Here is a 62,218-nt window from a genome sequence, read left to right on the forward strand (position 1 = left end):
CCTCTTATTTTACTTTGTCTTGAGTTCTTTACGTTAGTTTGGTAAAGAAAATAGTGTTTTGGCCCGGTTTGTGTATTCTTATCATTATACCACCAATTGGTATGTCATGCCAACTAATTCTTCACTTATCTATTAAATTAGAGTGCCATCCCAATCTTTAAATTAAATAGTGATGCCTGATAAACATAAATACCTAATAAAATTATATTAAATAGTTTGCTTAAGACTTAAAATATCTTATAGTATTTATAGTAGATTTAAATAAAATATAATGTGTAAAATTTAAGAATAACGTAAGAAGTGATTGTAGGATAATATGTCAAATTTGAAAACCAACATGAAATATATGTTTGATGAGAAATAGAACAGTATTAAAAGGTGTAAAATTATGTTATGATTAGGTTATTTGAATTATAATTAATTCCAAATCCAAATAAAGAAAGCAAGAAGCAATCACATTTTCAATGCAGGAAAATGAATAAAACCATTAAAAATAAAAGAAACACAATTGAGGTTGTCGCACTCAAAGGAAGACTAAGCAATAGTGTTTTCATTTTGAAAACCTTTGACTTGGTCTCATGCTCTTCCCACGTGCCACATGCTTTCTAATGTGAAAATTATATATATATATAATACTACTAATAATTAATCCACACATAATTAATTATGGACCCGCCCACTTTTTCAGAACATTTTGTCATTATAAACTATTCTTATTCTTATTATTAATTTTGTTGTTATTTTATTTTGGGTTTTTCTTATTTATTTAAATACCAAAATAGAATTGACTTGTAAAGACTCTGCATTTATGGAGTAGCTGAGAACTCACCTCCACAAAAGTTTATTTGAAAATTTTGCTATGTGGTTGGTCTTCCACCACATCTCAACAACTATACTCACATTTATTTATTATCAGTGGACCATCGTCACTTTGAAGTCGAATCAATTTGCGATTAATTGACCTATAGTCTATATCAATTGATTTTTTATTATTTAAAATTTACGTCACATCAAACATGAATTTTGAGAGTTTAACTTTTTTGTTAATGAATTTTAAAGTTATTTTAGTCATGTGAGTATGGATAAAATTTTGTAATGAATACATCCTCTCTAACAACCCATAGAAAGAAGAATAGTATAGGGATGATAAAAATAAGATGTTGGAAAAAGTTAGCATATTAATTCTAGAAATAAAATAAAACAAATGGATAGAGGTGGTTGTGAATATCAGAAAAGAGAGGTTTACCAAAATAATAATTAAAAAATAAAAAGAGAGAGGAAATATATTGGTGAAATGAAATATGGATACGAAATTCACACAAATTTTCCAATTTTGCGGCGGAGAAGAACAAAAGAGATGGATGAAATTTCACAATGGAGTTTTCATTTATATATATGTATGTTTGTATACACAAGTAAGCATGCATACGTATTATATTTATCAATTTCGTTTTTTTACTTTTAAATATTTAAATATGTGTTATCCAAAGCAGAATAAAACTTAAAAAATATTGTATTCTTGAGAAGAACGATAATTTAAATTTAATATAATAATATAATATATATATACACACATTATTTTTATCCTTAACATCCATCCCCTTACAATAATATGTGTGGACAAATCAAATAGTATAAAAAGGGGTTTAAAAAAAGATACTTACAATTCATATAAAAATATCACTAGAACATAAAATCTATTAAAATTGATTTTTTATATCAATTATTTATTTTTGACAATTTTTCTATAAAATGAGTTTTATTGTTGAGTTATAACCGAAGAAAAATTCAAATATTCTAAACTTTCTTTAGTTGCGCAAATAAAAGATAAAATTTTGAAGATGAATCTAATTATTGTTGAGGTGACAATAAAAATTATTGTCATACACATCAACGTGGCATTTGTATGAATATTGTGAGTATTGGGATTGATAAATTAAATTACGTGGATGATAATTAACAAAAAGAAAAAGAAAAAAAGACAAGACACATCACATAAGGAACGAAAAATATAATTTTAGTTTATAAAATTAAATTTGCAATTTGTGTGGAATGAATAAGACTTAAGATTTTAAATATTGATATAATTAGTATTATATATGTAGGAAAATAAAGTATAATAAATTGACTTTCAATTAAAATTTAATATATTCTATTCAGTGTCCTTATATGGGTTAGTATGATCAAAACAATAATTTACAACGCCTATCAACTTCATGTTTGCATAAAAATTTGAATAAGCTTCATTTGGATTAGACTGAAAATTAAAATTTATTAATATACATTTAATTAAATTAAATAGAAAAACCCAATTTAATTAAAATTAGAAAAGGCTAAATAGAAAGGACGAAATTTGTGTTTTAAAATAATTGAAGTTGAAGATAAATTTGTAGTTGCTTTCCATCTTGGGTCAGATGATTAGATAATGAGGTGGAAATTGGAACTTTTTACAATATTTTAAAATATTTTAATTATTTTTAAATTTCCATTTGTCTCAGGTGGCATAACACTTTAACCTAATTTGGATTTTTTTAGTTCCATGCAAAATCCATTTTTTAATATTTAAATTATTTTCTTATATTTCTTTACTGATCTATGCTTTATTTTATGATTAAATTATACGAAATAGTCTTTCAGTGTTAAATGGAGATGAATGTTAAGGAAATTGATGGTGTCAAGTTCAAAAAACTGTGCTCCACAAATTGATTATAATGTGATTAATGCTTTAATTGTCGTGTTAATTGATGCTTAAATTAGATTGTTGATGTAAATATATTTATAATGATATATTTGAAATGAAATAAAGGGTAACAAAATGTGATTTAAATCTTCAATAGAATTGCAAATATAGTATATACGTCTCCAAAGAGTTTTTGCACATTAATATCCATCATTTATGTAGGGAAAGTTATGTATATGGACACAAAGAAAGCAGCTCTTTGCATGTCACACTAGGTTCTCTCTCCACTGTCTTTTCATTTCCCTTTTTTCTCTTTGAGTGTAAATATAGATTATGATTAAAGAAAAACTCTCCAACCTTTCTTCTTTTCTCTGTGTTTTATTTCTCTTAGTGATGGCTTTTAATGCCTTAAAAGATGGTGAAATGTGAGAAGATAAAGAGAAGGAGAAGGGGAAGACAAATACACACCAAATCTACGTTTATCATGCTTGGAAGCAAGATGTTATTTATATTCTATGTGTATTTTGAAAATGATACGAGGTATTTATATTATTCTTTCCTAAGACTCCAGCTAATTAATTTTTAACTATATTTCTTCTACACAGTGATAACTAATTTGTTAGGATTTCTACAATTTATTTTAATAAAAATGTCAAAAATATATATTTATTTTAAGTAACTTCTAGACCAAATTTCAAAATTAAAGGGTAATTACTAAAGTCTACAAGCATGTAGTAATTAAAATATGCTGTTGTTTTTGTATAATTTATCCATACTTTTACTATAACTTTAATATTAAAGTGTCTTGATTTAATCATGTTCTTAATAAAGACATCAAACCTTCTAAGACGCTATTTTTGTATCGAATATGTTTTTTGTTCAATTTGAAGACACATTATTAGGGTTATGCTTTATAGAGATATTTGTCTTTACTTATATATCTATAATATCACTTTCTTCGCTCACACCCATACAAGATTTTATTAGCCACATTTCCTTATGTTTTCTTAAGTTGTTATTCTTTTTCGGTTAGACTTTTTAATAATCCACAAATTTTTAATACTTATAAACGCTTTTAAATTTCTAGAAATAAATTATATGTATATATATATAAAAAATAAATTCTCATGATTTTATTAGTTAAAAGATATAGTTGTTCTCATTTATGTACCTACAACCGTCATTTTCCCTAACCTAATCGTGTAAAAGTTAAGATTGTATCTTATTGACCGGTTGACACTAAGACGTATTTGATGATGCATTCAAAATTTAATTTTTTATAATGATCGTTAAAAAAACAAAAATAGATGAACAAAGAAACATAAAATTTTGAAGAGAAGGAAGTATTTAATCTTTCCTTTAATCATTTTTTCTTCAAATGGTTGGCAGACAATAAGATGACAAAACTGAATCAAACAGTTGGAATAAAATGCCATAAAAAAATTAATTAACGCTGTTTTACGCCAAGATAAAAAAACTTTTTCCTTTTTTTTTTAAAAAAAAAATTAGTTATTAATTTATTTTACTATTATTTTTTACTTTCAAAGAACGTTCTATGGAAATTACAAGTAAATTGAAAGATCTGGATCCCACATATGAAAATATAATAATATAAAGTTTCAAAAATTTCCACAACAACCTTATATATTAAATGTTATATTAAAAAACTACATGTCCCACTAAAATCTATCTTATGGTTAGAGTTAAGATGTTATGTGTCACACTTCACATGTTTAAAATTTATGTGTAGTTTTAGGTTATACCATAAAATAGATATGAACTCACATTTTAATTAAATTAGATTTTCATCCATTAAATGAATAGATAGAATTTGTAATATTTTATGTGGAAAGTTATAGATAGATTGTAAATTGACAAATTGCCAAAAATTATATACGGAAAGATGTTCAAAATAAAATAAAATAAAAACTTATTGAATATACAAAATGTACATGTGTTTTAAGAATTAATCTAATTTTTCTTAATTTAATCCTAAACTAAATTAAAAAGCATAGAAAATAATCAATGTTTTTTCTAAATAATAGACTCATAATAGATTCAAGATACTTGTACCTAACTAAATAGCTCTCAATTGAAAGAGTTCGACAAAAGTTAATCGTAAGAGGTCGAAATAACATCTAAAATAAACGACCTACCAAATAACTTTCTCTTCAAATTGTTATCATACTTTTTCTTTAACAATGAACATTAAAGGACAAACAAATGCATGTATTATCTCAACAATGTAAAACATAAGAACCAAACTTTTCCAACAAAAGTTCTAACACAAGAAATTTAATGGAACTTTCATATAACCATACAAAATTTGTAAAGCAAAACTCTTTTCTAAAAAGTAATAAAAAGTAAAATAAAAAAGTCTTTCGATAAATAGATATTTGTTTCATTACCAATTGCCTTCTCAAATTTTCAAAAAGATTGGTACATATATCTATAAGTATAGATTCCACATTCTCATTAATATATAATTAAGGTTTCTAGAAATAAAAAAGGGCTCTTTTTTTTTTCTTTTATGGAGAGAACCTCTTGCTGTAGATAAGGTTATTTGTGAATTATTTTAAATTTGCTATTAGAACTGTCAAATATCTATTAAATTTACCATTCCCATGTTGTGATGTATTTTCAAAGAGAAAAAAAAAAAAAGGTTATAAGTAGCAAAACTTGAATATCCAAATGGTAATATAAAGGTATTTCTAGAAAATTTGCTCTTCTATAGTACTCTTTTTTCTAAAAGGAAAAAAAATATATCTATACTATTATAAGTCAAATTTTATTTAGATACATGTATATTAGAAAAAGTATCACAAATAATGAAGCTCATGATCGTTTTGTGTACGCATCCTTTTAAGAAAGATCAATATTACTCAAAATTTCTATGTCACGTACAAATCAACGATTTAAATATACTTATTAACTATAGATTATTAAATCAATCTAATAATAGTATAAATTTATTTTTCAACCACAACTTTTAAGGCACTTTTTAAACCACTCATTAAACACTAAATTTTGCTACTTTTATATAACAAGAATTATTCTTGGTTTGGGAATACTTACGTAAGGATGATTTTAACAAATTTTATCTCTAAAATTAAAATATGATATTACTTAGGAGTCAAGTCAAGCAAACTTAGATGTATCTAGAAATGATGGGCATATGAGAAATAATAAATGTAGATGTCACACCTAAGTCTTTTAACTTGTAGCCAAGTGATAACATGTGAAAACGTTTAGAATAAAACGGTCCATTTGTATTTCAACACTTGGCAGTTTTCTTGCCGTTATTTTGTGTACTACACTAATAGAATCTTCTTTCAATTGCCCAAAGAAAAAGAAAAGGGAGATCAGCCTACAGAACTTCATGTGTTCATATTCAACTATATCTATATAAACCTTTTTACATTCTTTTTCATTAAAATTGAACGTACTAAAATTCCCCATGTTCATATTGCTGACACTTCATTCATTTATATATTACATACTTCAGTTGTGTATACCTAACTCAATTTCGTTATTATTGGTAAGAAAAATGCCTTATATCTTATTAACTGTATTATATTTGACGTGAACATAACTTATGTTCTCCAAGTGGTTAGCTAGGGTGGCGTGTGGTTTGAGGTTGTTTATTGTTTTCAATGGGCTCGGGACTTCTACTTGGGATTCTCAAGGCAAGTTCTTCTCCTTGGGATGTTTTTCTTTGAGGTGGGTATGCATTTTTTCTTCTTCTTGGTTTGTTTTGGTTGTGTATGACATTGAGTTGTAAAGTCTTTGCTTTCACTTTATTATAAGTTCAATACCTTTGAAAAAAAACGAACCCTAAATAAGTGCTATTTTCAACCTAAAAAACGGAATCCTTTATTTTCCATCCTTTATTATATTTACAAACGTGAAAATATTTGTATCCATAAATGGATGAAAATAAGAGTACCAAATTATTCAAATGGAGATTGTTTAAATTTTAAATCAAATTGTATTTAAAAATAAATTAATTCGGAAGAAAAAAATCAATGATTTATGGCATTACATTTTGGATATAATGTATCAATCAATACTACTAAACTATAATTAGGACAATTTTAAAAAGAAAATAATATATAAAAGACTAAAGGGTAGCATGGAAAAAAGCTACCCTTTGGAGTTTTATGTAATAAACTAAAGAAAATAATTGGATCAGATATTTAGAGTAATTTATTGAATTATATTCACAATAAAATCATTTGATCACTTCCTATACTAATATTCACAGAAGAAATACCCTAAAATTCCTAATGGGCTGGATTTTCACAGGCCCATAGCAGTACAGCTCTAAAAGCCCATTAAACATGGGACACTGAGATTTTCAAATTCATAACTGAAAATATAAAATAATTAAATATATAATAATAATTTTTAAAAAAAATCAGTATAGAAAAATATGTTAAAGTCTATCGATAATAAAAATCTATCATTAATAGATCATGTTGCAAATATTAATATAAACCATAACAGTTTATCAACTATAGAAATCTATCATCACCAATAGATTTTGTTATATTTACAATTTTTTAAAATATTACTATATATTTAATTATTATTACTAAAATTGGTATGCATTGTAATTTCTATTTTCTAAATTTTCTAAATATTTTAAAATTTAATAATAACTTGTTTTAAAAAAATATATTGTATAAATAGATTTCATCTATAGTGAGGACAAATTTTAACCTTTTGATGGACTCTATCTCATCGTTTAGTTTTTTAATATTTTAAAAATGAAAAAAAAAAAAAGGATCATTTCTGATTTTATTATTTAATTGTATAAGTACTTTCTTAAAAAAAAAAAAAAGAGATATCACATGACATTTTTCGTCAATAATTTTTCTAAATATTTAATTATTTTTTATTAACATCAATTTCGAAATTCTGACTTTTTGTTTTGTTTGGTTATTTATTAATTTTGGATGATATTTCTTTGTTTGGGGCGGAATAATTTAAATTTATGATTCCTTCCTTTTAAAAAGGGCACTCTTCTAACGATGTGTTAACTCAAGCATTGGGTACAAAAGAGCATAACGGTCGTGTTCGTGGGGTCGGTGGGTATGTTACTCCTACCAATTACTTTCATTCTGTAAAAAAGACATCTAAACGTGAGGATGGGATTATACTTGAGAATGAAGAACTTCGAAGGCGTGTAAGCGAATTAGAAGCACATATCCACTCAAACTTGTCTAGATCATTATCTGGACATGGTAGCTGTTCGAAACCAAATATCTTAGAAGAGAGTGACTCGATGAAAATAATCAAAGGGAAGAGTAAGTTGATGGATACAATTGAAGGGAAAGAGGTGGATGAGATAAATGTAAATGACGACAAAGTAGAGTTGGACATCTTTAAGGTATGCAATCGATCCTCTAATAAACTCAAATTCTTGAATTAGGAGAGAGCCTTAAAAAAAATGCCTAAGGAAAGAGAGGTTGTCTGTGAATCAACGTCAGTTTTGCCAATGGGAATGAAGTTGATTCTCAGATACGCTGAGAAGATAATGGAGAAAGATTCTAGTATCACTATTCCACTACCTGTAAGGATTTTTGGTGTTAGTCGAAAGACTTCTGTTCTCCGAGAGGACATCATTGATCTTTGTAACATGAATGAGGTCAAAACATTTACATTAGTGGCCTATATGACGTAAGTCAATTTCATTTCTTTAGATCTAATTTTATGTATCTCGTTTACAAGTTTATAATATTTTGTAGGTAGTTGTATTCATCTGTTCTTGGTTCGAAGGAAAATATACAGTACGTCTTTGTAGATCCATCCCTCACCTCTGTCGGACACTCACAAGAATCTCAAGTTCGAAACTTATGCAGTAGATTGATGGTCTCGAAGATTAACGAAATAGTTCTTGCTCCTTTTAATCCTGGGTAAGTCAAGTTATTTTATTACTTGCATTGCAAAAAACTAGTACTAATATTTTGTATAATTAGGGGTCATTGGGCACTGCTGGCCATAAATGCGTATGATGATACAGTATTTTACCTCGACTCACTAAGGACCACATTGAAGTCAACTATAAGATACGTCACTGACACGTAAGTTAATCTAGTATTTCATTTAGTGTTGATTCTTATATGCATGTACACAATATTAAAATTATTTGTTCAATCTTATCTTGTCAAAACAGAGCAATAGCGATGTTTCAGTCACAAAAGAACATTAAAAAAGTAGAAAACAAACGTTATGGCGAACAGTAAAGGCAAGTATCAACTTTTAAAGTCATTATATTTTTGTAGACTACTAGCAATTAGGATTACTTTGTTATTCAAATTTGTTGCTTTTATATAGTGTCCACTACAAGTCGGGAGTACTGAGTGTGGATACTACGTCATGAGGTATTTGAGAGAAATTGTGACTAGGGGAAGCATTGTCATATCCGATGCGGTATGTTATATATCAAACTATTAATTTTGTGAGTTAATTGGTTTATTTGTATAGTCAGTTAATTCATTTAATGTATTTTGCATGTTTATATATAGATTGATACACGAAGATCATACTCACAGGCAGAACTAGACGAGGTGTGAGTTGAGTTAGCTGACTTTTTGGGTTCTTACATATGACTATGACTAATATTTTGTGATTCTGAAGTAGGAAGTTTTTTGTTGTGTCGCTTCTTTATGACCTTAAACTTTATGTATAGAAACTTTAGCCGATAATTCTTTTGAATTGTTCATATAGAGGAGGGGGGTTCATTCGTATATACTTTTGATTATTGTTATAGCTGACATGTTTTGTGACTTTGTAAGTTGATTTGAATTCATGCCAATGTAATGCCATATGAAATCTAATGTAAAGCCTATTTCATTATGTATATGTAAAGTCTTGGAATTAAATATATATGGTGAATGGTTTTATTTATATATTTTTTAGATTTGAAACTATATTTGATGAATATAAAATATCTATGAAACTGTTGCTGGACAATTACAGGACAATCATCTTTTCATTACAGCATAATTCAATTACAAATTCTTTTTTAAAAAAAAAATTAAAAAATGCTTGACGGTTTTAAAATGTCATGAACAATTGCAAGCTTGACGGTTTTAAACTATCATGAACAATTGCATTTTTTACGGTTGACAAATGTCAAGAACAATTACATTCTTGACAGTTTTAAAATGTCATGAATATTAAAATTCTTGACGGGTTTAAAATGTCATAAACAATATCAGTCTTGACGGTTCTAAAACGTCATGAACATAAGTATACTTGACGTTTATAAAACGTCAACGTTCACTATTCTTGACGTTTAATCAACCGTCAAGAACTTTGCCTTTCTTGACGCTGGCTTCAACGACGTTTTTAAAAACGTCAAGAGAGCCTGTTTTTGTAGTAGTGATATTAACGGTTGAAAATTGAGCTCTCTCTGTTAAAAATTCAAGTATATGTCGAATGTAATAGGAATATATTAAAACATGTAAATATTCTATTTGCATATACCATCATTTAGTTTGGGTGTGTGTTTACAAATATACTAACAAAATGTATTTATATATATGAAATATACAAATTATCTTGCTCCTGCATTTTATTCAAATTAAATATACATTGATTTATTTCAAGAAAATTCAAATATATATGGGTGTATTATTAAACAAACCATATAGAGTACAAATGGAAAGGGGAAAATGTTTTGTATATGTGGTGGTCAATATCAATACTCAATTTTGGATGATATGAAGGATTGAACACGAGGGGACGAGATTTGCGAACATGAAGGGTTTATGGAAAGAGATCATCAGTTAACAAAGCTTTAGATTAAAGATGCACAACGACAAATGACAGCAAACGAGCGATGCTCGTAGTGAGAAAAAGAGGGTTTCATGGTGAAGACATCGAGGTTTTTGAAATTCAATCGATCGTGTGGAGGGTCAAGCATGATGGATGTCACCAACGGAAGAAGAGTGAAAGTCCTTAATGATTTCAACAATTTCAATGGTGTGGTTCCATTTTTTGTGATTTCATCTGACGTTTGGTTGCATACAGGGTTTCAAGTATAAAGAAATCGTCAAGTAATGATTTACATGTAATTTTTGAAGAACTAAATGAAAGCATTTATATTTACGTAGTATTCTTAACATTTAAAAAACGACAACAAGAAAATATAGATTCAACTTGATATTTTTAAAACGTCAAGCAATGTGTCAATGCGAATGTCCAAAAAATATCAAAACTTTACGTTTTCTTAACAAATTTTGTATGTTTTCTTTAAAATTAAATCACATGTTACTTACCTTTATTTCATAAAAAAAAGTGTCTAAGTATTTAAAATTTCAAATGTCAAAAAATTAAGATGGTTGTGTGAATGCATGTTATGGATCTTCTTCAAAACTTTTTGCTGATTCTTGTTTTGATTTATAGATGCAACAATATGTGTAGTGTATGGTTTGATGATTAGAGATTGAGAATTGTGGATTTTAATTTTGTTTGACAAAAGTTGTTAGAGAGTCGCCCATAACTTGCCCAATGGAGTGCCTAACCATACTATTCTTTCCTCTCCATGTTGTATTCGGATTCATGTTTTCTCTAATAATTACTTTTATTATTTTTTTTATAACGATTTGAATACAAAAATTTAATTATTGGTCAATTTTAAAAAACAAAATTTTACTGTTAAAAACTATTTTTTTAGTTTTTAAAATGTGGCTTTCGCTTTTTGAAAACATGGATAAAAAATAGATAAGTAAAGCAATAAATTTAGAAATTAAAGTTGTTTGCAGACTATCTTTCTTTAAAAAAAAAAAAACATAAACCAAATGAGATTTTAGTTTTTTGCTTTTTTATTTTTAAAAAATTATCTTATAAAAACTTGTTTTACTTTTCAAAATATTTCTTATTTTATTATTTACTTCATGACAATTTCTTAATATATATACCGTTTTTAAAAATTGATTTTTGTTTTTAGAATTTAGCTTAAAATTTACCTCAATTCAGTTAGAAAAAGAAAAAAAGAAAATAAGTTTAATTTAAAAAGAAAAAAAAGAAAAGTCGGTTACTAAACAACTTAACAGTCTAGTTTCATAATATTATAAAAAGAAAAGAAAAAAAAAGCACGTTATTAATATTCTCCAAAGATAAAAAAAAAAAAACTCAAATGAGATAAAGCTTGGTGACAAAGAATCTATGCTTTCAATGGCGGTTAAAATGGGTGCCAATAGAGATGTCCATTTAACGGGTTTTATTCAAAGCAAAGAGTCGCTAAATATAAGGAAGGAAGTGGAAATTTTTTTTCCATTGGCAACATGGGGCTGGGAATACATTTTCTGACCTTGATCCTAGCCTCTCTCCGATTCCCCGTCGTGTCCCGAACAAAAATTAAATAAATAAGTAAATACATACACATATATATAAACTTATTTATTTAATAATTTGCATAGGAGTAAAAAAAAACTTATTTTGATATTATTCCTTTCATTCTTCTGTATTCCATTTCTTTATTTCTTTTTCCTAATTCTACTTTTATGCTGTGAACTTTTCTTACAAAGTATATGTATACGGTGTGTCTTGACTTGTGATTTGTAGATTGTTTTTTAAAATATACGTTGTCTTAAAAAAATGATATAATTGAATACTTTGTTAGAATTCTTATGAATTGATATTTTATTTTTTTATGTATGGAATTTTTAATTTATTAGATGAATTTCTAAATGTATCTTCTAATAGTTGAATTTTTTTTCTTATATAAATAACGAGAATTTAACATTTTAGTTGTTTTAAATAAGAAAATTGGTGATATTCTATCGAAAATAAAACAACACTACAAAATGTATATACATTTCAAGTAAATATGAATTAGAAAATTAGATTAAACTTTAAGAAAAAAAAAACAGAAAATATTTTCCTACAAAGATTCGTTTCCAGCAGGAAATCTTCACCCCATCCCCTACAAGAAAATTGGTGGGATGGAGAATGAGATAGAGGGCGAGGGCAGAGACGGAGAGTGGCATCCCCTGTCCCACGAACATCTCTAGGTCCAAGTGAAAAATATCTAATTCTCTGATAGTACATACCACATGTCAATAAATAATTTATTAAATATTTATTGCGTAGACTTCATGCCATTCTTAATTTTTAATAGTTGTTTAGGTAAGTAAGAATGAAGGTAGTATGAAATTTTTTGCTTCTTATAATAGTACTACAAAATTTGCTGACAATGCAAGCCATATCCGAAACCCAACGTTTGGAATGCCATTAAGTGCACATTTCACCTTTAGCATGTGCTTATCCGGCAACCCGATTAATGTTCATACAACATAAATACAAATTCATTATTTTATTGATAATTACTTCAATTTCATGTATTTAACAAATAGGAAAATTGTATTGAATAGCAATACCAACATAGGGTTTACCAATTCTAATTTATAACACCAATAATCAAATTTCAATAAGCACTAAAATACGTTAGATTTATTTTCTATTTTCTATTTTTATTATTACCAAACTGCCCCTAAACATTCTTTCTCCCTTCTCCTCCTCTTTTCTTTTTTTTTTTCTCTCTCTCTCTTGGCTCCCTCTCATGCACTTATTTGACTTCCCAAAATTGAAGAGCAAAAAAATAAATGGAAACATAATAAAATAGATGTAAAATTAGGTACATCAACGAAGCACTATAAGTTTATAAGTCATATGCTCAATGTATATTAAATTTGAGTGTATTAGTTATAAAATATATAAACTGTATTAACAATATATCAAATCTACCAAACTACTAATCAAGTGTGTATAAGTAAAAGAGTGGTTTTGTAATTTTTTCTCTTCAAATAGATTGGAATTTAACATTTTTGTTGCAACAATCCTTATCTTGATGAAACTCCAATAAAACCTTACATGAATAACTTATCAAAACTTACAAATTTGGAGATAGTGTCCATATTAGTTCACGTAGCATTGATTTTTTTTTAATTTTGGAAAGGGGTATAATTTGATAGAATGGAAAGTTTAAATAAAAACTGAAACAACTCCCTAACTATTAAGGTTAAAAAATATGTTGGTCTTATTAATTAAGAAAAGATAATTTCCTATTTAAGAAGAAAATGGTTGGTGAAATATTATTATTATTAATGAGATTTGGTTATGTTTTAGAAAAGCTTAGTGTACTGGGTATTTGATAATTATCATAATTTAGTCTTTAAATTTAAATTTTTTAACAATTAATCTTTAAATTTTAATAAATAATAATTTAGTACCGAAATAAATAGATCAGTGAACAAATTTATCATAAACTATAAAGATTAGAACGAGGAGGTAGACCATAAAATTTAAAGTAAATACAACTTTTTTGTAAAAAAAAGTATAAATGAAATATAGTTATCAAATATGACTTAAATTGTTACGTCCCATTTCATAGGAAGAATTTGTACAAACGACCACTTTTCAACAGCTCACGTGATTTTTATCCCCAGATTAAAAAACACTCAAAATGACCTTTGTGTGAAAGTTTGTATTTGGTCCCAAAACGTGCAAATAATGTACATTTTCCTCACTTTTTCTTCTTGCTACTCACTCCTTACTCTCACTTCTTCTTGTTTCTTACCGACATGTTTTAATTCTTCTTCTTCTTGTTTTCTCTTGCTTTTTCCTCGACTTTCTTGGTCTAGGTTCTTACAAATATTTTCCTTTCGCCTCTCAATATTTTATCTCGCTTCTTCGTCTAGGTTCTTTCTTTCTTGATTTTGATTTCGATCCTTAATTAGAAGCAGAAAGAATGCAAGAAAAAAGCATAGAAGGAAAAAGAAAAAAAGGAAGAGGAAGATGAATGAGGGATGAGGAATGTGAAGAAAATTAAAAGAAAAAAGAAGAAGAAATGCTGCAAAAGAAAAAGGATGAAGGAATAAGCGTCAAAGCTTGTGGTAATTTCACATGGTGATGACATTAATATAAGGCCAAATTTCATTGTCTTCAAACTTGGGGTTAATTTTCATTTTGGCTTTTCTGTACAATTTTCCCTTTCCTAATGCATTCCTCATTTTTCTAAGCTCTTTATTTTCGAAAAAAAAAAAAACTACAAAAACCAAACAACTACACAAACATATTGCAAGATGTTAACTATACAAATAAACACATAATCCTTCAAAGCCTTTCACGTAATACTAATGTGCCAACATATTCTAACTATCACGAATATGAGTAAAAAAGACAACATTCATCTCCCCACCTCAATCTTTAGTCTGCTCAATTTTAAAAAAAAACTTTAGAAAAATCGACACTAGCCTTGTTCAGTAAATTGATGGCCTCCAAGCAATTAGACTCCACCAAGATATTCAACATGCAGATGGAAGAACACACAATGTTCAACCTGAAGTAATTTTTCAAGGCTTCAAGAAGCCTCCGTTATGGCACTTGGGAACAAACTTCAAACTCAAGCAATCTCGAGGCACCCAACCCACTTGAAGTGGATGTGGAGCACCATGTTGGAGTCAGTGTTGAACTTCCAATAAGACGACACATGTGGGATGCCACCTGATTTGAGATGGGACGTTGAGAGGAGGAATCTACGTGTATACCCCTTTCCATTGCTATCATTCCTAACCATAGCTAGAACATGACTCTTGAAATATGTTTGGCTATTGCACCACAAATTGACTAAGCATCCAATTGTTGTCTAAAAATTAAAATACAAATTTATTCCAAGTTTCCTAAAGTATTGCCACACCAAAATCACGATATTATCAATCTCCACATAAATCATATGCTTGATTAAAATCCAATCCCAACCGTCTTGCTAATTCAAGAGATCCTTGTCATTCCAAATAACATCAACATAAATTATTAAAATTACAACCCATATATCCTTAGAGATCAAACAATTATGTATAAGATGGTTGAAGTTGCCACAATGTTTGTTGTAAAAGACACAATAGATCAACATAGACACCTTTTTCGTTTTGGTTTTTAGTTGCCACTTTCAATGTATAGTTATACAATGTTTCTTCTTCACTTTTGTCGTTCTTGTATGCACTAGATGTTAACTATACTTTTCAATTTTAAAATCATCCATAATAATACATTAAATTGTTACATATATCTATCAAAGTTCAACTTAACTTTTGTCTTTTAAAATTTGTATTCACACTTATCCAAGTTATACCCTTCTAATCAAAACTATCCATAACAATACTTGTTACATCTATCAATCAAAAACACTTTTTTTTAATCAATATTAAAACAAGTATTTGAAAAAATGAATGGGAAAAAGAATAGTTTTCTAAACTCTTCTTTCTTATTTATTATTTTTCTTAAAAAATAGATTTAAAATTCTTTTGTTTCTTTTTTGGGAAAAAATTTAAATTTCTTTTGTAGCGTATGATTGTAATACACGAAAATAATATTGATCAATATATATATATACCAAAAAAGTTATACTTGATGACAAGAAATAATGAAGATATTATTTCCTAAGTTGACTTCTTTGTACTTTATAAATATATTTTCATCAAAGGATCTTTATAGTTTATATATATATATGATAGAATTATTATTATTATTATTTTAGAAAAGAAAAGAAAAGAAAAGAAAAGAAAAGGAAGTGAAGAGGTAAATGGTAATGAAAAGAAGACGATAAGAGAGGATAGAAAGAGAGTGTGAGAATGGGCATTCAATTATGGTTAGCGAATCAAGAAAATATTCATTGCCAATATCATATCTTCTTTCTCTCTCCTTTTTCATTTATATATATATTCCATTCCCCACCCCTTTCTCATTCTTCCTCTCTTTTCTTTTTCTTTTCCCCCAAACATGGACTACTCCGCGGCGGCCCTCGATTCCGATTCCGAGGTTTCTCACCTTCCCATTCACAGCCAGGTTGAGAAGATCAAGAAGGAGATTGAGAAGATCAAGCATCCCTCTCTTCAGCAATCCGACATGAACACTCACCTTCTTCTTCGAGGGATCTCCATTTCCAAGCCACGCTCTCGCTCCCCCTTAGGCCTTCCCTCCGACACCTCTATTTCTGTCGGCAACTAATCTCTCTCTCTCTCTGTAAACCCTAGATTCATTCTTCAACCATCCATCTACAAAGTACATACTTTTTGTTTTAGGCTTTCCGACCTAATCTATGAATCCAATATTATGCTGGAATTTCTTCTTCTTCTTCTTCTTCTTCTTTCTATCAAACTAATTTTACTCTTTAACTCTCCTTTCAATTTTCTTCTTATTTTTCCATTTTCAACTTTATTATAATTCTATTTTAAATATTTAAATTAGTTTTTCTTTTCTTCTTTGTTTATGGATTGATTATTATTATTATCTATTATGAAGAATTATACAATCCATATGTTAATAACAGAGAAATAATAGTGAATGGTAGATAAATTGTGATATTTTATAAATACAAAATCAGTAATATTTAATTTATTTATGTATATATCAATATATTAACACAGTTGATTAAGATAACTTTTATTTTTAGCACAGTTCACAAAGGTAATTAATTAATTAAAAATGTTGGAAGTTCCAAAAGAGTTTTTAGTTTCCTAAAGTTTAGGTTAAATTATGAATTTGGTAAAGTTATAATTTAATTCTAATAATATATGTATGTGTGTGTGTGTGTGTGTGTGTTTCTTATCAATTTAGGAGTATGAGTTTAGTTGCTTGAAGAAATGTGAGATTTAACCTAAGTTTAAGGAATTTTTTTAATTTGAATATCTATTGATCCAATATTGTCAATTTCAACTTGCGTCCTCAATTTATGTGTAAAAGTAAACCAAAATAGAAATAAAATTTCAACTGTGCATATGATTTTTAATTCGATACTAAAACTTTTTCTTTCCTTTTTTGAAATAATTTAATACTTAACTTAATTTGTTTCTATATTTCACATGATTTTCTTAAATTTTATATGATTTTGATTACCATATATATAATATATATGTAAGCTGTTTTCACTTTTAAGTCATTCCTTAATAAGGAGGAGAAATAATTGTTATAATAAATTTAAATTATTGCAAAATTCAGTTTCAATTAAAAGGAAATGTAAAATTAAACATTATCTATGTTGCTCTTGTCAAATTTAGAACAATATCTAACTTTTAATGATAAAATATATTTGTTTAAAGTGATTTTCTCTAAGAATGTTACAATATTAAATGATATGACAGAATGATATTTAGCAGAGAATAATATAATATGCATTGTGTTACAAAAAGTTCTTATATGCTTATTTGAGACAATTTTCCTCTGTTTTGTTTTCTAAAAGAATTAATATACAAATATAATGAAATTCGATACTTTATAATTAATTTTCTAGTACAACAATATTACGTAAGAATTTAAAACTCTAAAATTCAAGAGTAGGAAGATTTATAAAGCCATTTTAGTTATCAAAATGATAATTAGTATGACCTAAATTGAAAATTGGCCTATATGTAATTCCTCTAAACTTTTTTTTTGCTTGTATTGATGTTTTTTTTTTTTTTTTTTTGCAAAACTTTAAACTAAGAACAAAATTTGTGGTTACTTTATGTGTTTAGTTTTTTTTTTTTTTTTTGTAAATTAATAATAGTGTCACAACTAAAAAGTGTGTTTGAGATATTTAATTTTAAAAATTAATCATTTTGTAAAAATTTGAAATGTTGAAAGACCACTAAAGATAAACTCTTCAAAGTATATTTTACATTGTTTTTTTTCTAATCAAAAGTGTTATATAAAAACGAGTTTTTAGAAAAATCATTTTTTAAAACAAGCCCTAAAACGGAAAAAAAAAAAAATCATTTCAACATTTTCTTCCCCAATGTTTAAATTCCTTAAATGATTTTAAGTTGATAAAGAACATAAAGAAGTTCAACATTATTTTAGTTTATGAAGTTTAACTTAAATATTTGTAAACAACACAATGATGGTCAGAAGGACTAAACCAATTTTTAAATGATGCCCACAAGAAATAAACCAATTTTTCAAATGATTCCCACAAGGACTAAACCAACGTTTATAATCTTGGTGAACATAAAAACAAAAACACAAGGCAAATCGATTCCAAGTTCTTCTGTGAAGATTTGAAAATCTAATTTTGAAAATAAATATATAATGTCTTCAATAATTAAGCCTCAAGTTCCTTGAATCCTTTTAATAGGGATAAAGAATATAAACGAGTTACACATGAGGTTTAACTTAAATCTTTGACTATGTAATTGTTAAGAAAATCAGCAATGAAATGAACATTCACAAGTTCTCAATAAAAAAATAAATAAATAAAGCATTAGGAACCAAAAATGGAACTCAGTCAAACCTATACTTTTCCCATCATCATACGAAAGATAAATAAATGCACCCAATATCTTTGATTTCCATCCACCCAAATTGTAGATGTCACTTAATCCCTACTCGTCACTCATAAGCTAATGATGGCATCACCCCCAACACTTATATCCAAAAGATATTGGGTCCTCATTGCTTAGATTTACATAGAGAATATTTCCACTAAACAATATGGGTATTCACCTAAAGAGAAGAGAAGAGAAGAGGAGAGAAGAAAAGGTCACTTTGAATATTTCTAAAAGGAAAATAGAAGCGAACCGAAGGGCCAAACCCAACTTGTCCATATTCTCAGAATCCATACCCACATACGTACCCCAAATGCCCACTAAACATATTTTTTTCAGGAATCTTTTAATCAACTAGTGCTCTTGGAATTCCATAAAGTGTTCTCCAGAGACAATTCCATAAGCATCTAATTGGCTTTGTTATAAGTTTCTAACTTATTCCTTGTGCCTTATGTCATGTGTCTTGTCTAGAAAGAGAGAGAGAGAGAAATGGTTAAATATTTTGTTATAACAAAGCATGCAAGTTTTAATCAAATTGCAAATCCCACGCCTCTTGGAATTCAAAGTTATTCCTTATGGCATCTGTCTAGAGAGAGAGAGAGGTGAATGTTGATATGTAACAAGAGAACCATCAACATAGAAGAAAAATGAAAAATGGTTATATATTCTTTATGTCAAACGTGTAAGTTTCATATATTCTTTCATGTCAAAGCGTGTAAGTTTCAATCAACACACCTTTACGAATCTAAGGTGGTAACTAGGAAGTGCTGCCAGTTGCAACAACTTTTTTAAAATGGGTCTCTGCTAATTGGGTATCAGTCTTCCCACTAATGTTGCCTCGGGCATTGAAATTCTTAGACGAGAAGATTCCAAGTTTTGTTATGCCTTTGACTCCCATCGACTGGCTTAAAGACGAGAAGATTCCTATAAAGACACTACGTGAAAAGCTTACAAGAGATTAATAAATTTTAGAAATTGCAACAGTTGTACAGTCTCTCATGAATTGTTTGTTTGTAACAATGGGAATAGAATTCCTCAAACGTCTTGTGAATTCTCATGTAGACTGTTTCGAGATAGTTTTTTATACTTTACCCAAAATTTTATTGTCACTAGCATGAACATAGACGAACTATATGGGGGGCAAAACAACGCAATTCTGATGAAAAGATGTGCAGCTCAAGCAGTAATTAACATCAAAATTTCCATACCTCACATTCGAACAGAAAATAGAAGAAAAGTTAACTATTTTCATAATGAGACAGTTGAGAGTAGGGTGGAGATAGTATATCACTGTACCATCATTTTTAACCCTGAGAGACCGCTTTGGATGAAAGTAACTTCACCCTTCTTGTGAGGTTGCTCATCACATCTATGATAACTGATTTCTTTTGAAGTCTGAACTGGATTGCCAATTTAGATGTTTCGCTTTCACACTTTTTCAAAAGGGTTTCGTCGTCCATTATCTTGGTCGGGAAGTGTCCCAACGCAATTACACATAAAGCAATTACTGTACGTAATGCAGCTACTTCATTTGCAATACCAAGAGGTGCTTCAGCTGATAAGGATTTGAGCACGCTCAAGTCATGCTTCTGTACCATTTCCTCATCAACTGAAAGCAAGACTCTTAATGCAGCCAATAAGCGACCGTCAACTATTTCTGAACCACCGATGCTCACCTATAAGGAAAATAGAAATTAAGTTGAGAAAAAATAAACTTCTCACCCTACTATTTCGGTCTTCTATTCAATTGTTTATCTACCCAGGCCACCATGGGCATGATGTAAAAGACAATTTATAATTTACTTACAGGTGACATCATATAATTTAAAATCAACTCCCTAGGATAAGTTAGACAAGAAACAAAGATTTATTGTTTAACACTAAATATGTCAAAAGAATGTATTGGATTTTCCAGTTCTTTCTATGAAAGGAGGTTAGCTTCTAATCATGAGAAGGTTGAACAACTTTTCTCCTTTATCTCCTTACCCCTTCTTGAGATGCTCGTTTTGAAATAAAAATGTTAGTGATATATAAGTAAATTTGCCTTAAACCACTAGCTTAAGCTTTTGGGTGAATTGATGGTTTAATATGGTATGAGAGCAGGTGGTCCAGGAAGGTCCTGTATTCAAACCCCTGCAATGTCGTTTCCTCCAATATTAAAATTGATTCCACTTGTTGGGCCTTTCAAATATTTCAAACCCACAAGTGAGGGAGAGTGTTGGTGATATATAATTAAATTTGCCTTCAACCACTAGCTTAAGCTTCTGGGTGAATTGGTGGTTTAATAAAAAACCATTGGTTATTTCTCATTTGCAAAACCAAAAGGGTCAGGTAGTGGTCTAGAGAACTAAGGATCGGAGAATATAAAGTAAAGCTAATCTTGTTGATACTGATTTTAGTGACAATAAAATGTTGCTCCAGTGGACGGCCGTTTCCTCATGAAAACAATAATTAGAGGTAGAGAACTAAAGTTAAGGGGCGCGAACCTTGAGAAGAGCAGCTTCCCCATGTAGATTTAACTTGGTTAAAATAAGTCTTTGCCATGGAGCAGGAGAAGAAAAATTTTCTGAAGAAATCCCTGCAACAATGCTAGCAGCTTCTAAGAGAGCTTCATCATATTTTAGCTCAATGTAATCATATTGATTTGATGGTACCACAAATCCATAATCAAGCAGGAAAAGATCATTGTCCAGACAGCCATAATTTAGTGTTAAAGGAGCGTTTTCTTCAATTTCGGTCTCTGCTACAACCTGGATTGAAGCAAAAGAAAGGTGAGTGTTAAGACAGAGAATGGAATTAACTTGGCAAGAGGCAGTTTTCTTTTCAGTGTCCTCAAGCATAAAAATATCAATGGTCAGGGAAACAGAAATCTTCACCTTCACCTTCAACTTCATGGAGGCATCTTGTTCTTGGATAATACGTGCATTTGAATTAAAGCTATGATTGCACATATCAATGAGAGGGAGCATCATGGGAACACTGGTTGGAGTACTATCTGTGAGATTTTTACTGTATAAACGAAATGCCCTTGATGAGACCGCTGCCATTGCCCATCCAAGGGATGATGCATCTACAGTTTGGCCACCAAAAGGGTGATTTTCAGGCTTTATACTGTCAAGAGTACGTTTGACTTCTTTCTCAAAATCAAGGAGGAAGCGACACCTTTTGTTTACCTGGTTAGCATTTTAATATTCAGCATGAACAGACTTCACATGGTATCAATGAAAAATGAGATGGAAGTATGAGACAAACAAACGTCTGAAAGGATTTATCTTTTTTCAGACAACAAAACAAATAACCCTAACTATATCTTTATCCATGGTTGATTATGGCATCACAGAATGGCTTTCAATCTAACAAATAACTGACCTGGTAAAGAAGAGGAGCATACTGCAAGTTCTTTATGTCATCTCCAGGAAAAAATATGGGAACGGTGAAAACTTCAGGGAGATTGCCAATATACGCCCACCAGAAGGATCCAACTTTTGCCCTTTCTTTCAAAAGCTTCAAACCCAATTTCATGGACCACAGTTCCTCTGCCAAATACTTCCAATGTCCAATTTATTTGAATTCAGATTAAGATTACATAAAACCTAACGTGAAAAATATGAGGTTATCAACCTCTATCAAGTATAAGAGTTTTCTGCTAGATTGATTTTGCTATCAAAAATGAAATACATCAAGCTTTCCATTTGTCAGGTGATATTTGAATTTAAGGAGGGAAATATCAAGCAAGTTTTTTGTTACACTGTTCTTTATTGAATAGGTGTAAATATTGGCCATTAGCTATTAGAATGCAAAATGATCTGATTCTAGCTCCCATGAAACGCTTTTACCATGATTGAAAGTCAAAGAAATAAATAGTGAAATTCAACTTTGGTATATCATATTACACAAAGCTTAAAACTCACTAGAATTATAAATTTTACTCTCTTTTCAGTACTTCATAAATGGAACAGGAAACAAGAATCTTACGAGCTTGTCTTATTTTTTTTCTTCACCAGAATACAACTGTCATTTTCAATCATATTCAATGAAAACCTTACGTACAAGCATCAATAGAAATATATACACACACACATTAATTAACCTAATGAGAATGACAAAAGTGCTGTTTAAAGTTCATGAAATTAGAAGGTGCTGAATTACAGTTTCAAAATGGTATGCCCGAAAACTATACTCTTGAATGATTTTTATGTGGATATTAGGACATAGTTGGTATTAGATAAGAGTTAGTTTAATGAAGGGTGGTTAAAAATATCATCTCAGAATTCTATTATTCAATACCTATCCTTACCATTGTTGAACTAAAAAAGACTTCCTATCAGAACTCTCTGGCTGTTAACGCCTTACTTGAACAAGATTCGTTTGTAAAGCTGTGTCCTTGAGTATTAAAGAACTTCGTCACTACAGCAATTCTGATGAATGTCAATTCTTCTTCGTCTGAGGTGAAGGGATACTATTTGAGCTTGTCATCCTATCTCACTAGTTTTCCAATCAAACCTACAAATGAAATTTCAATCCCCTGTGGCTTTTCCATGGATATGGACTAGAAATAAGTCATCGTAATAAGTTACCAGATTCAAGAATCCTCAATTTTTAACTAAAAATGAAGCGAAGTGTAGTAAATTGCAAGGTCAGCACATGAAACAGCAATTCATCTCAGATACACAACTCTCCTACAAACAAAACAACAAACGCAGCTCAATTGAGATATTTCAGATAAAAGAAAAACAATACCAGGAACTTGGCGAGCCAAATTGACAAGAACGGAGTCGGCCTCATCAGAATCGCCGGCTTCCGGGGACTCAAAGCGCAAGGGAAGATTGTGAGGAAGGATAATAAGTTCAGAACCTTTGGGAATGTGGTGAGAAGCGAGGAGTCCAAGGCCAGTATGGGCACCGGGAGCGGGAGCTATGTTGAGAGCGTGGTGGACAAATCCACCTTCTCTACGGACCCACTTGATGAGGTCCGGCGGATGAGGAACCAACCTGGAGGAGAAAGAAGGAGAAAGAGAGGGCATGGAGGCGGAGGAGAATGGGCGGAAATGGGTAAACGATAGAGAAGCCATTGCAGTCTTGGAAGCAGTCATTGTTGCTCTCAACAATGCTTTACACTCTCCACTTTGTGAAGTGAATTTTTGGGGATTTTTGTTTTATGAAGAAATTTCAAATTTTCAGTCTCTTCTCAATTGGGATATTTGTTGTAATTTTGAGGTTTAAATCCCATTTGCTCCTTAGTCCTTACCTTAGTATGCCTATTTTACTTCTTGATATCTTTTTTATTGTCCAACTAAATTTTGATTTAATTGTATGAAAAGCTCAAATTAAAAAAAGAAAATGTCAAATCTCTCTTTGCTAATATCTCTATCGAATCGAGCAAGAGCAACTCGTGCCCGATTGTGAGAGAAAGCGAGACAGTCATTGATTGCTTGTCCATGTGGGTGTGAGTGCATTTTGAAAATTTTACTCGAATTTGTCGTCATCAAAGGGTTACTCGACATCTTCTTCGAGTCCTAAAATTCTTATTAAGATTTAATTGGATTAAGCGGATGTTGTTCTTTTAATCATTCAAGTAATTTTTTAGGAGAAAAATACATTTTTCTCCCTAGGTTACGTTTGTGGTTTTCAACTATTAAAACTTTTGAGTTTTAATTTAGTCTAGATTTTAGAATGTTAAAATTTTATTATTCAGACTTTAGTTTTATTATAACTTGCTTTTTCAGTAATTGTTCATACATTATCGTTGATATTAAATAATTCTTTTCGATGTAAAATATTATTTTAGTCCTTATTTTTAAAAGTGTCTTTTTTGGTGGATCAATATTTGAAAAACAAACTTATTTTGGTCCCTGTCTTAGAATTTTGTTAAATTAATAAATAATCAAGTAATCTTAATAATTTATTATAGAATTCTTCTATGTTAACACCACACTTGAATCCAATAATTCCATAATAAAAACTAATTTTGTTTTTTTTCTCTCCAAAAAACTTAAATCTCTCATTTTTCTTTTACTTGGACACATGTATAAAATAAACTATATAAAATTACAAATAAATATTTTCGTAGTGAATCACAAATTCTCAAAAAAAATTAAGAAAATATAATCGAGATAAAGAGAAAAAAAACAACTCAGTGAATCAGAAAATATCTCAAACTTGAGACATTACAAAATTTGTACGTGGATGAATTGCATCTACATATGAATTGAGAAAAGTGAAGTAGAATGACAATCAAAATCTTGAAGAAAAAATAAGTTTTTGAGTTTTTCGATCAAACATCAATTTACCATCTAGTTATCCAAATATTGAAGTCACTCTTCATTACGAGTTACGTTAGATGATATCTCAATATAACAATGACCAAAATATGCTATTTTCAAAAGTTTAGGGACGAAAACAGACGTTTTTGAAAGTTTAGGGACCAAAATAGATTAAGATACAAAATGTATGAACCAAGGTAGAATTTAAACATTCATTTAAAATAGTCAATAAAAACTTAACTCAATATGCATAAAATATGTACGCAAACATTAGATATATATATTCAAATTACTCAATGTCGATTTTTACTACAAAAATTATTTAAAGTAACTATGAAGCTATAAAAATGTGTGAAAGTTACCTAAATTAAACTCAAAAGTTAAAATCAAATTTGAAATTTAAACTCTCTAAATTGAGTTCATTTAAAATTTTAGAATCTCACATAAAAAATTTGATTTTCTCCCCTACTTGTGTTATATTTTTAGACTTTGAGAAAGGAAATTTGAAAATACATAATTAGAAAATGAAAATTTTAAAAATATATATATTTTCTGTTATAAATTCTTCTTCTTTCTTTAAAGGAATTTATTTGGCAAAAAGTACCCTTTTTTTTGTGCCCTTAATCATTTACAGCTTAATATGAATTTTATTTTAGGTAATTAAGTCATAATATTAATTTTCTTATTTAACGATAAATTAATATAGTTGTATATCCATTTTCACACATTGCACGTGGATGCTACGTTATTTTTTAAAATATAAAATTAATAATATAAGTTAGTAGAATTTGACTAATAATTATATTTTTATATTTAGAAGGGTTATATCTCATCTTTTTTTACTTTTATTTATAATTAATATTTCATTTTTATAATATTTTTCTAGTTAATCTAAGTTGAGTTAAAATGTGATAACATTTAATTTATTTTTAAAAAGTTTATATTATATTTTTAAATTATATTATATTATGAAAGATAATCGAAGCATAAGTTAGAAGAAATAAGAAAAAATAGATTTAAGTAATATATAAAAACATGATAACAATTACTATTGGATAATTGAGGCAAAAAAAATAGATTTAAGTAATATATAAAAACATGATAACAATTACTATTGGATAATTGAGGTAAAAAATATATGTATATATAGAATGTTAGGTTTTTATAAGATTAAATAATTAATTTGTGGTATTTTACTATTTTAGAATTTGAATGTTTGTAACAAATATTCATAAGTAATCCATCGTTGATACATAATAGAAAGGTCATATAATATTTGTAAGCTAAGAATTAAAAAATGTGAAACTAAATTCATTTCTTTGATTTCCTAACTTTTTTGGTTTTGTAGTTGTCTAAATATTAAAATTTTATCATCTAAAATAATATTAATTATTAAATTTAAAAACACACTCTCCAAAAAATGTTAGAAATTTTAGAGTGTTGATCTATGTAAACATAACAAAGAGATATACTAATTTAAGATAAAAGACATAATAAAAAATAAGATCTCGTGTTATTTTACTCTTGAAAAATAAAAGGAAGATATAATAAAAAATAATATGAATGAAAATTTTTCATTCTACTCATTTATATCATTACAAAAATACCAAAAAGAAAAAATAATTCCAACCAAATAGAAAAATATATAATATTTACACAAAAATGAAAGAAAATATTTATACACATCTCTAACACCAAATAAATAAATATTGTCTTCTTGCATTTCTCTCCTAATTGGTGATGCGATTTTATAGATTTATTGATCTTATCTCTACTTAGAATGATTTGTTGCTCAATGAAACAAGGGATATCACACATTTATATTATCATGTCTATAAAAATTATTCTCCCGATGAAGATGAAGTTAATTAGGGTAATAAATATTTTTAAATTAAATATTGAATGGTCAGACAAATGAGGAGGAAGAGTTAAAATTCTTATAACTAAAAGAGGCAAGTGCTTTTATATATACCGTAGATTATTCATATTTTACGGTAAGAATTATTAATTCAAATAGAGTTTTTGTATTCAAATTTGTCAGAGGTATATGTAATTAACACCAACCATCCCTATTTCATTTTTGTGGTATGTAAAAGACGTCTAAAGATAAACATATATATAATTGAATTGAAACATAGCAAATTTCATTTAAGTAAATTAAATTTGTAGCTAAACTTTCAAATCTGGTTGAAACTACAAATTTAACCTAGATGAAAGTTAAATTTGTAGTTTCTTTCATTGTATTTAATTTGGATCAAACCACACAATTATATTCAATTTAGTTAAATTTGATAAATTGTTAAATTTTTATGTTTACTTTGATTTTATTTTATATTTTAGATAATTACTAAATTACAAGTCTATAAATAACAACATTTCCACAAAATCTGATATGCTAAGGTAATTCTCTGTAGCATCAAGCATGTCTCAACTATCTCCAGAATATTTTGAGGTTCTTAGTTATTTCAATTCATAACATTTCACGAAACCAATATTCTACACAAAATTTCACCAATTTTATATAACAGAATATTATTATTTATTATCTAACATAATAGAAAATTATGGAATTAGACATTCTATAAAGAAAAAGAAGTAAGTTTGAATGTATTTAAAGAATGAACCAATACATACCACCTAAATTCTTCCATTATTTTATTAAAGTAAAACAGTGGTCTCAAAATAAGTTAATATATCATCATTAACCATATGTCAAAATTTGAATATACATAAATGCACAAAATAACACCATAATAGATGAATAAAAATAAGAAATAAATTTTACAAACAAATTCAATTATGTCTTGGAGTTTTAAAAATATATACATTTATATCTTGGGAATTCAAACTTATATGAAACTAATAAAACGTACCCCATGCGACTATTTTGTATGGTTCTGATTCAATTGACTTTCCTCTCTTTTCACAAAATACCTTATTCAAATTTTTATGAATCATTACTCAAATAATTTTTTTAATTATTTTATCAATTAATTTAAAAACACAGTATTCAATTAATTTTGTTTAACCTAAATAAATCAATCATAATTTATTATCATAAGTGGTAACTACAATCATATTTTATGATATTTATATTATATATTAGAAAACCCATTATAAACAATGCTTTAAATAGTTTTCCGAATTTCCCAACAACCATATTTGATTTAAAGCTTTTTTCAAGGTTACTTTCCAATTTTTCTCAATTTTGTAGAAATTAAACTTTTAATTCAAAATATATTAATTTGAAAAACCACTATATATATTATGTCCAATATAATGTAATTTAATTGGAAGGAAAGTTGAGTTGATTAATTATAATAATTTCCATCAATTTACATCTGTCTGGTATGGTATTAAATTTGGAGGATGCATTTTTTTCTTGTTTTCTTGAAATAAGAAATTGCCAATTAATTAATAATTATGAAATGAAAACCAAAATAGGGAACGTAAACAGAGATGATGATAAGTCTTACCTTCCAAACAAGACCATTAATTGTATTTTTTTTTTTTTCAAAAGCATTTTCTACTCAATTTTGCTTTGAATTAGAAATAAAAATTAAATTACAAACAAATAATTCCTAATTAGACGATAAACAAGAAACAGTAAAATGTTAGCAAAATAGCTAATTACTCATAAAATCATCAATTACTATTAATTGAATATAATTAGCCATTAAACCCTTGCGATCGAGAACCGCTCATCATCATCACTTTAAATTCATCGAAACTAATCATACCATCGCCGTTTTTATCAACGCCAGTAATCATCTTCCGGCAATCCGCCAAGGAGCAATCATCTCCCAAGCTTTTCAAAACCTCGTGCAATTCCTCGGCAGTGATGGATCCGTTTCCGTCAATATCGTAAACAGAGAAGGCGTCCTTCAGATTCTCAAGCACCTCATCGGAATCAACGCCCTTAGTGTTGAGTTCGATGAACTCATCAAGATCAATGTAGCCATCGCCGTCGGCATCGACCTCCTTAATCATGTTCTGAAGCTCTTCCTCGGTGGCGGGCTGACCTAGGCTACCCATAATAGATCCGAGCTCAGAGGAACAGATCTTACCGTCGCCATTGACATCGAATTTGTTGAAAACTTGCTCGAGTTCAGCGATTTGGGTACGGGATCCGAGAATGGGAAGGGTGGTAGATCCAAGGGGAGAATCGGTGGAGGAATGGGATTTCTTCTTACGGGAGAAGAGAGATTTGAAACCCATAATGAGGAGAGAATGAATGAATGAATGAATAAATATGGAAAAAGAAGGGGGGAAATTGATGGATTAGAGACAAGAAATGGGGGAGGAATTAGAGATATATAAGGAGGGGGATTTGGGGGATTTGGAAGAAACAGAATGGGAGAATGAATTGGAGATTGTAACAGATTGAAATTCCATGGAATTTGATTTTTCTATTTGTTTTGATTTTCCAAATTTAGAGAGATGAAGCAGATTAGGAGATTTTTGGGGTGTTAAAATGGAGATGGAGCAACAGCACATGAAAGTTTTAATGTAAAGTCATGCAAAGCATGTTAGTCAATAATAATAATAATAATGGAACCCAAACCATTTTTAAATAAATTACCAATTATAATTATAATAATAATAATATAACGTCTATTTAAATTTAATTATTCCTTTTTTCTTTTTTAAAAAATACAGTTTATGTAAAGGAGGATTCCAAATATCTTAACTTCCCTGCATGTTGAAATAAATAAAGTAAATAAAATTCTTATTTAAGATTCTGCTTTTAAGTCTTCACAATCTTCTAATACTCTTTAATCATAATATAAACTATAAAAAAAATAAAACATTTATCACTCATAAAAATGTTGTTATATTTTATAAATATTTTTATCAACAAATTTTGTAAAGCACTTCTTGGATAAAAGATTTCATGGTTTTCTCTCAAGTATAAAACCCTGCTTATGTACTGTGTTAGTAAATTTGTAATTGGATAAAGTTTTAAGTTGTCAAAATTTACACTAGTTTGCTTATGTTTATTGTTTATAAGTTGTACTATTTTATTAAATATTTTTAAAAGTTTTAACATTTAAAATAAGTTTCAATTAATTAGGCCAGAGACATTTAATTTATAAACATTAACCATGATGCACGCTTAAAAATACAAATATCAATCATCGTTTAGAGACGACAATTATTTCATATATGTAGCTATATATCTAATATTAATTATATATCCAAAAAATGTTGGAAAGTCTCATATTGAAAAAATCAACGAGACTCACACTCCATATAGTATAGATATAGATGGGCTATTCATTTAATAGCCAATTGATTTTGAGATGGAAATCATGCTATCAAATTTAACACAAAAATAATGCTAGCAACTAGAATTGGGTTATGTTCATTAATACATTTACTTTATATTCGTTTTTTTCTTAAAAGAGAATAAAAAAAGAGAGAAAATATATGGCATTAATAGATTCATGAACCATGAACCAACAAATAAAAAAAAAAGGAAAACATCCGATGGAAAATGTGTTAAGAAAAGCATTAGCTAAATATATGATTAATGAAGGGAGGTCGATTGAAATTATTGATTGATAGTACTTCTCGACAAATTTGGTACCCTATGTTGGAAAGTGTTTTGGCTTATGCAAACTTTTTTTCCTTTTTTTACTCTATTTTAACAAACAAAATTACTCTTTTTCTATATATAAAAAGAAACTGTGTGGTTTTATTTTGTTATTTAAATTTGTTGGCACATCTTGGATTAAAACAAATAATAAATTGTGTTTATAACTTCTGGAAGTAACCATGTTATTGAGTTATACGAATTATACTTAAGAGTTCATATTTTTTCTAATGTATGGTTATGTTTTGTGACGATGTGTATAATTTAGAAGGTGATGTGGTTGAAAATTTTGAATAAAGCATTGATTTTATTTATTTACTTTTAAATAATTTATATTTATGTGTTTTGTACTCTAAAACTAATATTTTGCTCTATTAACATCATAACAATGGCGTGGAAATGAGAAAGTTTAGTTTTTGTTTCTTTTTCTTTTAAGAAAGTATCATAATTTCCCATTTAGTTTCTTTTTAGCAAATTCATAATAATTTTAGTTGCTTTGGATTGAAATTGTGCATTAGTAATGTTGGATATTTAGACTTTTCACTTATATTTTTTTTTATATTTACAAACAATATTAAACTAACTTGCTATTTTTTTTTAATTTAGTTGTTTCAATTATTAGAAAAGTTTAAAGTAGTGATAGAGTCAAGAGATAAGTTATCCCAACTTTGTAGTTTGGGTCGAAAATATTCTTAAAAAACTTTTGAAAGTTAAAAAAATATCCTTAAATTTAAATGAAAATTCCCCTTAAATTATATTAAAACAATAATTAGTCAAATAAAAAATAATTAATGGTTAATGTACGCTAACCTATTAACATACAACTTGGTTTAAATATTTATTTCCTAACATCAATTAGTGCTTCTATTATTTTCTTTATTCATTTTTTAGTCAATATATATACTAAAGTGTGCAGTTTGTTTTATTTATTTATATTGAAGAAGATAGGAGAAAAAGAAAGAAAAATACAGAAGTAAGAAAGTATTAACAACTCGTGCTATATAACAAGTGTATTTCTTTTAAAAGTTAAAAAAATATTTTTTCTAAAAAAAGTTGAAAGTAACTCTCAAAAGTGTAGTCTATGTTTATAATCAAATACATTTTTTTATTTAACTATTTATTGTTTTAATTTTAATATATTTCAAGGAAAAAATTTTATTTTAAAATTTAGTGAGACTTCAGATAATTTTATGTTTTAATCTAAAATTTAGATTAATTATGAAAGTGTTTTTGAAAATGTTTTAAGTTGGTATTTATGAAACTTTTCAACAGCCTGAACATTTTGAAAACAAAATTTTAGGGACATTTTGTAAGCAAACTGTAAAATTTAAGAACACTCTTTTTAGAATTTAAGAAAAATTACATTTATAGTTTCTTAGTTTACCCTTTCATCCCTAAAATCTTAAATACTTGATTTTTTTTAGTCTTCTAAGTGTATAAATTTTTTAAAAGTTAGAAAGGCTAAAAAGGTAGCGTTCTATACCATTAGAGGATGAAGGGATGTATTATTACGAGAATCCTTTCTTCATGTTTAAGTAAACAAGTGATAGTGCTGAGTAAGAATTTGAGCAGGAGATCAGAGCGTGAAGAGAATGACACGGTTTTAATAATTTCAATGAATCAGAGGAAAGCCCCTCACATGGAGACTTTGCTTTATCTTTTCCACTTCCACCGTTGATCCAATATTATAATCTCATCAATTTTCATTGAATTTCGCTGCAAACAAACAAAAACATTCTTCCCTTTCACTTTCATCTTTATTACTTCTCTACTATACATAATGGGTCGCTATAGTACTCATGCTAATGAAAGCCAACCCTCCATTAAATTATCACTCTCCTTTCATTTTCCCATTTCTTCTTCTCTCCCCATTTACTCCCTCAACCCCAATTCAGTTTTCGAATTCTTTGTGGGTTTTTCTCAAGATTGAAATTCTGGAAGGTTAGGGAAGATGGAATCCAAGGCTCTGCGATTCATTACCCATCAATCGTTCTTCTCTGTTGTTCGATCTGGGGATCTTGAGGCTGTTAAACAGGTTTTGGATAAGCTGGGTGGAGATGACCAGGCTGAGGGTTCTTCGATTACCGATTTGATGGCGATGCAGAACGATGCTGGGGAGACGCCTTTATATGTCGCTGCTGAGAATAATCTTGAGGAGGTTTTTACCTATTTGCTTCAATTTTCCACTGTTCAGATCCTGAAGATTAGGTCTAAATCTGATTTGCACCCTTTTCATGTTGCTGCTAAGCGTGGCCATCTAGGTACTTGCTCTGAAGTCTGAACTATTTTACTTTTTTTTTCTTCTCTGGCTCTGTTTAGTTTCCAATTGGGGTTTGAACAAATGATTGATTTTTCGTCTTTCTGGATTCCGACTTGTTGATGTGAGATTGGTGTAACTGGTGCAATCACTGCCTGATCGCTACTAGGGAGCTTTTGATCTTTTTTTTCCAATTTTAGTTTAAAGTGTTGAAGGTCAAACTTGGTTTCTCCTTCGTGGGTAGAGGAAGAGGAAAAGAAGAAAGGTGATAAACTTTGAAGTTTGTGCCATCCACCAGTTGAGAAACCGTGTATTTCTGCTTTAGTTGTTTTTTTTTTTTTAGTAAAATCTGGGTAAGTTTCTTGAGTGGGTTAATTCCTAATTTGGTCATAGAAAGTTTTGGTCACAGAACTTACAACTTTCTATGACGGTATCTGACATTTGTGGAAACTATTTTAGTTGTAAATTTTTCATTCATCTTTTAGAAAAGTTGTTTAGAAACTCAGACAACTGAAGCACTTGCTACTCAACAAAATCAGTGAACAAAACATAAAAATACCCCTATATCTATTCTTAGGTATAATAAGTTATTTATAGAAAGTTAACAGTAGGGGAAAGTTTAAGGGCAAGATAGAATAATTGAAATGAAATAGAAAGGACGTTCAGGGAACAGATTTGAAACTCTTTTTGGTTAACGCTTTTATTTTTCCGACAAAGTGTGGCAGAACCAAAGTTACCATAACTCTCCCTTTCCTTTTTAGGTCCTTTGAATTGTTGCTTCTCACATGGGATTTTATTTAATTGTCAGGGAAAATGAAGTCCAAGTTTCGTATTGTCACAACCTTTTCATACGTTTAACTTATTGATCTTTCATTACCTTGGCTTGGGTATGGATGCTTGAACTTTTGTTTGTTCTGATGTTCATGGCCATGAACTTGATTATGATCTAATTTCCCTTTGGTAGTGCACAACAACTCTTTCGATATGTTCTGCTGGCTGGGGCGGAGCAAAGGAGAAAGGAGGGAAGCAGTATAAAATTGTAGTAAAAAGTCAAAGATTTTGAATCTTTACTAATTTCAGAATTCGTAGATTAATGTTAAAAGACACTTTTTTTCTGGCTCTGCCCCTTTCCGCTAGGAAGACTTGGACATCATATTTGTGTAGGCCAGAGTTTGACCTTGATTAGTAAACACTCGGCAGTGAATTGATGGTGGATAAATCTCTGGTTCATGTTATAGTTACACTATGTTCTCAGATTTTAGATTGTGGTGCAGCTGAAAATAATTCCAAATTGGATATCTTGCGAATTTCAATTGTTTTATGAATTTTGTTTCCTTCAGAAATAGTCAGGTTCATGCTGGGCTATGTGTTTGAACAACAATATAAATTTTATTGGTTGGATGTAGATCTCTTTTAGTCATTCCAATGTCTGTGGCTTATAAAGTTTGAGATTATCACAGATTGTAATGGTATATGATAATTGAAGTGAATAGCATGAGTATTATACATCAAAAGTTGAAAGACTTTACGTTCTACTGATGCGTCTTCTTAAATTATATTCCATTGGAGGGTTCTTGAGAGTTGAATGTTCTTCTTGTTTCAGGTATTGTAAAGGTGCTTTTGGCCATTTGGCCGGAGCTTTGCAAATCATGTGATTCCTCAAACACAAGCCCCCTCTATTCAGCTGCTGTACAAGACCATTTGGAAGTAGTTAATGCCATCTTAGATGCTGATGTTAATACACTGAGAATTGTAAGAAAGAATGGAAAGACAGCTCTGCATAATGTAGCTAGGTATGGCCTCCTTCGGATCGTTAAAACGCTTATTGATCATGATCCTGGAATAGTTGCGATTAAAGACAAAAAGTCCCAGACTGCACTTCACATGGCTGTGAAAGGCCAGAGCACTGCAGCGGTCGAGGAGCTATTGCAGGTCAATGCTTCTATATTGAATGAAAGAGACAAGATGGGAAATACAGCTTTGCATATAGCAACTAGAAAGTGTCGATCAGAGGTATGACACATTCTTGAAAAATGCAAGTAGCTCTAAAATTAGATTTCTACTTTAGATAAATGATGGCGTCAGCATCTCTCAGTTTGGACTAAAGCTGGGATCGCCAACTTCTCAGTTTGGACTAACGCTGAGCCTTCCCCGCTTAACAATTCATTTGTTGATTGTTTGTGAATCCTCTCAGTGATTAAATCTTCTTCTAAAACAACTAGTTGTTTGTATTGCCTGATTCATGTCTTGTTTGTTCTTTCATAGATTGTAAGCCTTTTGTTGAGCTTTACATCGCTTGACGTCAATGCAATCAATAACCAACGGGAGACTGCTATGGACTTGGCTGACAAACTGCAATACAGTGAATCTTCACTGGAGATTAAAGAAGCATTGGCCGAAGCTGGTGCCAAATATGCAAGGCATGTTGGCCAAGTTGATGAAGCAATGGAGCTCAAACGGACAGTCAGTGATATCAAGCATGAGGTTCACTCACAACTTATCCAAAACGAAAAAACACGTCGAAGAGTTTCTGGAATTGTCAAAGAACTGAAGAAGCTCCACAGAGAGGCTGTTCAGAATACCACAAATTCCATCACGGTTGTGGCTGTTCTTTTCGCATCCATTGCATTCCTGGCCATCTTCAATTTGCCGGGTCAGTACATACAAAACGGAAAAGACGTTGGAAAGGCAAATATAGCTGATAACATGGGTTTCCAAGTATTTTGCCTTCTAAACACTACATCTCTATTTATATCTTTAGCCGTTGTGGTGGTTCAAATTACTTTGGTAGCATGGGACACGACAGCTCAAAAGCAGGTTGTATCAGTCGTAAACAAGCTAATGTGGGCTGCCTGCGCTTGCACTTCAGGGGCTTTCATATCAATTGCTTATGTTGTCGTAGGGCACGAAACATGGATGGCTCTTGCCATCACCCTCGTTGGAGTTCCAATTCTTGTTGCAACTCTCGCAAGCATGTGCTACTTGGTTTTTCGACAACATTTTGGTATCTTTAGCAGTGACTCTCAAAGACGAATCAGACGAGCAAGTGGAAGCAAGTCTTTCTCGTGGCCTCACTCAGTTAATATATCTGATGATGACGATTACAACTCCGACCTCGAGAAGATTTATGCCCTATAGATACCCTTTCAGCAATTTCGAGCCTGAAAAGATGGGTTTCCTGCACATAGTTATATAGATATGTTGTAAAGTAGATCTGGAGGGTTATACCTCATCGTGTTTGGTAGGACTTGATGGAGTACAAGTACAATAACGAAGGTTGGTTTCTTCAACGGCTTCTAGTTGGAAGAGTAAATGTGAGTGTATATGCTGTACATTTATGAGGAATGTTTGAACACTAAGTTCAGTGAAGTCTCTTTAGCTGTGTATTTTCCTCTTCGCACTCTTTAAATCTGATACTAAAACTAAAACATTAATTAGACGTGAACTCACTTTGTTTCAAAGTTCAGAAGAGTACTAACATTTTCTTTTTAATAAATGAAGTGTTTAGATGGGGAAAGATGTTAGAAATTAAAAAGTCTATCAACAGACTTCTTCAGAAACTTAAATAGCTTCTTGCACCAATTCACCAAGCTTATGTCAGGTAAGTTTATCAAACATTCATCAGTATAAACAAAATGGTTATTGAAGTTTGAGGTTTATACACATTTAGGGCACATTGGAGAGTACTATTTTAAGATTTAGAAATTTTCAATTTAACTGACTTTTCTTTATTTTTTAAACTGAATTTCCAACTAATCTAAAAAGATATAGATGACATCTGACACAATTATCCATGTCAGCCCATAAAATCCAGTAAACATTAAGTCATGAACTATTTAAAATTATTTTGTTGATGTAAGAAGCTAACATGTTGATTTCAAACACCACATAGACATAAATTCAAACCTAGGAAGATCAAAAGTGCATTTCATCTAAAAAATTCAAACGAAAGATATATAAAAACATTAAACTAAATCACAAATTAGCATATAATAACTGGGAAGAGAATCTTAGAAGTTGAATAATAAATGTTATTCTGAAGACATTGACCAGAAAGACGTTCATAATTATTGCTACAGATCAAACGAGTAGACTGATTAAATACAACGGAAACCAACCAGTATGGACACAATTTCAACCGCCTAAAGAACTAATTACTCTCCCCCATTAGAAGAAAAAATAAAGAAAAAAGGGCAACGTGTTTCGACCACAATGCAGCCGGATCACGATCTGGTTCATATGTACAAGGATGGCAAACATACCAGGTATTCGCTGCATCGTTTCATCTTCAGCATTACACATGTTCACAATTCTTAAGAATATTATATTTGCACAGAGGACATGTTGCATTCATCTTCAGCCATTTTGTGATGCACGCATAATGAAAATGGTGATTGCAGGGAAGAGCATGAAGCTCGACTCCATCCTCGTATGGACTAAGACATATACAGCACTCCTGAAACGAAGAGCAGAAGGATGAAAATTAAATGTTGGTATTCTAAAAGACAATTAGTTCAAGCAAGAGGAGAAAAATCGTGTTGGTTATTCTAATTGAATACTCTCCCTTGTGCTTAATTATAAATTTCGCCCCTGCACTTAATACGGCTGCCAGGCATTTAAAACTTCAAAAGGTTTGAATTATCTTTAAAATTTTAAATACACTTAAAACCTATTGTCATTAACATTATTGCTGCCTGTCGACCACATCCTATATATCTGATCACCCTAACCAATATCTATATAATAGAAATGATACTGAAATGATACCTCACCAATTCTCCAACACACAATTGAAATAAAATATGTAATCTCGATCAAGAAGTCAGAAGTTCAATCCCACCACAAATAATGAATTAAAAAATAAAATACTATAGATAAATATTTAAGACTACAGAAAGAAGTGGCTAAGGGATTTCCTTCCACCAAAACACTCACAATATGTAAACTCTGTAGTTCAATATCTAGACCTTATGCATAATACATACATATATATGAAACTGAACCAGTGAGGATAACAGGAAAAGTATATTAAAGAAAACTTAAAAAGAACGATAAAACAGTTGAGTTTACCGCATCCTCGCATAACAGAACGCGCTCAGTTGTCAAGTATCTACTGCTAGTCTCTACTGGAACCATCAACCCATCCCCCGGAGAAGGCTCATTGGACACTCGATATCTATACTTAGGAAGCATGCTTAAATCAGCATCGGTTGCACCTTCCTGTTTAGTTACATGTGAGGGAAAGAATGAAAGAAAGAAGTTAGTAGGTTTCATGGGCCCTCAATCTGCTTAACATCTCTGTGGCAGCCATGAAACAGAGATTTCCTCTTACCTGGCCTGCAACAGCATAAAGAATGGCTATAATGCAAGGCAAGCAGCAACAGAGAGCAATGCCAATCAAACATGCCAAAACAACACAAAATACTGCAAAGAACACATCAAAGGCCAGGAATACAACAGCCAGCCTGCACAAATTCAGAAATAGAAACCACAAAATCTTTATTCAATTTGAAACAGATGAATGATATAAGATATGCATGTCCCCCTCCCAACCAACTAAATAATAAAATGATAACAATAAAAACTTCGAATTCTCTCAGTTTAACTAATTCCTTTCATGTATCAAGGTTCTACTCGAGTTATGTTCATGATCAGCTCCATTAATCTCTCTAAAATGACCAGAGTTTTATGTTATTAAGTTTTACACCAAGAGGTGTGAAACCAGACCTAAAAAAGAGGGGGGAAAACAGAACAAAACAAAGAAAGCCCCTCTCAACTCTTTTGCCATGATCATATCTGCTTTTAATGTAAAAGTTTGTAGTAGTTTATATTGATGAGTCTTAATTAATAGAGCTCGAGGACGAGACTAAGTAAAATTATAATTGAAAATTATGGGCACTACTATTGCATTTTAAAACATATGCCAAACGAAAACAATAGCTGCGATAAGAAGTGTTATTTTCCCCCCAGAGGGAAAGTGGAAACCATTGGCCACTTATACATACAAAATATAATATAAAAGTTGGTTAGTTAAAGGGCATAAGAGAGCTGGAAAAACCGCTGAAACCAATTGAAATGAGACAGTTTTTTCAATAAGCATGATTTATTAGGTTGTTTGGTTCGCTAAAGTGCAAACCTGAACATTAATCAGGTCAGATCAATTTGAATAAATTTTCCAGTCGTTTTGGGCCAAAAGGAAACCTGCTTACCACCCCCAGGTTAGTTTTAAAGGAAGTTAATTTAAGACATTCGAGAATGAAGGAAACTGAGCATCAAATGCCATCTTAAATTGATAACGATTCAGGGCATGACTAAAATAATTGAAGTCTCAATAATAGCCAATAGGGGGGAAGGACTGCAAAAGTTGACAGAGATTTCCTTCATGGAGAACCACAATACAAGCAATCGAAAGAAAAATACATCCACAGAAATTATTTTTGACATAGGATGTGCAGTCAGCATTTGGTTCAAAATCATACCAGTATAAAGATGGAGCATTCTGCATGAGGATGTTACCACCAGCAACGACCCAGTAAAAGCCAAACAACCACCAAATTAACGATACCATAGTGTTCACTGACTCACATCTTTTCGCAACACTGCCCATCGGTCAAGTCAATTACATGCTAACAACTTATAAACATCAAATCAATAATCAACAATCTATAAGTACAACTGAAGCAACATATGATAAATAAAATTGCAAATGGGACCATAATTAGTTAGAAATAATTAAAGTGGGAAAGTACAGCAGCAAATTGGAGAAAGGAAATCCAATTTAATTTTAGTCATGGAAAGGGAAGAAAATATTTGGTATTATATACGTGGACTAATAGAAGTATCTAATAGATTTTCTTAATCTAAAGAAAAAGGGAATTTGTTGATTTCTCTTTACCCTTTTGTCTATCCTATCTATATATATAACCCTTGCATTAATTCTTTTGAAATCATAAATCTTTATATGTTATCCTTAGAATCAACTTTTCTGTTAATTAAGAAGCCAGAAATGCACGGGCAAGGACGATATAAAAAATACAACACTAAAATCATTTGCATCAGAAGGAGCTGAAACAAAGAATTGATCATATTACAATGCTACAAACATTGTCTTCCACACCGGGAGCTGAATTCCATCCAATACAATCAGTCAATGATCGACGGCCTCGAAATTCATTCAAAAGCGAGCTCAACTTCATATCAAATTTCAGTAAAAAGATCCAATGTTTCAGTTCAAGACTAACACAATTATCTCTAGTAGAGATAACTGAAACTTCACTCACCTGGAAAAACTCCTTTGGCCACCATCGTCTTCATCGCTTTCATTAGTTACATAACCATCAGGCTCCTGCTGTTGCTGCGTTTCCATATCCCTAGCTCTCCTCGCATTCCTCCTCTTAAACTCAAACCACACAAGCACAACGTGCACCAAGCACTGAGCCGCATAAACCACAATCCAAAGCCGAATTGGCGTATTGGGTTTTTCATGTACAGAATGAATAAGCACACCCAGGGAAACGAAAACAAAAGCTAAATTCCACGTAATGTCAAGGGCGACTACAGGCTTGGAATAGCCCCAATCGATGCGGCGCTCTTCAAGTTCACGTGCCGCGGTCTCACGAACGAGCATAGAAGTTCCACGGCGGCCAGTGGCGCGACCCAAGAGAAGGGCAAGAGGGCCGATTGGGGAAGTGGAAGCGTCAGAGTTGGAGGGGGGCTGACGGGAAGGTAAGAGAGGGATCTGTTGAGCGGGAGGGTCCATGGAAGGAGAAAAGGATAGGGAGGACATGGTCGGCGGGGAGAAGGGGGGAAGTGGGAATTGGAACTGGAATTGATTGAAAGAGATGGGGGGTTATGGATTGAGAAGGAAAGCGTTGTTCTTCTGATGGTTTGTCGGTCTAGAAAGTAATGGAAGAATTATGATCATCCACATGAATCCGTTCCATGGGAGTGTGTCTGATTTCCCTTGTTCAAGAAAATTCATTCCCAAATTACTAGTTACCTACAGGGGTGCCTCGGCCAGTTTGGTTCTCCAACTCCGTCTCTCTCCCTCTCTCTCCATTCTTGTTTCTTCTCACTTCTTCCACAGGGCCTCACCTCACATAACAAAAATGTCTCAAATAACATTGTCTGATTTTTTTCATTTTGATCCGTGAGAGTCATGAATCATGATGCTAAGCTTACGTCGTAACACAACTCCCCTCACACAAATATTTCTAGCAATCTCAAATTCAATCCATCGCCAATAAAATTGCTTATTGTACTTAGTGGTTTTGGTTGGTTGCCTTATTATGATTCTTGTTTATGTTCATCAGAAAATTATTTTAAATCATAAAACTCATTTCGTCATTTAGATATAGCCTTTGCATATGATTACTTTTGTGTAACCTCATATAATTTCTTAATAAATTAATGGACAAAAATATTGATTAGATAATAATAAAAACACTTCAATTAGGTTGTTAATTACAAATAAAATTAATTTTTAGGTTAAATTATACATAATATTCCAATAACTATATAATTTATGTAAGAAAAATATATATATATGTGTGTGTGTGAGCTTTCAAAAGTTTTTACAAAAATGTGAAAAAATATTCTTATTATTAATTTTAAAGGAAAAATCGTTTATTATAAAACTTTTTGAGTGAATTTTAAATCTTCAATTCCATTAAAACTTTGAATTGACCAAATGAAGATATAGACTTATTTGAACCACAAAAAGAATGAACAAATTTCATCTCTTTTTTTCAATCCCTTCAAATAGTCAGATTCTGAGTATATGTCTCTTCATAGGTTCTTGTTTCATTACAGTTTTCTCATTTGGTCAATTTATAATTAACTTATATATCTTGAACGAGGTTGATAATTTTAGAATTTGAAGAATATTATTTACAAAAATAATAATAATAATAATAATTAAGAGCTAGGGGGACTTGAAAAAGAGAGGAAATGAAAGAAAATTGAAGGGAATAATAAAGAAATTAGAAAATGAAAGAAGAAGGAATTGGAGATGTAGATAAATGTTTCTATCCACGTACAAGGGAAATTTGACCTTTTCCTTCTAAGGTTAAAATGATATTAAGTTTTTAAAGGTCCTACCATAATTGTTATATTAAAAAAAAAAAGTAACAACTACGAAATTTAGTGATATAGAATAATTGTTCCACCCAAGTACTAACAATAAAAAGCTGAAAACTTGATATGCGTTATTGAATCGAAGAAATTTTACAGACACATTTCATAAAGAAAAACTAGAAAGATACTGAGTCCAGCGTAAATGATCCAAAAATTGAAGAAAAAAATGTCGAATTACCCGTTCTTTTGAAAAAGATGTGGAATAACCTTTTTTGCAGACGTCAAGTGGAATTACCAAAACGCACTTATGCGCATGTAAAAAAGCGGTATTGTCTCACTATCTCTCGTCTCACTCAATCTCTCTGTCTTTTGCACGTTTGGTGCTGCTCTCTTCCATCTTGCTCGTCTTGTTGGTGTCGTTTAGTTTCGTCTATTTTGGTTGGTGTCACTTGACATTGAATAGATGAATGACGAAGAAGAAGAAGACTACATTAGTGAAGAAGATGTGTAGAAGATAAGAAAAATGTGTAAATGTGAGACGAAAAATAAAAAGATCAGGAACATGAGAAAAGGTAAAACCCCTGTAATAATACTGCAGGTAATGCACACAGGGATGAAATTATCAAAGCGGCATTTACCATTTTGGGTGATTTTATCTTTTAGACAATTAAATCAAATATATCCCATAACATTACAATACAATATTCCATTTAAAAGAAAGAGAGAGAAAAAATCCCAAACCTAAGGGCCTGGCAACAAATTTACATACATAGATCAATTCTTCATAATCAAAATGGAGGGCACGAGAAGGAAACTGATCCAATACCAACAACTATTTTGCCCTATTCTCAATTTAGTCCCTGATGAAGTTCTCGGTGGTCGTGCAAGATGGCGTTTCTTCGTTGTATCAATCATAATCCCAAATTGGCATGCATCTCTGTTATTACCCTGATTAGGTGGAGATGGATCGATAGTGGAAATTGTCGCTAGGTTTGAAAATTTGCATGCATTTGAACTCTGATTCATTGTTTGAAAATAAGCATTGAAAGCATACGATACATTGCTTTTAGCATCTAGGTTGCCACAAGAAGAGCCGTAGCTAAGGCTCGTGCAATCGGCATGGTCGCAAGCATAAGCGACACTATTGGGGAGATTGGGATCAGAGAGACTTGCTTGCGGTGACATTACACACCATTGCTTGGATAAGTATTGAACTCCTTTGGCTGGAACTAATTGCTTTCCGTTCCCCATGTTTAAAGAGTATTTGATTGTTCCATCGTAATTGAAAACTCCCCAATGTCGCTCAAAATTTCCTGGTTGAATGCTCTTCGCATCCTCGTCGACTATGGCGAAAATGTATGTGTCTGTTGGAACTGGCCGCTTCGGCGTACCTTGTCGTCGATTGATTCGCTCGATTAAACCTAATTGCAACAATTACCACTTTTAAAACTCATAATTAAATGTGTAGTAACATTTCTTTTTTTTTTTTTGACAAATATTATACTACTCTAATTTGACAAATGGGTGTGAAAATTTGAACAGCCTACAGATGACACCAAACTTCTAGTTGGCTAATGTTGTTGAAATTTCTCTCAATAACGACTCTTTTGGTTTACAAATTTTTTACATATTTGTTCCTTTTAACTTACATAAATAATTATTTTGGTCATTCTAAATATGTACTATTTTTAGAGTTATATGTAAGTTAATATGTTTGTCACGTGGTAAAAGCATCATTAATTTGTCAAAAAATGAATTAAAAATGAGGATCAAAATAATTATTTTTTAAAAGGTTGGCTAATTAAAATAGACATTTGCTATTTTTATGGACCAAAATGGAATTATCTTAAAATTCAAGGAGTAGCATAGACGTTTTGAAAATTTATATATTAAAATAAAATAAAGAAGTGAGAGTAAATAAGACTAAAAAAAAAGATTATTGAGTATAATCTGGATGAAGGGTATATACTTGATAGTCTAAGTTATATATATTCTAGTTAGCTTCATTTAATCTTTTAAAATTTATAATGGTTAACAAGTGGCATGTAAATTTATTTAACACATCCGCTTATTAAAGATGAGTGTGACTCAACTAGAATAATATGAATACTCTTAGTCAATAAGTTAAAAAGATTTAAATTCTCTCTGCACATATTATTGAATTACTTAAAAAAAAGTTAAAAGACTCAAACATTCAAAACTAGGAAGTACCATCCAAAGATTAAAATTCTTAACTATCAACTTTTTGAGTTGAATAATAGTTGACGTACCTTGGTTGAATCTTTGAGCATTAGCTTTATTGGCGCTAGGATCTCCATCTGTTGGCCATCCAACTTCTCCAATAATGAGGGGCATGGAGGTGAAACCATTTTTTTCGAGAGCAGAGACGAGAGTATCAAAATTGGCGTCGAGAACATTAGTGTAGGAGATTGAACCATCAATGACGGGTGCAGCATTGCCGCTAAAGAAGGCATACTCCTTAGGAAAATGTGGATCGGCATTGAGACTAAGGAAAGGGTAGATATTGATGGTGAGAGGACATGCATTGTTACTGAGGAACTTGATGATGTTGACCATCAAGTCACGAATGTCGGGCCGAAAGTTGCCACCTGATGGGAGTCCATTACTGGTCTCATAAACATCAGCATTTAGTGGGATTGTCACCTTCACTTGCCGCCCCAAACCTGCTTTTATTAGAGCAGCTTGAATGTTTTGCAAAGCTGGAAAGGTTGATTGAAGAAATGAACCGTTGTATGCATTTAAGAAAGGTTCATTTCCCACAGCCACGTACCTATAATAATATAAGAAAAATACTTAAGTACATAATGTATTGCATCTTTTTCTTACATCCCTATTATATATATATGTTATGTATAAGAGATGAATATACATGTAGTATGAATTGTAACAAGTATTGTGTAATACACTGTGTTAATTCATTATTGTTGTATTATGTATTGTACCAAATATTTGTTTTGAAAGTGGCTCTCAATTTCTTTTATGGGTGTGTCCACTTTTTAGGCTTTGTGTGATTTTTGTTCATAAATATTCTTCAACCTAACCTGTCTAAATTTAGTTTGTTTATCTTTCCTTTTCTTTTTTCTGGGTAATCAACCGTTGAGTTTGTTTCTTTTCTTAATTCAACCTTTCTAACTTTTACCAATTATATCAAACAATATTGTCATTACATTATCAAACAATTGTGTAATATGAATGGTACACAATGTTAGCCATCAAAGTGTAACATTTTATCAATTTTCTCTCTAGTTAGTTTATTTTTTGAAATACACCAATAAATTTTAGAGGATATTTTATATATATATATAGTAAAATGAACCAAAATATTGTATTAAATATCGCAACAATGGACCAAGATATGTATCAGGATAAATACATGTAGAATATATTTTTTTATATTTTTAAAAATTATTGTTTAAAATAATTATATATTAAAAAATATATATTTAACAATAAAACCCTATCAACACTTCCATACTCAAATTATCCTAAAATTTTAGGTCTCAACATTTTAATCAATATTCGTTTATAATTCCTACTATCCTAATATTAATATTAATTTTTTTCAATTTATTATTTTTCATGGAAATCAAGTTATCCCTCTCTATAGATTGACCCATTTATAAAAACCTAATCATTTTATTTTTGTTTTTGAATTTTGTTTGTTTGTTTTTTTCTCACATTTTCTTTAATTATAATTTTTTTTTATCTTTGTTATGAATTTTATCAATTACTTTTATAAAAAATAATAATTAAAAAAACGAATCATCGAATTATTACCTGATATTGGTACCAAAATTAGAAATGAAATAAGAAACATTTTTTGCGACCCAATTCTCCGCAACACGTACACTACTAGCAAGGGGTGCTAAGAACTCATTAGGAATTCCAAGCATAACTTGAAGACCAGAATTGCCAAGAGCCTGAAGCGCACCTGGATCGGCTTCAAATAGCTTAACTTTATTGAACCCATTGTCCTTCATCAATTTAACCACAATATCGGGTGGGAGTGGATGACTCGATCGTGTCCCCCAATTGCAAGCGAACCCGAATCCACTCTTCACGAGTGACAAACAACAAACTACCAATAATAATGATCCCCATAATTTTGGGTGTCCCATATATTTTATTTTGTGTGTGTGTAATGTAATGTAATGTTGGATTTGGATGAATTGCAGGTTAGGTGTTTTTAAATGTAATATGGGTGTAAAAGTTAATGGAGGGAGACAGAAAGACAACCCCTTTTGGGCAAGAAAAGGCAAGGAATTGCATTAAGATACGAAAAAGGAATTGGGTTCTTCCTATTATTATTCCATGAAAATATCTACACGTATTGCCAATCCCATGATTCTTCTTTCTACACTCTTAATTAAATGTTTGTATGTATATGTTATAATGCATATGTGTGACAAGAAACGAATATTTTGGATTCTACTCTTCCCTTTATTATAAGACCATATGTATATATAGTTAGTTAGTCACCTGGAGGGGGTTTCATAACAACCTAGTCTATGAACCCTACATATACATGGTTAAGTCGACTACAAGGTGTGGTTTGGAGAAGTATCTTTTGGTCTTTGGTCTACCTAGCTAGTTTTTATAATTTGCTTACTAACTTTCAAAATTGATTTTAGTTTCAATTTTGATGATTAGGTTTCAAAATATCATTTAAATTTGACAACTTTTTATTCAACTTGAGCTTCTGAGTATTATACTTGTACTTTTAGTTTAGCCTCGATTTTTCATAAGCACCGGCATTTTTTGTCTCTATTAGTCAAATGTCTATATATATATATATGATTTAATATTTAATTTTACATTTTTAAATATAATTTTTATATCCTATTATTAATATACCGTGTTTCAAAGTAATTTAGATTCATTTCAAAATAATTTTTTTTGAAGAAATTTCATTTTGTTTAAACTACATTTAAAAACTAATTTTGAGTAGCTTTTAAATCTTCTTAATTTTTTTAAAATAACTTAATTTTTACATTAAACCCAAAAACATATGTAATCCAAATATACTATTAGAAAATGAAAAAAAAAAGTAATTTTGAAATTCAAAATTCACTATCAGATATATATACCCAAAACAAAAGAAGTTATACGTTGATTCCTATCTCAATCTTGACTTTTAGAATAACTAGTTTTTAATTCATGCAAAATATTCCATGTTGTGTTATTGTACATTAATTTTTTTAAAATAAATAATAATGTGATCATTTTATAGAAGAAATATTATATCATATATACAATTTTTTTTAAAAAAAATAAAGTGTATAGTATACGAGATAACCGAAATATTGTGAAAATTAGAAAGAGTTAATAGTATCCAAAATTATAAATTGAAGTGTGAAAAACATTTGAAAAAGAAAAGTAGCACTAATTGTAAAATTATATAAGGAAAACAACTCTTCAAAGTAATAAAATTGCATGTCCTTTTCACATACACTTAAACTTCGATGTTGAATTAAAATAGTGAGGGTTTCAATTTTTAGAAAATATCGATATGTATTGAAATTTTAAAAAAATTTATAGTAATCGATCAAAATTGTGAAATGATCTAGAATTAAGAAAATTTTTGGATAATAAAAAAAATAATATTATTGAAAAGAGAGACAACGAGCTCACACCAATTTACGTGGAAACCCGAGTACCGGAAGAAAAACCACGATTGTTTGTTGTTATTATTTTCTAATGAATAAAACAATAGGTACATGGAAGAATAAATAGAGTACACAATGGAATAAAAAAGGAAAAGATTTAGGAAAATAAGGAATACATTCCCATAATCTTTCCATAATTATTCTAGGATTCTAACAAGGAAAAAGCCTAGAAAAAAGGAAAGAATTCCAACACTCCCCCTCAAGTTGGGACGTAAATATCAATGAGGCCCAACTTGCTAACGCAAAAGTCGAAGTTTGGTCTGAGAAGCCCTTTGGTAAGAACATCAGCAACCTGTTGACTCGAAGGGATGTACGGAATGCATATGCTCCCACTGTCAAGTTTTTCTTTGATAAAATGTCGATCAATCTCAACATGTTTAGTTCTATCATGTTGAACAGGGTTGTTAGCAATACTAATAGCGGCTTTATTATCACAGAAAAGCTTCAATGGTGTCTCACATTCCTGATGAAGATCTGTCAAAACTTTCTGAAGCCAAATTTCCTCACATATTCCTAAACTCATAGCTCTATATTCAGCCTCAGCGCTGCTCCTGGCCACAACACTTTGCTTCTTACTCCTCCAAGTTACAAGATTGCCCCAAACAAAGGTACAATAACCAGAGGTAGATTTTCTGTCAACAACAGATCCTGCCCAATCCGAGTCAGTGTATGCCTCAATGGTCTTTCTGTCTGTTTTTCTAAACATCAGCCCTTTACCAGGTGTTGATTTTAAGTATCTCAAGATTCTGTTGACAGCTTTCATGTGTTCCTCATTAGGGGTCTGCATAAACTGGCTGACAACACTCACAGCAAAGGAAATATCAGGACGAGTATGAGATAAGTAAATTAATTTACCCACGAGGCGTTGATACTGTTCTTTATCAACTGGAACTTGATCATCAGAGTTTCCTAGTTTGCAGTTGAATTCAATAGGAGTGTCAGTGGGACGACATCCTAACATACCTGTCTCGGTTAACAAATCAAGGATGTATTTTCTTTGAGATACGGAGATACCTTCTTTAGATCTGGCCACCTCCATTCCAAGGAAATATTTCAAATTTCCCAAATCCTTGATTTCAAACTCATCGCCCATTCTCTGCTTTAGTTGACTGATTTCTGCCTGATCATCTCCAGTCAAAACAATGTCATCCACATAAACTATTAGAACAGCAATCTTTCCTGTTTTGGAAACCTTTGTAAATAAAGTATGATCAGAGTGTCCCTGCCTGTACCCTTGGGACTTGACAAAGGTAGTGAATCTGTCAAACCATGCTCTGGGAGACTGTTTCAGACCATATATAGATTTCTGGAGTTGACACACATGCTGACCAAACTGGGCTTCAAATCCAGGCAGAGAGCTCATGTAGACTTCCTCTACGAGGTCTCCATTCAAAAAGGCATTCTTAACATCCAGCTGATATAGAGGTCAATCTTTGTTCACAGCAACAGATAACAGAACTCTAATAGTATTCAACTTAGCAACTGGAGAAAAAGTTTCTGAATAGTCAATACCATAGGTTTGAGTAAATCCCTTCGCAACTAACCTTGCCTTGTGTCTGTCAAGAGTACCATCAGCTTTGTATTTGAGAGAGAACACCCATTTGCATCCCACAGTTTTGTGTCCCTTAGGTAGAGTACAAATGTCCCAAGTACTATTCTTTTCAAGAGCTTTCATCTCTTCCATGACAGCATTCTTCCATTCAGGATACTTTAAAGCAGTGTAGATATCTTTTGGTATTATGGTAGAGTCAAGGCTTGCTGTAAAAGCTCTGAACTGAGGAGAGAGACTATCGTAGGAAACATAATTGCAAATGGGGTGTTTAGTACAAGACCTGGTGCCTTTTCTCAGAGCAATGGGAATGTCAAGAGAGGAATCATACTCATCTGATTTTCCTGTATGACCCTGTTCCGCTTCATTATTACGGGTTTCTATTCTGACCTCAATCTCATCACCACTGTCCTTTTCTTCCACGTTTTCAAGAACAGCAACATTAGACCTGTCATTCTCACTTATCATATTCTTAGTACAGGGTTCAGTAGGGTTTTCCATACCTTGATCTCGAGGAGGTTCAGAGTCTTGGACTGGAGCCGGCGGCTGACTAGTAGGGGAACCGACTTCCTTTTTGTGATTCCTCCTGTAGTACGTTTTCCAGGGGACTTGGTTTGTGGGTAGGACTATGGAATGAGGAATGATGTTAGACACAACACTAGGAGTGGGTTCGATGAATTCAAAGGTGTTGTTAGACTCTTCACTCACACTCTCCCCCTGAAGATGGCTAACGGGAAAGTAGGGTCGATCCTCACAGAAAGTAACATCCATAGTGACAAAGTATTTTCTGGATGGTGGGTGAAAACATTTATAACCACGCTGGTGAGGGGGATACCCAACAAACACACATGCCTGAGCCCGAGGGGTAAATTTGGTTTGATTAGGGCCAAAATTATGGACATAAGCGGTACACCCAAACACACGAAGAGGAACTTCAGAAACATGACGAGTCGATGGGTAGGACTCCTTAAGACAATCTAAGGGAGTTTGAAAATGAAGAATACGAGAAGGCATTCTATTGATTAAATGAGCTGCTGTAAGAATAGCATCTCCCCACAAGTATGAAGGAAGGGAAGTAGAAAGCATAAGGGAACGGGCTACTTCCAGAAGGTGACGGTTTTTTCGCTCGGCCACTCCATTTTGTTGAGGAGTGTAGGCGCACGAGTTTTGATGAACAATCCCCTTGGAAGCAAGAAATTCACTAAGGTTATGGTTTTGGAATTCCCGACCATTATCACTCCGAAGAATAGCAATTTTTTGATGGAATTGTGTTTCAATGGTGTGATAGAAATTTTGAAACATAGAGGAAACCTCAGATTTATCAGTGATAAGGTAGACCCAGGTAAGACGGGTATGATCATCAATGAAGGTTACGAACCACCGTTTTCCAGATGAGGTTGTTGTCTTGGATGGTCCCCAGACATCACTATGAACAAGAGTGAAGGGTTGGGTTGGTTTGTATGGTTGTGAGGGAAAAGAGACTCGATGTTGTTTGGCCTGAATACACACATCACAAGATAAGGTAGTCATCTCAACTTTAGAGAAGAGATGTGGAAATAAATGTTTCATATATTGAAAATTAGGGTGGCCTAAACGAAAATGCCACAACATACAATCTTGTTCAGAAGTAGTGAAATAGGAAGATAAGAGACTAGTCCTAGGAATGCTACTAGAAGAGGTATCGTCATCAAGGAGGTAGAGTCCCCTACTATGCCGGGCAGTGCCAATCATCCTCCCCGAGCTCAAGTCCTGAAAAGAGACAGAATCAGGTAAGAATATTGCTTTGCAGTTTAACTCATGAGTGATCTTGCTTATCGAAAGCAAATTATAAGATAGTTTGGGCACATGCAAAACATTATGTAAGGAGAGCCCTGCACAAGGAGAAATCTTCCCCTTTCCAGCAATGGGGGCCAAGGAGCCATCTGCAATTCTAATTGTCTCGTTCCCAGCACAAGGAATGTAAGATACAAAATGTTCAGAGGACCCAGTCAAATGATCTGTGGCACCAGAATCCAGAATCCAGGGGTTCTTCCCATCAATACTAACAAGACCGAAGGAATGAGGTATACCTGATTGGACAATGGCACCTAAAGTGGCAAGACTGAGATCAGTTTGGTTTTTGTGTGGATCGGATTGTTGAGGAGGTTCAGCAGACTCACTCACATACGCCCGCCCTGTGTTCTGTTTGTCGTTGGAAGGGCGTTTCTTACTTCCTGGGGGACGACCATGTAACTTCCAACATTGTTCTTTGGTATGCCATTGTTTTTTGCAATGCTCGCAGACAGGAATTGGTTTTCCATTATGCTTGTCACTGCTACTGTTAGAAGATCTTGCACTAAAAGCAGCAGAGTCAATAGTAGGGGTTGCGGAAATATTCATAGCACTTGTGCGATCTTCCTCGAGGCGGATTTCAGAGCAAACTTCCATCAGGGAGGGAATCGGTCTTTGACCTAGTATACGCCCTCGAACTACATCAAACTTAGGATTAAGACCAGCAAGAAAGTCATAAATCCTGTCATTCTCTTCAATTCTCGAGTACTGTACACCATCAGTGGGATCACGCCAGACTAGTTCTCTGCATAGGTCCATTTCTTGCCATATAAGAGAAAGCTTATTGAAAAAGGATGTGACATCCATGGTTCCTTGCTTGCATAAATGATAGATAGTTAGGATGTGACATCAAAATTTTAGGCTGAATGACTTAGAAATTTAATGAAAATTAAACATTTAAATGAGGTTAAAAATAAATATAATTAGGCCATTTGGTGAAGAGTTGGGTTATGAAAGAGTTAGTGTTGTGATAGTATGTGTTTGGAGGAAAGATTATGATAGATAGTGTTATAATTATATGTATTTGAAAGAAGAATCACGTAGGTAGTGATATAATTTAGATGCATTAGATGGAGGTAAACAAACTTTTCGAAACTTTCATTATTAAATTTTGTTAAAAAGTAGTAGAATTCAAAAATACTTGTTTATTTTAGTAGTAATAAAAAGTAGGTGTTAGGATTTGAATTTAGATCTAAGAATCGTTAAAAATAAAAAAAAGTTGGCAAAATATTTAGAATGATATTATTAATAATAAGCATTTGATAGATATCGATATTTATGTATTGATGGACGATGACAGAAATATTAATAAAATTAAAATAAAATTGTAATAATTTATAAATATTTTAATTTGTTTTATTATTTAAAAAAATATAATTTATTTGAACTATTTTACTCTATCTTTAAATTGTAACTAATAATTTTGAAATTTTCCATTTCTATAATTTTAAAACTTTATTATTATTTTATAAAATGAAACATTTTAGTTTGTGTGGGGTCCACTGATTTTTGTGAATTAGAGTTGCTTTGTTTAGGAAGTTCCCTGTTTTAATTGATCATTATTATGATAGTTTTAATTAAGATCATTTTATTTCTGACTACTTTAATTTACACATTTACCTGTCATCCTCACGTATAAAAAAAAATACATTCCAACTAAAACACAATATTTATTACACTCAATTTTTTTTATAAATATTGCGTGAAATATTATATTTTTTTAACCATTTTATAGACTAATTAATATAATTGCATCGGGTGGTACAAAGTTGTGTGTCTTTTAGAATGAATTAATCGAAGGTTGTGTGTCATTTAACACAATACATAACCACTTAGCTTGTGAAGAAGAGAGTTGCGAGAAAATGTTATTTTTTGAGTTGGTTAAAACTAAAAGGGCGAGACAAAACAAAATCAACCCACGGCGAGTAGAACATAATTAAAATTATTTAAAAAGGTCAACACTTCCAAACTCAAATAAATAATTCATTAAATGTGGAATTGTAGAAAAAGTATATTTTTCTTCTCTACGTCTGGGACATTTCTCTCCTTGTCCTGCTTTTCTTTCTTCCATCTTCCCTTCCTCCTAGTCCCTACAGCCTACCAAGATGCATGAAATCATTTCATTATTATTGCAAATATGAGATATATATTGACAAAGAAATCAGTAAACAAAAAAGAAGAAGAAAAAACTGGTACAAACGTTTCCCTACAGCCAAAAATAGAAATTGGAAAACAATGGATCATCTCTCACAATCTCACTCAATCACTCTCACACACAAATAAATACATGGGGGAATTCGAATATCAAGCATTGCATAGGAGAGATCTGGATGCGTACAACTCCAATGCAACAATTCCAATGAAACCACACAAAATACAGTTAATATAAAGTTTCCTCTCAAAAGTACTAGTCCTTCCCATCTCTCCATTTATAATATGATCCATGATTATGGGTTCAATCATTTGAGGTAATTCTTGTAATCTGAGCATCCAAATTTGTTGGTGAAGCTGAATTTGTTGGCGACTAATAACATGCAATTGCCTTTCTGTTCGAGAGAGCATCAAAGAGTTATGGATAAAAAGAAGAATGTAAAGGAAGGCGGAGAAGCAAGTTAAAGCAAAAAGCAGCCACCAATGTTTGCAATGAAGAAGAGAGGAATTAGGAGAAGTTTGAGAGAGGGAAAAGAAGAAGAGACGAAGCCAAACAAGGAAAGCAATAGCTATGTTTTGAAGGCTGGTTTCATAATTCTCCACTCTACCTTTTTGGGTATCGGCCATAGCATTCAGTTCCTCTAATACTTTTTGCATTTCTTCAATTAGTTCTGCAGCCATGTATAGAAAGTGTTGGACTTTGAGTGAAAATAAATATTTGATTTGGAGGGAATATAGTAGGGTGGGAGGGAATATATAGAGAGAGAATGCATACGTGATGTAAACGCACGGTCCCAATCTACCATTCGTAAGTTGCAACGTATTTTTTATTGATTTCAAATGTCATTAAAACTTTTTTTTTCTATTTTTTAGGGATAAGTTGTCGACTACTTTTTCTATTGTTATTGCCTCTCTATTTTCAAATGTCATTAAAAATTTCAAATGAGCAATTGACCTAATCCTAAGGAGAAAAGAAATAAGGAAAGTGAGATTAAGCCAAAAAAAATGATTATTATAATAAATGTTTTGATTCATTAGGATTAATATTTATAACTTTGTTTAGAGAAAGATCACGGAAGTTTATTATAATATTTGTTTAGGGATAGACTACCAAATTCCATTTTTATTCAAAATCAAACCAAATGAAATTGACAAACAAAAAAAACATAGTTGTAAAGAGCAGTTCCATCAATGAAGAGAAATATCGAATTACAGATTTTGGAATCTTCTATAAAGTTGTGAGTTTATATTCAATGAATTTTTCTAAAATCGTAAATAGCAACTACATACTATACAAATAAAACTTAAACACATTACATATATTTTGTTTTCTAATTACCTCAATTTGTTTTAGTTCAGCCTCAACAGCTGCTTTCTTGTTGTTCTCCTATGACCCAATGCTTTCCATTCAGAAAAACACATATATAAAGCAAATAATAGCATCAAATGGGTTAAATTCCATTGAGCTCTCTATTTATTTACAGTAAATTTACATTAAATTCAATACACAAAACAAATTGTATTAATTTTTTTTGCTTTGTGTGAAATATGTTTTTGAAATTGGTACCGTAAATCTAATTCACAAATAAATTGTATTATTTATTTTTCATATGTCTTTCATTTGTAGTTCAATTTGATCTATAAAACCAATACATTAATAAATATGCTCATTTTCTTCTTCCTTTTTTGTTGCATTTTCAAAGATCGGGGAAAGAAATAAGCAGGAAGGATTATATGAGAATGATTGACAAAAAAAAAGTTTATGATTGTTTTTTTTTTTAATTTGTACTCTTGTATTTTCTTTTTTATAAAAAAATGTATAGTAAATCTAATACCCAAATATTAGTATTTTTAATTTACCAAAATTTAAATTTTTTATTAAAAACATGTTCCATTAGTTTTCGTAAATACGATATCAATTTTGAACGTTTTGTATGCAAGCTTTTCATGCCAATAAATTAATTGATGTGTTACGTGCGAAAGAAATTATATCTATTTTTAAAAATTGATGTTGTAAGTGCAATATTGGAAAATTGTATATCGTTAACAATCGATTTAAACAAATGAGGATTAACATAATAGCATTGAAACGAAATGAAATACAACTTTTTTTTTTTAAATGCAATTAATATCATAATTATGTCGTACGTCAAGATAATGCAAAATAATAATAATAATAAATCAATAGAAACCAAAATAAAAATGTGTCATGTGGTTCAAACGAACAAACAATCATTGGATTAAATATTTGTCGATTGAATATTTAATTAATGATTGAATTCAAATTTTTAATGTTGTGGAATTTGAATTTAATTAAATATTTTTAGATTTTTATTTAATTAAATTAAAGAGTGAAATGTTGTTAGAAATTTGATAATTATATGTATACGTGAATATATATATATATATATATATATATATATATATATATATATATATATATATATATAATTGCTATGAAAAAATGGGAAGATAATTATATTTATTAAAATATAATTATTAAGAAAAATATGTTTGTTTTGCATAAGAAGAAAAAAAGGTTTGATGTGGTTGTATTTACTAGAAAAAGGAAATGATTAAGAGGAGGAGGAAATGATTTTGTTCATTATTTTACCTTTCTATCCTCACAATGTTTCTCTTTTTGTTTTTCAAAAAATAAAAATCTTTTAGTTTGTTTTTGTTTTTCATTTTTGTATTGTTTGAAAGACATTTTAGTTTAAATATTTACAAAATATTACAAAATTGGCGTAACTAAACAAAGTAATACAAACTCTTCTATTGGAAGGTTGATTGATAGAATTTAAAATTATTTTATCTTTGTAAATATTTTGTCTGTTTTACTATTTTTAATAATTTTTCATTTTGATATTTGTTTTTTAAACTTTTCTTAATATTACTTTTATCTCTCTCTCTTTTTTTAAATTTCAATACATATTCATAAAGTTGTATTGATAAAAAACTTTGAACTAATAATTAGTTAGTGCTTTCAATAGTATCAATTTTGTTTACAAACAATATCACATTACAGTTAATAATTATTTTTTATTGAACCAATTCTTAATATATATATATATATATATATACTTTTATTTTAATGGTTACATTAACAAAGTGGACGCTTAAACTTGATCTATTGAAATTTTTTATTTAAAAAAAATCATTAATTAAGAATCTAAACTAATTCAAAACTTAAGAAAGTTTTAATTAAGTAATAAAATTATAAGTATTAAACTATACAGATTTTCCTAAGTATTTTGTATACAAAATATCCTTACTCTTATTTTTATTAATTATTTATTATAAATAAATAAAGACAAAGATATACGAACTTAACAAAAATAGAAAAAAAATGAAATTACCACATTAATGTTTTTTATAATAAAGTCAAAGATATACGAACTTAACAAGAAAAGAAAAAAAATGAAATCACCACGTTAATGTTTAGCACGGTTGTAAGTTTAACTGGTTGAGTGTATATTAATAGCAAAAATATGGTTAGTTACTGTTTTGGTTTGTGTTTAGGAGGAGGTGAAAACTTTTATTTTAAGTTTTTTAGGATTTTATATATTTTCATCTCTATTTTGGTTGCCAAGAAAATGGTGTAAGAATCGAAGAAAAAAATGGGAAAAGTGATAGTATTTAATTTACATGAAAGAAGAGGACATAAAATGCTAAACAAATTGATCATATTGGTATGAGCAATTTGTAACTTTTTTTTTTTTTTAATTCTAGAGTTGTATATTTTTGTAACCAAGGTATTAAGAATTTCGTTTAAAGTTTAAAAATAAAGTTCAAAAATATTTTTAAAATAAAATGTTAATAGTTTTCCACCTAAGAATTAACGGCCATATTATGGTCATTTTTTTAACTTAAAATTTAAAAGTATTTTTTACTTTAAATACAAAATACAAAGTTAAAAGCAGAATTGTTTAGGAAGAGTGGAGCCAAATTAATTATAACAAATAGCTAAAGGCTGACTCAAAACGCAAATATAAATTAATATAACCATTCAATTAAAGATTACGCTTTGATTGAATTAATAATAAAATATTTTTTAATAATACATTTTATTTTAAACATTTTTGGAAATGAATTTAAAATTTAAAGTTAAAAGGTGTTTAGATGTGAATTTGGTTTTTAAAGATTTCTCTAAAATAGATTATATTATAAATGAATTTTTTAAAAAATGTATGTCAAACACTACCATTTTTTTCAAAATAGTTTTTTTGGATAAAATTAAACACTTAAGAATCTCAACCTAACATATCCTAAGGCTACCTCAAAATAATATAATTATTATCATTTCAAAAGTTTTTTTTTGTTGGCATTGAAAAAAATAAGAAAAGACATTTTTTTGTGCAAAATAATGAGTTTTGGGACAATGAAAAGTCCAAACTACCCTTTCTCCCTCCCATGCGATTCTTCTTAATGAACGAGAGTTGTAAGGAACAACGAATAACAAGCATGAAGACAGTTGAGTTGCAGTTCAGATGACGATGCATCTAATAAAAACAACTAGGTCGCAGCTCAGAGACGAAAAGCACAGATGAAACTCATTGCAACCCAATGACTAATACTATATTGAAATTAGTATACAATATTAAGAATAAGTACAAATCAATGTTAAATGTTAATTCTTAGATGATTTATGAAAATTTTGGGTTTTCATCCATTTGGATGCCTTATTGTTCCTGTTAAACTTTATTTGAGAAAATTTTTATGCCACGTCGTTTGTAGGGTTTTCTAAAAAATATTAATTTGTGAATTGAGGATGAAATTAGAAAAAAATGGAAATAACCATCAAGGGACTAAAACTCAAGACCTCAAAGACGCGCATGGATGATTTTGACGGAAAAATGGATGGATTTTCGGAAATTTGCAAAAATATTACGAGACTGCCACTCATAACATGTAAAAAAAATTGATTTGCATGCTAAGATTCGAACTTGGATGGCTTGGAGGTGACACTTGGTGGTTGAAGAATGTGAGTGACGGTGGAAACGGTATCACATCCAATAACAAAAAAAAAAAAAAAAAATGGCATGATTAATTGACGGCCAACGCCTAATGTATTTGGTTAACATCATTTAGATTTGACTGTTTATGTTTTAAAAATTTTTTTGGTATAGAATAGTTTTCATCGACTACTCAAATCTAAACAATTTTTGTATGATTATTTTCTACACAATTAGATTTGATGATTGTTTATATAGAATTGTTTAGATTTAGTTATCTAAAATTCAACCATTTTTTCCATAATCTTTTATATTTAAGTCATGAACTTTAAAAAAATTTAAAAATTAGATTTGATTCCTATACAAACTTGAACAAAATAAAAGTTAAAAAAGCTACCAAAAATGAGAAAAACTGTGAAAAAGAAAAAAAAAAAAGATAGAAACGAATGAGAAACATAAATATTTTTTAAAAAACGATGAAAAGAAATTTAAAAAATCGTAGAAAAAGAAAAAGAAAAGACACCTGAAATATTTTAAAAAATTAGATAGTTTAAGTGAGTTTTTTCATTTAGTTAAACATACTGTTCATATTATATTAAAAATATTGATGAAAATTAAGCTTGTTTTTATTTTTATGGCAAAATACTTTAATTTTATTAAAATTGATTAAGGTTAATTAATTGATCATATTATATCGTTCTTATTCTCTCTTCCGTAAATGCTTCTTTTTTTATTTTTAATTTTACTAAAATTGAAAACTTCCCTAATTTTTTTTTGTTCTTTACTCATTTCATAAACACGTTCACAGCCACAACCAATCAAGGTTCAGAAGTACTAGAAATCAACAATCATAATTGAATTAAATAAAAAAAGTTAAAAAAATGCCACGAGCTTGAAAAATTGTAGAGTTATTTAGGCAATTTACAAGTTATAAAATTAAATGTTTATTTAATATTATGTATTTTCATTTATTATGGTAGTTGAAAGAGCATAAAACAAAATGTTGTGTCTTTTAATTTCATATTTTAATTAGCATAAGTAAGGTTGTAATTTTCACCTTTAAAAATGAGAAATTGGATGAATGAAATCTGAAAATTCTAGATCGTAGAATTTTGTTATTGTGATAGAATGCAAGAATATTTGGAGCATTCAAGTTGAGTTTATTTTTCTTGCTTTTGGAGTGCTTTGAAGTTCAAAACTTTGTTTGATCCTTGGTTTGTTAGATCATCCAAGCAATTTGAATCTAACCAAATCAAATTTAAGCGAGAGCATTATTAGCGAGATGAAAACTTCTGCTTGGATTTTTATTTATCTACAGGGATTCAATTTGAAGAACATTGATAGTTTGTGAATGAGTTCCCAACCAATCATCCTCAAACCAATCTTTTTTTTGGTTTCAAGTTCTCTCATTATGTGTAATAATGTTTATTGAAATCGTTTTATGGTAATTGGTATAATTGTACGTCATGAACAAAATTGACTTTATTTCATGGAATGATTCTCGAACCCTCAACTTCTAAATAAATCTCTACCAATGTTCATAATTTCGACAATGCATTGTTTGTGTGATATATGGAGGAAACTTCTAGAAAGTTATTAGAGAAAGAATCACCAACACATTTTTCAATTTTGTGGATGATCCATTCAGGACAGTTTAAAGCAGTGTAGATATCTTTTGGTATTATGGTAGAGTCAAGGCTTGCTGTAAAAGCTTTGAACTGAGGAGAGAGATTATCGTAGGAAACATAATTGCAAATGGGGTGTTTAGTACAAGACCTGGTGTCTTTTCTCAGAGCAATGGGAATGTCAAGAGAGAAATCATACTCATCCGATTTTCCTGTATGACCATGTTCCGCTTCATTATTACGGGTTTTTATTCTGACCTCAATCTAATCACCACTGTCCTTTTCTTCCACGTCTTCAAGAACAGCAACATTAGACCTGTCATTCTCACTTATCATATTCTTAGTACAGGGTTTAGTAGGATTTTCCATACCTTGATCTCGAGGAGGTTCAGAGTCTTGGACTGGAGCCGGCGGCTGACTAGTAGGGGAACCGATTTCCTTTTTGTGATTCCTCCTGTAATACGTTTTCCATTGGACTTGGTTTGTAGGTAGGACTATGGAATGAGGATTGATGTTAGACACAACACTAGGAGCGGGTTCGATGAATTCAAAGGTGTTGTTAGACTCTTCACTCACACTCTCCCCCTGAAGATGGCTAACGGGAAAGTAGGTTCGATCCTCACAGAAAGTAACATCCATAGTGACAAAGTATTTTCTAGATGACGGGTGAAAACATTTATAACCACGCTGGTGAGGGGATACCCAACAAGCACACATGCCTGAGCCCGAGGGGTAAATTTGGTTTGATTAGGGCCAAAATTATGGACATAAACGGTACACCCAAACACACGAAGAGGAACCTCAGAAACATGACGAGTCAATGGGTAGGACTCCTTAAGAAAATCTAAGGGAGTTTGAAGATGAAGAATACGAGAAGGCATTCTATTGATTAAATGAGCTGCTGTAAAAATAGCATCTCCCCATAAGTATGAAGGAAGGGAAGTAGAAAGCATAAGGGAACGGGCTACTTCCAGAAGGTGACGGTACTGAAACTCACCTGTCTCACTAACTCATCTAACTCAGCACAATAACAACAATCTGTCTCACTACTTTATTTCACTCAATTGGAAGATTGTATTGACATGAATTAACTTTTTATTGTCCTCTATACACTTGTGGAAAATGGTCTTGTGCGGGAGTTATGGGTTTCAATGAGTTTTTGCTCAACTTTGGATACAATTTCTTCTTATGGAGCCTGAATCTTCCATCAACAACGCACATGTGCTAGCTTCTTAGTAAGTCACTAGCTCTCAAACTCCTATTGTTTTTGCGGTTTTCATAATATCCATTATTCTTCTAACTATTTTTCAAGTACATAACACTAGTACTTATCGTTGAGATGCTGTGACTTTCACATTAGAAAAACATTTCACTCTCCTTATAAAATAGATGAACTACTCATCTTATTGCTAATTGGTTTTGAAATGAAATAACCTATACTATCAAATACTTATATCAAACACTAGAATTGTTCCGTAGGTACCTATTATAATGTTTTAGAACATGTCATTCACCAAGGTATTGTGATAATTATAACACTTGCACCACTGCTTCTTCTTCCAAACTTGCACAATTTTTTTTCCGACAATAATAAGCACCACTATTGGTTCTCTATCTTTCATTAGTAACAAGCAACGTGAAATACTTTTTGTCCTTTTACCAACTCATTTGAGAAAAGTAACTACTAGTACCAGTGAGGTGTCATTTTTCACGTTGTAGATATCTACCTTCTTGATTTATGTTTTGAATTTGTTTGTGATAGTTGGATACTATATTATGGTGCTTCTATTCGTATGTGTCATTCTCAAAATGTTTTTTGGTTCAACTGAGGGTTGTTTATAAAATTTTAGTGTTGCCTAACACATCTCATGTTAGTATTGAATTTGTTGGGATGTTCATCTTATTGAGCCTATTATCTTCACCAATATTTTGTATATACCCACTTTTGCCTTTAGTATCATATCCATCGGTGTTTTAACTAGAATATTGCCTTTTGTTATAGGTTTTTGGGTGATTTTATGTTCTTTAGGACAAGCCTTATTTCACCTTGACATTGTCAAGGTTAGCTTATCACATGAATTGTATGTTTTGGTCTTATCCATCCTACACAGCTTGGTAGTCCTGGTTCATATATTGTCTACTATGTCGTAACTATTGATACTTGACATTGTTGTCTAGATCACCAATCTTTAAAGATGTCATTAATTAATGTTAAAACATTTTGACTTATCCTCTTCC

At 30.6% G+C, this 62,218-nt stretch overlaps 7 protein-coding genes and 2 long non-coding RNA genes across 12 annotated transcripts; 4 read left to right on the forward strand and 5 right to left on the reverse strand.

Annotated features, from left to right (window-relative positions):
- Positions 1-6,131: 6,131 nt before the first annotated feature.
- Positions 6,132-8,933, forward strand: LOC116403765. Of its 2 annotated transcripts, none has more exons than XR_004216597.1 (5): positions 6,132-6,400; positions 7,699-8,362; positions 8,431-8,598; positions 8,662-8,766; positions 8,859-8,933. It is a non-coding gene; the product is annotated as an uncharacterized LOC116403765 (long non-coding RNA). The 2 variants fall into 2 exon arrangements; XR_004216596.1 differs by having other exon boundaries at positions 7,699-8,072.
- Positions 8,934-8,936: 3 nt separating this feature from the next.
- LOC116403766 lies at positions 8,937-9,570 on the forward strand. Its single transcript, XR_004216598.1, has 2 exons — positions 8,937-9,115; positions 9,211-9,570. It is a non-coding gene; the product is annotated as an uncharacterized LOC116403766 (long non-coding RNA).
- A 6,772-nt stretch (positions 9,571-16,342) lies between these two features.
- Positions 16,343-16,866, forward strand: LOC105435535. The gene has a single exon (XM_011657146.2). It carries the CDS (start codon positions 16,472-16,474, stop codon positions 16,697-16,699), a length of 228 nt encoding a protein of 75 aa, XP_011655448.1. The 5' UTR covers positions 16,343-16,471; the 3' UTR covers positions 16,700-16,866.
- Positions 16,867-20,024: 3,158 nt separating this feature from the next.
- LOC101210959 (actin-histidine N-methyltransferase) lies at positions 20,025-24,157 on the reverse strand. Of its 2 annotated transcripts, none has more exons than XM_031886367.1 (5): positions 23,734-24,157; positions 22,363-22,529; positions 21,876-22,166; positions 21,480-21,743; positions 20,025-20,669 (listed from the first exon to the last, which is right to left on the reverse strand). In XM_031886367.1, exons 1-5 carry the CDS (start codon positions 24,083-24,085, stop codon positions 20,298-20,300), a joined length of 1,446 nt encoding a protein of 481 aa, XP_031742227.1. In that variant the 5' UTR covers positions 24,086-24,157; the 3' UTR covers positions 20,025-20,297. The 2 variants fall into 2 exon arrangements, with proteins under 2 accessions (XP_031742227.1, XP_004150615.1); XM_004150567.3 differs by having other exon boundaries at positions 21,870-22,166; positions 23,734-24,154.
- Positions 24,158-28,727: 4,570 nt separating this feature from the next.
- On the reverse strand, positions 28,728-29,741 carry LOC101212098 (probable calcium-binding protein CML25). Its single transcript, XM_011657147.2, has one exon. It carries the CDS (start codon positions 29,471-29,473, stop codon positions 28,925-28,927), a length of 549 nt encoding a protein of 182 aa, XP_011655449.1. The 5' UTR covers positions 29,474-29,741; the 3' UTR covers positions 28,728-28,924.
- Positions 29,742-32,535: 2,794 nt separating this feature from the next.
- LOC101211207 (ankyrin repeat-containing protein At2g01680) lies at positions 32,536-36,553 on the forward strand. Its single transcript, XM_004150568.3, has 3 exons — positions 32,536-33,112; positions 34,712-35,121; positions 35,374-36,553. The coding sequence occupies exons 1-3, from the start codon at positions 32,803-32,805 to the stop codon at positions 36,244-36,246; spliced, it is 1,593 nt and encodes a 530-aa protein (XP_004150616.1). The 5' UTR covers positions 32,536-32,802; the 3' UTR covers positions 36,247-36,553.
- A 520-nt stretch (positions 36,554-37,073) lies between these two features.
- Positions 37,074-41,324, reverse strand: LOC101211704 (E3 ubiquitin protein ligase RIE1). Of its 2 annotated transcripts, none has more exons than XM_031885060.1 (5): positions 40,389-41,324; positions 39,588-39,695; positions 38,441-38,573; positions 38,179-38,328; positions 37,074-37,564 (listed from the first exon to the last, which is right to left on the reverse strand). In XM_031885060.1, the coding sequence occupies exons 1-5, from the start codon at positions 40,892-40,894 to the stop codon at positions 37,403-37,405; spliced, it is 1,059 nt and encodes a 352-aa protein (XP_031740920.1). In that variant the 5' UTR covers positions 40,895-41,324; the 3' UTR covers positions 37,074-37,402. The 2 variants fall into 2 exon arrangements, with proteins under 2 accessions (XP_031740920.1, XP_004150618.1); XM_004150570.3 differs by having other exon boundaries at positions 39,588-39,707; positions 40,389-41,322.
- A 1,422-nt stretch (positions 41,325-42,746) lies between these two features.
- LOC101211459 (glucan endo-1,3-beta-glucosidase 6) lies at positions 42,747-46,375 on the reverse strand. The gene is made up of 3 exons (XM_004150569.3): positions 45,982-46,375; positions 44,454-44,974; positions 42,747-43,604 (listed from the first exon to the last, which is right to left on the reverse strand). The coding sequence occupies exons 1-3, from the start codon at positions 46,320-46,322 to the stop codon at positions 42,958-42,960; spliced, it is 1,509 nt and encodes a 502-aa protein (XP_004150617.1). The 5' UTR covers positions 46,323-46,375; the 3' UTR covers positions 42,747-42,957.
- Positions 46,376-48,021: 1,646 nt separating this feature from the next.
- On the reverse strand, positions 48,022-49,271 carry LOC116403980 (uncharacterized mitochondrial protein AtMg00810-like). Its single transcript, XM_031886108.1, has one exon. The coding sequence runs from the start codon at positions 49,231-49,233 to the stop codon at positions 48,070-48,072; it is 1,164 nt and encodes a 387-aa protein (XP_031741968.1). The 5' UTR covers positions 49,234-49,271; the 3' UTR covers positions 48,022-48,069.
- Between the last annotated feature and the right edge of the window lie 12,947 nt (positions 49,272-62,218).

This window comes from Cucumis sativus, chromosome 5, assembly GCF_000004075.3.
Source record: "Cucumis sativus cultivar 9930 chromosome 5, Cucumber_9930_V3, whole genome shotgun sequence".
Lineage (NCBI taxonomy): Eukaryota > Viridiplantae > Streptophyta > Magnoliopsida > Cucurbitales > Cucurbitaceae > Cucumis > Cucumis sativus.

Excerpts from the sequence above, each read along its gene's own strand:
- LOC105435535 (XM_011657146.2), top strand. The coding sequence starts at position 16,472 with ATGGACTACTCCGCGGCGGCCCTCGATTCCGATTCCGAGGTTTCTCAC.
- LOC101211207 (XM_004150568.3), top strand. The coding sequence starts at position 32,803 with ATGGAATCCAAGGCTCTGCGATTCATTACCCATCAATCGTTCTTCTCT. Across the intron at positions 33,113-34,711 it reads TGCTAAGCGTGGCCATCTAG|GTATTGTAAAGGTGCTTTTG; the intron begins GTACTTGCTCTG and ends TTCTTGTTTCAG. Across the intron at positions 35,122-35,373 it reads CTAGAAAGTGTCGATCAGAG|ATTGTAAGCCTTTTGTTGAG; the intron begins GTATGACACATT and ends GTTCTTTCATAG.
- LOC101210959 (XM_004150567.3), bottom strand. The coding sequence starts at position 24,085 with ATGACTGCTTCCAAGACTGCAATGGCTTCTCTATCGTTTACCCATTTC. Across the intron at positions 22,530-23,733 it reads TTTGGCTCGCCAAGTTCCTG|AGGAACTGTGGTCCATGAAA; the intron begins GTATTGTTTTTC and ends AGTATTTGGCAG. Across the intron at positions 22,167-22,362 it reads ATGCTCCTCTTCTTTACCAG|GTAAACAAAAGGTGTCGCTT; the intron begins GTCAGTTATTTG and ends AATGCTAACCAG.
- LOC101211704 (XM_004150570.3), bottom strand. The coding sequence starts at position 40,894 with ATGTCCTCCCTATCCTTTTCTCCTTCCATGGACCCTCCCGCTCAACAG. Across the intron at positions 39,708-40,388 it reads GGCCAAAGGAGTTTTTCCAG|TGTTGCGAAAAGATGTGAGT; the intron begins GTGAGTGAAGTT and ends ACCGATGGGCAG. Across the intron at positions 38,329-38,440 it reads TTTATGCTGTTGCAGGCCAG|GAAGGTGCAACCGATGCTGA; the intron begins GTAAGAGGAAAT and ends GTAACTAAACAG.
- LOC116403980 (XM_031886108.1), bottom strand. The coding sequence starts at position 49,233 with ATGAGCTCTCTGCCTGGATTTGAAGCCCAGTTTGGTCAGCATGTGTGT.
- LOC101212098 (XM_011657147.2), bottom strand. The coding sequence starts at position 29,473 with ATGGGTTTCAAATCTCTCTTCTCCCGTAAGAAGAAATCCCATTCCTCC.
- LOC101211459 (XM_004150569.3), bottom strand. The coding sequence starts at position 46,322 with ATGGGACACCCAAAATTATGGGGATCATTATTATTGGTAGTTTGTTGT. Across the intron at positions 44,975-45,981 it reads AATTTTGGTACCAATATCAG|GTACGTGGCTGTGGGAAATG; the intron begins GTAATAATTCGA and ends ATATTATTATAG. Across the intron at positions 43,605-44,453 it reads TGCTCAAAGATTCAACCAAG|GTTTAATCGAGCGAATCAAT; the intron begins GTACGTCAACTA and ends TGTTGCAATTAG.